At 46.5% G+C, this 72,089-nt stretch overlaps 2 protein-coding genes and 1 long non-coding RNA gene across 3 annotated transcripts; all 3 read right to left on the bottom strand.

The window, feature by feature from the left end:
- Window positions 1-32,198: 32,198 nt before the first annotated feature.
- On the bottom strand, window positions 32,199-33,245 carry LOC135388396 (uncharacterized). The gene has a single exon (XM_064617959.1). The coding sequence runs from the start codon at window positions 33,243-33,245 to the stop codon at window positions 32,199-32,201; it is 1,047 nt and encodes a 348-aa protein (XP_064474029.1).
- Window positions 33,246-39,968: 6,723 nt separating this feature from the next.
- LOC135372091 (uncharacterized) lies at window positions 39,969-48,934 on the bottom strand. Its single transcript, XR_010415815.1, has 3 exons — window positions 48,875-48,934; window positions 46,282-46,347; window positions 39,969-40,083 (listed from the first exon to the last, which is right to left on the bottom strand). It is a non-coding gene; the product is annotated as an uncharacterized LOC135372091 (long non-coding RNA).
- A 4,776-nt stretch (window positions 48,935-53,710) lies between these two features.
- LOC135388389 (putative nuclease HARBI1) lies at window positions 53,711-55,040 on the bottom strand. The gene is made up of 4 exons (XM_064617947.1): window positions 54,605-55,040; window positions 54,403-54,515; window positions 54,186-54,324; window positions 53,711-54,126 (listed from the first exon to the last, which is right to left on the bottom strand). The coding sequence occupies exons 1-4, from the start codon at window positions 55,038-55,040 to the stop codon at window positions 53,711-53,713; spliced, it is 1,104 nt and encodes a 367-aa protein (XP_064474017.1).
- Window positions 55,041-72,089: the final 17,049 nt, after the last annotated feature.

The raw sequence follows: 72,089 nt of genomic DNA, 5'->3' as shown, positions 1-72,089 counted from the left end.
AAGTACAGATACAAATATGAAAATGAGCAAATGCTCCATGGCTGCACGTGAGGCATATGTTTACAATTCAAGCGTGCCACAATCCCAGCTGTGGACGACCGTTTCGAGCTTCTTGGCTCTCATCGGCACAGCGTAGGGATGTGACACGCTCTTGGGTCGGCACAAACACTGTGTCTCGGCAAGACATCAATGTACCAGGGTGTAAGCAAGACCTCTGGAGGCCGCAGTGCAAAGCCAGTAGGTACAGATACAAATATGAAAATGAGCAAATGCTCCATGGCTGCACGTGTGGCATATGTTTACAATTCAAGCGTGTCACAATCCCAGCTGTGGACGGCCGTTTCGAGCTTCTTGGCTCTCATCGGCACAGCGTAGGGATGTGACACGCTCTTGGGTCGGCACAAACACTGTGTCTCAGCAAGACATCAATGTACCAGGGTGTTAGCAACACCTCTGGAGGCCGCAGTGCAAAGGCAGTAAATACAGATACAAATATGAAAATGAGCAAATGCTCCATGGCTGCACGTGAGGCATATGTTTACGATTCAAGCGTGCCACAATCCCAGCTGTGGACGACCGTTTCGAGCTTCTTGGCTCTCATCGGCACAGCGTAGGGATGTGACACGCTCTTGGGTCGGCACAAACACTGTGTCTCAGCAAGCATCAATGTACCAGGGTGTAAGCAAGACCTCTGGAGGCCGCAGTGCAAAGCCAGTAGGTACAGATACAAATATGAAAATGAGCAAATGCTCCATGGCTGCACGTGTGGCATATGTTTACAATTCAAGCGTGTCACAATCCCAGCTGTGGATGGCCGTTCCGAGCTTCTTGTCTCTCATCGGCACAGCGTAGGGATGTGACACGCTCTTGGGTCGGCACAAACACTGTGTCTCAGCAAGACATCAATACCAGGGTGTAAGCAAGACCTCTGGAGGCCGCAGTGCAAAGCCAGTAGGTACAGATACAAATATGAAAATGAGCAAATGCTCCATGGCTGCACGTGTGGCATATGTTTACAATTCAAGCGTGTCACAATCCCAGCTGTGGACGGCCGTTTCGAGCTTCTTGGCTCTCATCGGCACAGCGTAGGGATGTGACACGCTCTTGGGTCGGCACAAACACTGTGTCTCAGCAAGACATCAATGTACCAGGATGTTAGCAACACCTCTGGAGGCCGCAGTGGAAAGCCAGTAAGTACAGATACAAATATGAAAATGAGCAAATGCTCCATGGATGCACGTGAGGCATATGTTTACGATTCAAGCGTGCCACAATCCCAGCTGTGGACGACCGTTTCGAGCTTGTTGGCTCTCATCGGCACAGCGTAGGGATGTGACACGCTCTTGGGTCGGCACAAACACTGTCTCAGCAAGACATCAATGTACCAGGGTGTAAGCAAGACCTCTGGAGGCCGCAGTGCAAAGCCAGTAGGTACAGATACAAATATGAAAATGAGCAAATGCTCCATGGCTGCACGTGTGGCATATGTTTACAATTCAAGCGTGTCACAATCCCAGCTGTGGACGGCCGTTTCGAGCTTCTTGGCTCTCATCGGCACAGCGTAGGGATGTGACACGCTCTTGGGTCGGCACAAACACTGTGTCTCAGCAAGACATCAATACCAGGGTGTAAGCAAGACCTCTGGAGGCCGCAGTGCAAAGCCAGTAGGTACAGATACAAATATGAAAATGAGCAAATGCTCCATGGCTGCACGTGTGGCATATGTTTACAATTCAAGCGTGTCACAATCCCGGCTGTGGACGGCCGTTTCGAGCTTCTTGGCTCTCATCGGCACAGCGTAGGGATGTGACACGCTCTTGGGTCGGCACAAACACTGTGTCTCAGCAAGACATCAATGTACCAGGGTGTTAGCAACACCTCTGGAGGCCGCAGTGGAAAGGCAGTAAGTACAGATACAAATATGAAAATGAGAAAATGCTCCATGGCTGCACGTGAGGCATATGTTTACAATTCAAGCGTGCCACAATCCCAGCTGTGGACGACAGTTTCGAGCTTCTTGTCTCTCATCGGCACAGCGTAGGGATGAGACACGCTCTTGGGTCGGCACAAACACTGTGTCTCAGCAAGACATCAATGTACCAGGATGTTAGCAACACCTCTGGAGGCCGCAGTGCAAAGCCAGTAAGTACAGATACAAATATGAAAATGAGCAAATGCTCCATGGATGCACGTGTGGCATATGTTTACAATTCAAGCGTGTCACAATCCCAGCTGTGGACGGCCGTTTCGAGCTTCTTGGCTCTCATCGGCACAGCGTAGGGATGTGACACGCTCTTGGGTCGGCACACACTGTGTCTCAGCAAGACATCAATGTACCAGGGTGTTAGCAACACCTCTGGAGGCTGCATTGCAAAGGCAGTAAGTACAGATACAAATATGAAAATGAGCAAATGCTCCATGGCTGCACGTGAGGCATATGTTTACAATTCAAGCGTGCCACAATCCCAGCTGTGGACGACCGTTTCGAGCTTCTTGTCTCTCATCGGCACAGCGTAGGGATGTGACATGCTCTCGGGTCGGCACAAACACTGTGTCTCAGCAAGACATCAATGTACCAGGATGTTAGCAACACCTCTGGAGGTCGCAGTGCAAAGCCAGTAAGTACAGATACAAATATGAAAATGAGCAAATGCTCCATGGCTGCACGTGAGGCATATGTTTACGATTCAAGCGTGCCACAATCCCAGCTGTGGACGACCGTTTCGAGCTTCTTGTCTCTCATCGGCACAGCGTAGGGATGTGACACGCTCTCGGGTCGGCACAAACACTGTGTCTCAGCAAGACATCAATGTGCCAGGATGTTAGCAACACCTCTGGAGGCCGCAGTGCAAAGCCAGTTAGTACAGATACAAATATGAAAATGAGCAAATGCTCCATGGCTGCACGTGAGGCATATGTTTACGATTCAAGCGTGCCACAATCCCAGCTGTGGACGACCGTTTCGAGCTTCTTGTCTCTCATCGGCACAGCGTAGGGATGTGACACGCTCTTAGGTCGGCACAAACACTGTGTCTCGGCAAGACATCAATGTACCAGGGTGTAAGCAAGACCACCTGAGGCCGCAGTGCAAAGCCAGTAGGTACAGATACAAATATGAAAATGAGCAAATGCTCCATGGCTGCACGTGTGGCATATGTTTACAATTCAAGCGTGTCACAATCCCAGCTGTGGATGGCCGTTTCGAGCTTCTTGTCTCTCATCGGCACAGCGTAGGGATGTGACACGCTCTTGGGTCGGCACAAACACTGTGTCTTAGCAAGAAATCAATACCAGGGTGTTAGCAACACCTCTGGAGGCCGCAGTTCAAAGCCAGTAAGTACAGATACAAATATGAAAATGAGCAAATGCTCCATGGCTGCACGTGAGGCATATGTTTACGATTCAAGCGTGCCACAATCCCAGCTGTGGACGACCGTTTCGAGCTTCTTGGCTCTCATCGGCACAGCGGAGGGTTGTGACAAGCTCTTGGGTCGGCACAAACACTGTGTCTCAGCAAGACATCAATGTACCAGGGTGTTAGCAACACCTCTGGAGGCCGCAGTGCAAAGCCAGTTGGTACAGATAGAAATATGAAAATGAGCAAATGCTCCATGGCTGCACGTGAGGCATATGTTTACGATTCAAGCGTGCCACAATCCAAGCTGTGGACGACCGTTTCGAGCTTCTTGGCTCTCATCGGCACAGCGTAGGGATGTGACACGCTCTTGGGTCGGCACACACTGTGTCTCAGCAAGACATCAATGTACCAGGGTGTTAGCAACACCTCTGGAGGCTGCAGTGCAAAGGCAGTAAGTAGAGATACAAATATGAAAATGAGCAAATGCTCCATGGCTGCACGTGAGGCATATGTTTACAATTCAAGCGTGCCACAATCCCAGCTGTGGACGACAGTTTCGAGCTTCTTGTCTCTCATCGGCACAGCGTAGGGATGTGACACGCTCTTGGGTCGCCACAAACACTGTGCCTCAGCAAGACATCAATGTACCAGGATGTTAGCAACACCTCTCGAGGCCGCAGTGCAAAGCCAGTAAGTACAGATACAAATATGAAAATGAGCAAATGCTCCATGGCTGCACGTGAGGCATATGTTCACGATTCAAGCGTGCCACAATCCCAGCTGTGGACGACCGTTTCGAGCTTCTTGGCTCTCATCGGCACAGCGTAGGGATGTGACACGCTCTTGGGTCGGCACAAACACTGTGTCTCGGCAAGACATCAATGTACCAGGGTGTAAGCAAGACCTCTGGAGGCCGCAGTGCAAAGCCAGTAGGTACAGATACAAATATGAAAATGAGCAAATGCTCCATGGCTGCACGTGTGGCATATGTTTACAATTCAAGCGTGTCACAATCCCAGCTGTGGACGGCCGTTTCGAGCTTCTTGGCTCTCATCGGCACAGCGTAGGGATGTGACACGCTCTTGGGTCGGCACACACTGTCTCAGCAAGACATCAATGTACCAGGGTGTTAGCAACACCTCTGGAGGCTGCAGTGCAAAGGCAGTAAGTACAGATACAAATATGAAAATGAGCAAAGGCTCCATGGCTGCACGTGAGGCATATGTTTACAATTCAAGCGTGCCACAATCCCAGCTGTGGACGACAGTTTCGAGCTTCTTGTCTCTCATCGGCACAGCTTAGGGATGTGACACGCTCTTGGGTCGGCACAAACACTGTGTCTCAGCAAGACATCAATGTACCAGGATGTTAGCAACACCTCTGGAGGCCGCAGTGCAAAGCCAGTAAGTACAGATACAAATATGAAAATGAGCAAATGCTCCATGGCTGCACGTGAGGCATATGTTTACCATTCAAGCGTGCCACAATCCCAGCTGTGGACGACCGTTTCGAGCTTCTTGGCTCTCATCGGCACAGCGTAGGGATGTGACACGCTCTTGGGTCGGCACAAACACTGTCTCAGCAAGACATCAATGTACCAGGGTGTAAGCAAGACCTCTGGAGGCCGCAGTGCAAAGCCAGTAGGTACAGATACAAATATGAAAATGAGCAAATGCTCCATGGCTGCACGTGTGGCATATGTTTACAATTCAAGCGTGTCACAATCCCAGCTGTGGACGGCCGTTTCGAGCTTCTTGGCTCTCATCGGCACAGCGTAGGGATGTGACACGCTCTTGGGTCGGCACACACTGTGTCTCAGCAAGACATCAATGTACCAGGGTGTTAGCAACACCTCTGGAGGCTGCAGTGCAAAGGCAGTAAGTACAGATACAAATATGAAAATGAGCAAATGCTCCATGGCTGCACGTGAGGCATATGTTTACAATTCAAGCGTGCCACAATCCCAGCTGTGGACGACAGTTTCGAGCTTCTTGTCTCTCATCGGCACAGCGTAGGGATGTGACACGCTCTTGGGTCGGCACAAACACTGTGCCTCAGCAAGACATCAATGTACCAGGATGTTAGCAACACCTCTGGAGGCCGCAGTGCAAAGCCAGTAAGTACAGATACAAATATAAAATGAGCAAATGCTCCATGGCTGCACGTGAGGCATATGTTCACGATTCAAGCGTGCCACAATCCCAGCTGTGGACGACCGTTTCGAGCTTCTTGGCTCTCATCGGCACAGCGTAGGGATGTGACACGCTCTTGGGTCGGCACAAACACTGTGTCTCGGCAAGACATCAATGTACCAGGGTGTAAGCAAGACCTCTGGAGGCCGCAGTGCAAAGCCAGTAGGTACAGATACAAATATGAAAATGAGCAAATGCTCCATGGCTGCACGTGTGGCATATGTTTACAATTCAAGCGTGTCACAATCCCAGCTGTGGACGGCCGTTTCGAGCTTCTTGGCTCTCATCGGCACAGCGTAGGGATGTGACACGCTCTTGGGTCGGCACACACTGTGTCTCAGCAAGACATCAATGTACCAGGGTGTTAGCAACACCTCTGGAGGCTGCAGTGCAAAGGCAGTAAGTACAGATACAAATATGAAAATGAGCAAATGCTCCATGGCTGCACGTGAGGCATATGTTTACAATTCAAGCGTGCCACAATCCCAGCTGTGGACGACAGTTTCGAGCTTCTTGTCTCTCATCGGCACAGCTTAGGGATGTGACACGCTCTTGGGTCGGCACAAACACTGTATCTCAGCAAGACATCAATGTACCAGGATGTTAGCAACACCTCTGGAGGCCGCAGTGCAAAGCCAGTAAGTACAGATACAAATATGAAAATGAGCAAATGCTCCATGGCTGCACGTGAGGCATATGTTTACGATTCAAGCGTGCCACAATCCCAGCTGTGGACGACCGTTTCGAGCTTCTTGGCTCTCATCGGCACAGCGTAGGGATGTGACACGCTCTTGGGTCGGCACAAACACTGTCTCCGCAAGACATCAATGTACCAGGGTGTAAGCAAGACCTCTGGAGGCCGCAGTGCAAAGCCAGTAGGTACAGATACAAATATGAAAATGAGCAAATGCTCCATGGCTGCACGTGTGGCATATGTTTACAATTCAAGCGTGTCACAATCCCAGCTGTGGACGGCCGTTTCGAGCTTCTTGGCTCTCATCGGCACAGCGTAGGGATGTGACACGCTCTTGGGTCGGCACACACTGTGTCTCAGCAAGACATCAATGTACCTGGGTGTTAGCAACACCTCTGGAGGCTGCAGTGCAAAGGCAGTAAGTACAGATACAAATATGAAAATGAGCAAATGCTCCATGGCTGCACGTGTGGCATATGTTTACAATTCAAGCGTGTCACAATCCCAGCTGTGAATGGCCGTTTCGAGCTTCTTGTCTCTCATCGGCACAGCGTAGGGATGTGACACGCTCTTGGGTCGGCACAAACACTGTGTCTCAGCAAGACATCAATACCAGGGTGTTAGCAACACCTCTGGAGGCCGCAGTTCAAAGCCAGTAAGTACAGATACAAATATGAAAATGAGCAAATGCTCCATGGCTGCACGTGAGGCATATGTTTAGGATTCAAGCGTGCCACAATCCCAGCTGTGGACGACCGTTTCGAGCTTCTTGGCTCTCATCGGCACAGGGTAGGGTTGTGACAAGCTCTTGGGTCGGCACAAACACTGTGTCTCAGCAAGACATCAATGTACCAGGGTGTTAGCAACACCTCTGGAGGCCGCAGTGCAAAGCCAGTAGGTACAGATAGAAATATGAAAATGAGCAAATGCTCCATGGCTGCACGTGAGGCATATGTTTACGATTCAAGCGTGCCACAATCCAAGCTCTGGACGACCGTTTCGAGCTTCTTGGCTCTCATCGGCACAGCGTAGGGATGTGACACGCTCTTGGGTCGGCACAAACACTGTGTCTCAGCAAGACATCAATACCAGGGTGTTAGCAACACCTCTGGAGGCCGCAGTTCAAAGCCAGTAAGTACAGATACAAATATGAAAATGAGCAAATGCTCCATGGCTGCACGTGAGGCATATGTTTACAATTCAAGCGTGCCACAATCCCAGCTGTGGACGACAGTTTCGAGCTTCTTGTCTCTCATCGGCACAGCGTAGGGATGTGACACGCTCTTGGGTCGGCACAAACACTGTGCCTCAGCAAGACATCAATGTACCAGGATGTTAGCAACACCTCTGGAGGCCGCAGTGCAAAGCCAGTAAGTACAGATACAAATATGAAAATGAGCAAATGCTCCATGGCTGCACGTGAGGCATATGTTCACGATTCAAGCGTGCCACAATCCCAGCTGTGGACGACCGTTTCGAGCTTCTTGGCTCTCATCGGCACAGCGTAGGGATGTGACACGCTCTTGGGTCGGCACAAACACTGTGTCTCGGCAAGACATCAATGTACCAGGGTGTAAGCAAGACCTCTGGAGGCCGCAGTGCAAAGCCAGTAGGTACAGATACAAATATGAAAATGAGCAAATGCTCCATGGCTGCACGTGTGGCATATGTTTACAATTCAAGCGTGTCACAATCCCAGCTGTGGACGGCCGTTTCGACCTTCTTGGCTCTCATCGGCACAGCGTAGGGTTGTGACAAGCTCTTGGGTCGGCACAAACACTGTGTCTCAGCAAGACATCAATGTACCAGGGTGTTAGCAACAACTTTGGAGGCCGCAGTGCAAAGCCAGTAGGTACAGATAGAAATATGAAAATGAGCAAATGCTCCATGGCTGCACGTGAGGCATATGTTTACAATTCAAGCGTGCCACAATCCTAGCTGTGGACAACCGTTTCGAGCTTCTTGTCTCTCATCGGCACAGCGTAGGGATGTGACACGCTCTTGGGTCGGCACAAACACTGTGTCTCAGCAAGACATCAATACCAGGGTGTTAGCAACACCACTGGAGGCCGCAGTTCAAAGCCAGTAAGTACAGATACAAATATGAAAATGAGCAAATGCTCCATGGCTGCACGTGAGGCATATGTTTACAATTCAAGCGTGCCACAATCCCAGCTGTGGACGGCCGTTTCGAGCTTCTTGGCTCTCATCGGCACAGCGTAGGGATGTGACACGCTCTTGGGTCGGCACACACTGTGTCTCAGCAAGACATCAATGTACCAGGGTGTTAGCAACACCTCTGGAGGCTGCAGTGCAAAGGCAGTAAGTACAGATGCAAATATGAAAATGAGCAAATGCTCCATGGCTGCACGTGAGGCATATGTTTACAATTCAAGCGTGCCACAATCCCAGCTGTGGACGACAGTTTCGAGCTTCTTGTCTCTCATCGGCACAGCGTAGGGATGTGACACGCTCTTGGGTCGGCACAAACACTGTGTCTCAGCAAGACATCAATGTACCAGGATGTTAGCAACACCTCTGGAGGCCGCAGTGCAAAGCCAGTAAGTACAGATACAAATATGAAAATGAGCAAATGCTCCATGGCTGCACGTGCGGCATATGTTTACGATTCAAGCGTGCCACAATCCCAGCTGTGGACGACCGTTTCGAGCTTCTTGGCTCTCATCGGCACAGCGTAGGGATGTGACACGCTCTTGGGTCGGCACAAACACTGTCTCAGCAAGACATCAATGTACCAGGGTGTAAGCAAGACCTCTGGAGGCCGCAGTGCAAAGCCAGTAGGTACAGATACAAATATGAAAATGAGCAAATGCTCTATGGCTGCACGTGTGGCATATGTTTACAATTCAAGCGTGTCACAATCCCAGCTGTGGACGGCCGTTTCGAGCTTCTTGGCTCTCCTCGGCACAGCGTAGGGATGTGACACGCTCTTGGGTCGGCACACACTGTGTCTCAGCAAGACATCAATGTACCAGGATGTTAGCAACACCTCTGGGGGCCGCAGTGCAAAGCCAGTAAGTACAGATACAAATATGAAAATGAGCAAATGCTCCATGGCTGCACGTGAGGCATATGTTTACGATTCAAGCGTGCCACAATCCCAGCTGTTGACGACCGTTTCGAGCTTCTTGTCTCTCATCGGCACAGCGTAGGGATGTGACACGCTCTTAGGTCGGCACAAACACTGTGTCTCGGCAAGACATCAATGTACCAGGGTGTAAGCAGGACCTCTAGAGAGGCCGCAGTGCAAAGCCAGTAGGTACAGATACAAATATGAAAATGAGCAAATGCTCCATGGCTGCACGTGTGGCATATGTTTACAATTCAAGCGTGTCACAATCCCAGCTCTGGATGGCCGTTTCGAGCTTCTTGTCTCTCATCGGCACAGCGTAGGGATGTGACACGCTCTTGGGTCGGCACAAACACTGTGTCTCAGCAAGACATCAATACCAGGGTGTTAGCAACACCTCTGGAGGCCGCAGTTCAAAGCCAGTAAGTACAGATACAAATATGAAAATGAGCAAATGCTCCATGGCTGCACGTGAGGCATATGTTTACGATTCAAGCGTGCCACAATCCCAGCTGTGGACGACCGTTTCGAGCTTCTTGGCTCTCATCGGCACAGCGTAGGGATGTGACAAGCTCTTGGGTCGGCACAAACACTGTGTCTCAGCAAGACATCAATGTACCAGGGTGTTAGGAACACCTCTGGAGGCCGCAGTGCAAAGCCAGTAGGTACAGATAGAAATATGAAAATGAGCAAATGCTCCATGGCTGCACGTGAGGCATATGTTTACGATTCAAGCGTGCCACAATCCAAGCTGTGGACGACCGTTTCGAGCTTCTTGGCTCTCATCGGCACAGCGTAGGGATGTGACACGCTCTTGGGTCGGCACAAACACTGTGTCTCAGCAAGACATCAATACCAGGGTGTTAGCAACACCTCTGGAGGCCGCAGTTCAAAGCCAGTAAGTACAGATACAAATATGAAAATGAGCAAATGCTCCATGGCTGCACGTGAGGCATATGTTTACAATTCAAGCGTGCCACAATCCCAGCTGTGGACGACCGTTTCGAGCTTCTTGGCTCTCATCGGCACAGCGTAGGGATGTGACACGCTCTTGGGTCGGCACAAACACTGTGTCTCGGCAAGACATCAATGTACCAGGGTGTAAGGAAGACCTCTGGAGGCCGCAGTGCAAAGCCAGTAGGTACAGATACAAATATGAAAATGAGCAAATGCTCCATGGCTGCACGTGTGGCATATGTTTACAATTCAAGCGTGTCACAATCCCAGCTGTGGACGGCCGTTTCGAGCTTCTTGGCTCTCATCGGCACAGCGTAGGGATGTGACACGCTCTTGGGTCGGCACACACTGTGTCTCAGCAAGACATCAATGTACCAGGGTGTTAGCAACACCTCTGGAGGCTGCAGTGCAAAGGCGGTAAGTACAGATACAAATATGAAAATGAGCAAATGCTCCATGGCTGCACGTGAGGCATATGTTTACAATTCAAGCGTGCCACAATCCCAGCTGTGGACGACAGTTTCGAGCTTCTTGTCTCTCATCGGCACAGCGTAGGGATGTGACACGCTCTTGGGTCGGCACAAACACTGTGTCTCAGCAAGACATCAATGTACCAGGATGTTAGCAACACCTCTGGAGGCCGCAGTGCAAAGCCAGTAAGTACAGATACAAATATGAAAATGAGCAAATGCTCCATGGCTGCACGTGAGGCATATGTTTACGATTCAAGCGTGCCACAATCCCAGCTGTGGACGACCGTTTCGAGCTTCTTGGCTCTCATCGGCACAGCGTAGGGATGTGACACGCTCTTGGGTCGGCACAAACACTCTGTCTCGGCAAGACATCAATGTACCAGGGTGTAAGCAAGACCTCTGGAGGCCGCAGTGCAAAGCCAGTAGGTACAGATACAAATATGAAAATGAGCAAATGCTCCATGGCTGCACGTGTGGCATATGTTTACAATTCAAAAGTGTCACAATCCCAGCTGTGGACGGCCGTTTCGAGCTTCTTGGCTCTCATCGGCACAGCGTAGGGATGTGACACGCTCTTGGGTCGGCACACACTGTGTCTCAGCAAGACATCAATGTACCAGGGTGTTAGCAACACCTCTGGAGGCTGCAGTGCAAAGGCAGTAAGTACAGATACAAATATGAAAATGAGCAAATGCTCCATGGCGGCACGTGAGGCATATGTTTACAATTCAAGCGTGCCACAATCCCAGCTGTGGACGACAGTTTCGAGCTTCTTGTCTCTCATCGGCACAGCGGAGGGATGTGACACGCTCTTGGGTCGGCACAAACACTGTGTCTCAGCAAGACATCAATGTACCAGGATGTTAGCAACACTTCTGGAGGCCGCAGTGCAAAGCCAGTAAGTACAGATACAAATATGAAAATGAGCAAATGCTCCATGGCTGCACGTGAGGCATATGTTTACGATTCAAGCGTGCCACAATCCCAGCTGTGGACGACCGTTTCGAGCTTCTTGGCTCTCATCGGCACAGCGTAGGGATGTGACACGCTCTTGGGTCGGCACAAACACTGTCTCAGCAAGACATCAATGTACCAGGGTGTAAGCAAGAGCTCTGGAGGCCGCAGTGCAAAGCCAGTAGGTACAGATACAAATATGAAAATGAGCAAATGCTCCATGGCTGCACGTGTGGCATATGTTTACAATTCAAGCGTGTCACAATCCCAGCTGTGGACGGCCGTTTCGAGCTTCTTGGCTCTCATCGGCACAGCGTAGGGATGTGACACGCTCTTGGGTCGGCACACACTGTGTCTCAGCAAGACATCAATGTACCAGGGTGTTAGCAACACCTCTGGAGGCTGCAGTGCAAAGGCAGTAAGTACAGATACAAATATGAAAATGAGCAAATGCTCCATGGCTGCACGTGAGGCATATGTTTACAATTCAAGCGTGCCACAATCCCAGCTGTGGACGACCGTTTCGAGCTTCTTGTCTCTCATCGGCACAGCGTAGGGTTGTGACACGCTCTCGGGTCGGCACAAACACTGTGTCTCAGCAAGACATCAATGTACCAGGATGTTAGCAACACCTCTGGAGGCCGCAGTGCAAAGCCAGTAAGTACAGATACAAATATGAAAATGAGCAAATGCTCCATGGCTGCACGTGAGGCATGTGTTTACGATTCAAGCGTGCCACAATCCCAGCTGTGGACGACCGTTTCGAGCTTCTTGTCTCTCATCGGCACAGCGTAGGGATGTGACACGCTCTTAGGTCGGCACAAACACTGTGTCTCAGCAAGACATCAATACCAGGGTGTTAGCAACACCTCTGGAGGCCGCAGTTCAAAGCCAGTAAGTACAGATACAAATATGAAAATGAGCAAATGCTCCATGGCTGCACGTGAGGCATATGTTTACAATTCAAGCGTGCCACAATCCCAGCTGTGGACGGCCGTTTCGAGCTTCTTGGCTCTCATCGGCACAGCGTAGGGTTGTGACAAGCTCTTGGGTCGGCACAAACACTGTGTCTCAGCAAGACATCAATGTACCAGGGTGTTAGCAACACCTTTGGAGGCCGCAGTGCAAAGCCAGTAAGTACAGATACAAATATGAAAATGAGCAAATGCTCCATGGCTGCACGTGAGGCATATGTTTACAATTCAAGCGTGCCACAATCCCAGCTGTGGACGACAGTTTCGAGCTTCTTGTCTCTCATCGGCACAGCGTAGGGATGTGACACGCTCTTTGGTCGGCACAAACACTGTGTCTCAGCAAGACATCAATGTACCAGGATGTTAGCAACACCTCTGGAGGCCGCAGTGCAAAGCCAGTAAGTACAGATACAAATATGAAAATGAGCAAATGCTCCATGGCTGCACGTGAGGCATATGTTTACGATTCAAGCGTGCCACAATCCCAGCTGTGGACGACCGTTTCGAGCTTCTTGGCTCTCATCGGCACAGCGTAGGGATGTGACACGCTCTTGGGTCGGCACAAACACTGTGTCTCGGCAAGACATCAATGTACCAGGGTGTAAGCAAGACCTCTGGAGGCCGCAGTGCAAAGCCAGTAGGTACAGATACAAATATGAAAATGAGCAAATGCTCCATGGCTGCACGTGTGGCATATGTTTACAATTCAAGCGTGTCACAATCCCAGCTGTGGACGGCCGTTTCGAGCTTCTTGGCTCTCATCGGCACAGCGTAGGGATGTGACACGCTCTTGGGTCGGCACACACTGTGTCTCAGCAAGACATCAATGTACCAGGGTGTTAGCAACACCTCTGGAGGCTGCAGTGCAAAGGCAGTAAGTACAGATACAAATATGAAAATGAGCAAATGCTCCATGGCTGCACGTGAGGCATATGTTTACAATTCAAGCGTGCCACAATCCCAGCTGTGGACGACAGTTTCGAGCTTCTTGTCTCTCATCGGCACAGCGGAGGGATGTGACACGCTCTTGGGTCGGCACAAACACTGTGTCTCAGCAAGCCATCAATGTACCAGGATGTTAGCAACACCTCTGGAGGCCGCAGTGCAAAGCCAGTAAGTACAGATACAAATATGAAAATGAGCAAATGCTCCATGGCTGCACGTGAGGCATATGTTTACGATTCAAGCGTGCCACAATCCCAGCTGTGGACGGCCGTTTCGAGCTTCTTGGCTCTCATCGGCACAGCGTAGGGTTGTGACAAGCTCTTGGGTCGGCACAAACACTGTGTCTCAGTAAGACATCAATGTACCAGGGTGTTAGCAACACCTTTGGAGGCCGCAGTGCAAAGCCAGTAGGTACAGATAGAAATATGAAAATGAGCAAATGCTCCATGGCTGCACGTGAGGCATATGTTTACAATTCAAGCGTGCCACAATCCCAGCTGTGGACGACAGTTTCGAGCTTCTTGTCTCTCATCGGCACAGCGTAGGGATGTGACACGCTCTTTGGTCGGCACAAACACTGTGTCTCAGCAAGACATCAATGTACCAGGATGTTAGCAACACCTCTGGAGGCCGCAGTGCAAAGCCAGTAAGTACAGATACAAATATGAAAATGAGCAAATGCTCCATGGCTGCACGTGAGGCATATGTTTACGATTCAAGCGTGCCACAATCCCAGCTGTGGACGACCGTTTCGAGCTTCTTGGCTCTCATCGGCACAGCGTAGGGATGTGACACGCTCTTGGGTCGGCACAAACACTGTGTCTCGGCAAGACATCAATGTACCAGGGTGTAAGCAAGACCTCTGGAGGCCGCAGTGCAAAGCCAGTAGGTACAGATACAAATATGAAAATGAGCAAATGCTCCATGGCTGCACGTGTGGCATATGTTTACAATTCAAGCGTGTCACAATCCCAGCTGTGGACGGCCGTTTCGAGCTTCTTGGCTCTCATCGGCACAGCGTAGGGATGTGACACGCTCTTGGGTCGGCACACACTGTGTCTCAGCAAGACATCAATGTACCAGGGTGTTAGCAACACCTCTGGAGGCTGCAGTGCAAAGGCAGTAAGTACAGATACAAATATGAAAATGAGCAAATGCTCCATGGCTGCACGTGAGGCATATGTTTACAATTCAAGCGTGCCACAATCCCAGCTGTGGACGACAGTTTCGAGCTTCTTGTCTCTCATCGGCACAGCGGAGGGATGTGACACGCTCTTGGGTCGGCACAAACACTGTGTCTCAGCAAGCCATCAATGTACCAGGATGTTAGCAACACCTCTGGAGGCCGCAGTGCAAAGCCAGTAAGTACAGATACAAATATGAAAATGAGCAAATGCTCCATGGCTGCACGTGAGGCATATGTTTACGATTCAAGCGTGCCACAATCCCAGCTGTGGACGACCGTTTCGAGCTTCTTGGCTCTCATCGGCACAGCGTAGGGTTGTGACAAGCTCTTGGGTCGGCACAAACACTGTGTCTCAGCAAGACATCAATGTACCAGGGTGTTAGCAACACCTCCGGAGGCCGCAGTGCAAAGCCAGTAGGTACAGATAGAAATATGAAAATGAGCAAATGCTCCATGGCTGCACGTGAGGCATATGTTTACGATTCAAGCGTGCCACAATCCAAGCTGTGGACGACCGTTTCGAGCTTCTTGGCTCTCATCGGCACACCCTGGTACATTGATGTCTTGGGTCGGCACAAACACTGTGTCTCAGCAAGACATCAATACCAGGGTGTTAGCAACACCTCTGGAGGCCGCAGTTCAAAGCCAGTAAGTACAGATACAAATATGAAAATGAGCAAATGCTCCATGGCTGCACGTGAGGCATATGTTTACAATTCAAGCGTGCCACAATCCCAGCTGTGGACGGCCGTTTCGGGCTTCTTGGCTCTCATCGGCACAGCGTAGGGTTGTGACAAGCTCTTGGGTCGGCACAAACACTGTGTCTCAGCAAGACATCAATGTACCAGGGTGTTAGCAACACCTTTGGAGGCCGCAGTGCAAAGCCAGTAGGTACAGATAGAAATATGAAAATGAGCAAATGCTCCATGGCTGCACGTGAGGCATATGTTTACAATTCAAGCGTGCCACAATCCTAGCTGTGGACAACCGTTTCGACCTTCTTGTCTCTCATCAGCACAGCGTAGGGATGTGACACGCTCTTGGGTCGGCACAAACACTGTGTCTCAGCAAGACATCAATACCAGGGTGTTAGCAACACCTCTGGAGGCCGCAGTTCAAAGCCAGTAAGTACAGATACAAATATGAAAATGAGCAAATGCTCCATGGCTGCACGTGAGGCATATGTTTACAATTCAAGCGTGCCACAATCCCAGCTGTGGACGACCGTTTCGAGCTTCTTCGCTCTCATCGGCACAGCGTAGGGATGTGACACGCTCTTGGGTCGGCACAAACACTGTGTCTCGGCAAGACATCAATGTACCAGGGTGTAAGCATGACGTCTGGAGGCCGCAGTGCAAAGCCAGTAGGTACAGATACAAATATGAAAATGAGCAAATGCTCCATGGCTGCACGTGTGGCATATGTTTACAATTCAAGCGTGTCACCATCCCAGCTGTGGACGGCCGTTTCGAGCTTCTTGGCTCTCATCGGCACAGCGTAGGGATGTGACACGCTCTTGGGTCGGCACAAACACTGTGTCTCAGCAAGACATCAATGTACCAGGGTGTTAGCAACACCTCTGGAGGCCGCAGTGCAAAGGCAGTAAGTACAGATACAAATATGAAAATGAGCAAATGCTCCATGGCTGCACGTGAGGCATATGTTTACAATTCAAGCGTGCCACAATCCCAGCTGTGGACGGCCGTTTCGAGCTTCTTGGCTCTCATCGGCACAGCGTAGGGTTGTGACAAGCTCTTGGGTGGGCACAAACACTGTCTCAGCAAGACATCAATGTACCAGGGTTTTAGCAACACCTCTGGAAGCCGCAGTGCAAAGCCAGTAGGTACAGATACAAATATGAAAATGAGCAAATGCTCCATGGCTGCACGTGAGGCATATGTTTACAATTCAAGCGTGCCACAATCCCAGCTGTGGACGACCGTTTCGAGCTTCTTGTCTCTCATCGGCACAGCGTAGGGATGTGACACGCTCTTGGGTCGGCACAAACACTGTGTCTCAGCAAGACATCAATACCAGGGTGTTAGCAACACCTCTGGAGGCCGCAGTTGAAAGCCAGTAAGTACAGATACAAATATGAAAATGAGCAAATGCTCCATGGCTGCACGTGAGGCATATGTTTACGATTCAAGCGTGCCACAATCCCAGCTGTGGACGACCGTTTCGAGCTTCTTGGCTCTCATCGGCACAGCGTAGGGTTGTGACAAGCTCTTGGGTCGGCACAAACACTGTGTCTGAGCAAGACATCAATGTACCAGGGTGTTAGCAACACCTCCGGAGGCCGCAGTGCAAAGCCAGTAGGTACAGATAGAAATATGAAAATGAGCAAATGCTCCATGGCTGCACGTGAGGCATATGTTTACGATTCAAGCGTGCCACAATCCAAGCTGTGGACGACCGTTTCGAGCTTCTTGGCTCTCATCGGCACAGCGTAGGGATGTGACACGCTCTTGGGTCGGCACAAACACTGTGTCTCAGCAAGACATCAATACCAGGGTGTTAGCAACACCTCTGGAGGCCGCAGTTCAAAGCCAGTAAGTACAGATACAAATATGAAAATGAGCAAATGCTCCATGGCTGCACGTGAGGCATATGTTTACAGTTCAAGCGTGCCACAATCCCAGCTGTGGACGGCCGTTTCGAGCTTCTTGGCTCTCATCGGCACAGCGTAGGGTTGTGACAAGCTCTTGGGTCGGCACAAACACTGTGTCTCAGCAAGACATCAATGTACCAGGGTGTTAGCAACACCTTTGGAGGCCGCAGTGCAAAGCCAGTAGGTACAGATAGAAATATGAAAATGAGCAAATGCTCCATGGCTGCACGTGAGGCATATGTTTACAATTCAAGCGTGCCACAATCCTAGCTGTGGACAACCGTTTCGAGCTTCTTGTCTCTCATCGGCACAGCGTAGGGATGTGACACGCTCTTGGGTCGGCACAAACACTGTGTCTCAGCAAGACATCAATACCAGGGTGTTAGCAACACCTCTGGAGGCCGCAGTTCAAAGCCAGTAAGTACAGATACAAATATGAAAATGAGCAAATGCTCCATGGCTGCACGTGAGGCATATGTTTACAATTCAAGCGTGCCACAATCCCAGCTGTGGACGACCGTTTCGAGCTTCTTGGCTCTCATCGGCACAGCGTAGGGATGTGACACGCTCTTGGGTCGGCACAAACACTGTGTCTCGGCAAGACATCAATGTACCAGGGTGTAAGCAAGACCTCTGGAGGCCGCAGTGCAAAGCCAGTAGGTACAGATACAAATATGAAAATGAGCAAATGCTCCATGGCTGCACGTGTGGCATATGTTTACAATTCAAGCGTGTCACCATCCCAGCTGTGGACGGCCGTTTCGAGCTTCTTGGCTCTCATCGGCACAGCGCAGGGATGTGACACGCTCTTGGGTCGGCACAAACACTGTGTCTCAGCAAGACATCAATGTACCAGGGTGTTAGCAACACCTCTGGAGGCCGCAGTGCAAAGGCAGTAAGTACAGATACAAATATGAAAATGAGCAAATGCTCCATGGCTGCACGTGAGGCATATGTTTACAATTCAAGCGTGCCAGAATCCCAGCTGTGGACGGCCGTTTCGAGCTTCTTGGCTCTCATCGGCATAGCGTAGGGTTGTGACAAGCTCTTGGGTCGGCACAAACACTGTCTCAGCAAGACATCAATGTACCAGGGTTTTAGCAACACCTCTGGAGGCCGCAGTGCAAAGCCAGTAGGTACAGATAGAAATATGAAAATGAGCAAATGCTCCATGGGTGAACGTGAGGCATATGTTTACAATTCAAGCGTGTCACAATCCCAGCTGTGGACGGCCGTTTCGAGCTTCTTGGCTCTCATCGGCACAGCGTAGGGATGTGACACGCTCTTGGGTCGGCACAAACACTGTGTCTCAGCAAGACATCAATGTACCAGGGTGTTAGCAACACCTCTGGAGGGCGCAGTGCAAAGCCAGTAAGTACAGATACAAATATGAAAATGAGCAAATGCTCCATGGCTGCACGTGAGGCGTATGTTTACAATTCAAGCGTGCCACAATCCCAGCTGTGGACGGCCGTTTCGAGCTTCTTGGCTCTCATCGGCACAGCGTAGGGATGTGACACGCTCTCGGGTCGGCATAAACACTGTGTCTCAGCAAGACATCATTGTACCAGGGTGTTAGCAACACCTCTGGAGGCCGCAGTGCAAAGCCAGTAAGTACAGATACAAATATGAAAATGAGCAAATGCGCCATGGCTGCACGTGAGGCATATTTTTACAATTCAAGCGTGCCACAATCCCAGCTGTGGACGGCCGTTTCGAGCTTCTTGGCTCTCATCGGCACAGCGTACTGATGTGACACGTTCTTGGGTCGGCACAAAGACTGTGTCTCAGCAAGACCAATGTACCAGGCTGTTAGCAACACCTCTGGAGGCCGCAGTGCAAAGCGAGTAAGTACAGATATAATTATGAAAATGAGCAAATGCTCCATGGCTGCACGTGAGGCATATGTTTACAATTCAAGCGTGCGTATATATATATATATATATATTATTTTATATATATATATATTTTGTCCTGACGAAGACAGTGCCACTGTCGAAACGTCGACCATTCTTTTTTTAATCTATGTGTTAAATTGCCCATTAAATAAATTAGTTTTTGTTAACGTTCCTGTAATCTGTAGTCCAAGTCTTATTATTTCACTTTTATATATATATATATATTAACATACGCATTGAGCGACAAGTCGCGAGCACGTTGCAGCCATGCAGAAATCCCTGCAATTTTGAAGACAGGCACTGGCTTGCTCTCGGGCCGTGTATCGTTAAGTATTATGCCCTTGTCACAAACCAATGGGCTCTGAGCACCACACTAACTCCGAACAGACCCTTATGCGTGCAGGCCCTCACTTCTCCATTACTGGGAAGAAGATGACATTGGCAGTTAGTAAAGGCTTATCTTGTAAATTCGGCTGCAGAATTTGGCAGGCTGGATTACTGGGCTGGTTCGTAGCCTCGGACGAGCCTTGATCTGGCCCAGATTCGCAGCGGACCATTCTGGAAATAGGATGGTTGAATGTAACGCCTTTCTACAAAGGGGGTGTGGAAGGCAATGAAATGAAGCACAGACTCAACTTCTGTCATCCCTGCTTCAGTAACTAGGGTTTGTTGCGTTAGTCATGACGTGGTCGACTGGACAAGTCATCTGTATACAACATGGGATAATTAGGCTTTAACAAGGCCAACGACAGTTATTTGGAGCGGGTCAAACGCACGTGTGTCTTTTGTCACCGCCAGTGAAAGGGGAGCCTGTTCCAATATGTGGTGCCCCATTTATCTGTGCATCCGGAACAGCACTGAACTTGGACAAGTCGTGCTACAGTTCTGCAAACAAAGCTATCACAGCATTAGAGTGCCACTACACAGTCACGAAACCGGTACTTAGTTTGTGTCGTCAAATGAAAGAACGCAGGTCAGAGATTCCACAAACAAATTATTACCAGGTTTGGCAAAATCAGTGAATTTTTCTTAAGCTTTTTTTTTTTAAGTTGTCGCCATCACTTCATCACAAAAGGCCCAGCTTTCGAATACGTCATGTCTGAAAGGGCGTCGTATGCATCAAGTCTTCAGTGTCCTAGCAACGACACAAGCGTCCCTTTCACTGTCACTTGACGCCACGTTTGGTGGGCTGGAAAGATATTTTGAAGACCATTGCTTGCTGCCAATGCCATCTTCTTTCCAGTAACGGAGAAGTAAAGGCCTGTACACATAAGGGTCTGTTCGGAGTTAGTGTAGTGCTCAGAGCCCATTGGTTTGTGACAAGGGAATAATACTTAACGATACATGGTCCCAGAGCAAGCCAGTGCCTGTCTTCAACATTGTAGCGATTTCTTCTTACTATAGCAAGCAATCTGCAACGTGTTCGCGACTTGTCGCACTGCAACATAAATTGTGGGTGCAGCAGCGTCTAATTGAGATTGCTGCCAACGAGTGTGTAGGTGAACCATTGATATCAATAGGCATAACAGCAGGAGGCAGGCCTATTGATCCTTGCTCACAAATCTGTAATTGTCACTGCACATACCTACAAACCAGGGCATCAAGGGATAATGCTGGCCAGGAAATTGTTTACCGTGGAGACACAAAGCACAGGCCACCGTCATCCCTAGTGCACCGCCTAGAGAAGGTGGTAAAGCTTACACCCACTTGCGCCACCCACCCACTTGGTTACTATACAATGTGATGAGAAATACACTCTTTCTTATCAATGCGTATATTTAAAAAAATAAAATGCTGTCTCCTGATCAAGAGGCAGCCAGCCTGCAAAGAGGTACGTTTTGTGTTCAATCCATTCCCAACAAACGCCGATTCCGTTCTTCAAGCTGCTTCAGTCGAGGCAAGTAACAATATTTCAGTTAAAACAGCGAACTTTTATGCCAGCTCTCACCGGCTTCACACCTAAGATGTCACACCGTGAACGCCCCTTGGTATATGCCTGTGCCACTCACTTTCGCACGTCTTCCTTACCTCCTGGTCCGCAGAGCTCAGGTTCCCCCTCAAGTCCTTCGAGCCCATTTTTCTGCTATCGTAGATAAGAACTTTTCCATCCCTACCGCCGCTTACATCGATGGCGCATCTCGAAATGGCAAGTCCGCGTCAGCATTCAGCATTTGACATTCCCGACGAAGGCGTAGTTCAAGGACGTTGCCTTTGGCATTGTACATCATCCACACCTGCGGAATTTTACGCCATTTTTTTCTTTTTGCAGCACATCATCCCCCCCCCCCCCGGAATTGGGTGGTCTTTACTGATTCAGCATCACCGCTGCAAGCAGTTGAAAATTCTGGCATACGAGGCTCCTCCGCACCGTTGGTTATGGATGTGTTAACCTCTTACAAACTTGTCTATGAAGCAGGACATCGGCTCGCTCTCCAATGGGTTCCCGCCCATTGCGGTGTCGAAGGCAATGAACTGTCGGACAGCGCCGCCGAAGCAGCTCTCTCGTCTCGGACACGGACGCGTATTGCACTGCTGAGAGGCGATCGGTGGTGCATACTTCGCCGCCTTGTGACTCCTCTGGCTACCCGCCAACGGGCCGCCGACATACTGGCCTCAGCCATGCTGAGCAGAGTTGTCCCAGCGCTCGCTTTCCGCATGCCAGCACATATCTCTCGTCAAGACGCCGCATTAGTTCATCGAATGCGCCTCTATGTGGCGTTCACAGCACAGTGGCGCTACCGCTGGAGACAAGTTAACTCTCCCCAGTGCAGTCACTGCGGTGCTGTTGAAGATCTCGAGCACATTCTTCTCCATTGCCCACACTACCACCCTTCGCGCTCCGTACTCTCCGCCTCCCTCAACGAGCTAGACTCCCGCCCACTCTCCCTCACACAATTGCTTGGCCCCTGGCCGCATCCAGCTCACCAACGATCTGCCCTCAAGGCTCTCTTCGCCTTTTTGGACGCCACAGGACTTTGATGCTCATTGTAACGGGACCTATTCCTTCATTCCCCGCTTCACCTCCAGCAATGGGGTAGAGTATCGCCCATCATCCTGAAATAAAGTTGTTGTTGTTATGCCAGCAGAGCTATTGCCAGCGCGCGAAAGGCGGCAAGCACCTCGACATGCCTTTACTTTCCTCTTTTCTTCCTAGCTTTGTGCACCCTCCGAACAGAGAATATTCAAACCCCTCAAGTACAAGGAAGAAGATTCTCTGTTTCTCGCGCAGGCCACAAATGATTCCAATTGTGCGTATTACCGCAGGTTTTCCTTGGGTTAAGTCACGTTAAGAGGGGAATGCTTTGCCGTAAAATTTCGTGATATCTCGAAGCTAGCTTTTGGTGAACTCTGTGTACCAGTATCAATACCAGATGCTGGTGATATTCTGAGAGTTATCGATGTTCTTTGGTGACGGATCTTCACCGACGGCGACAAAAGTAAACAAGGGCTCGCTGTGCTCTACACGACGACATGTCATTTCCTGACTGCTGCGTATTCCATTCGCTACCGATTCGGGCGTCTCCTACCGATTCGGGCGTTCGGGGAACCTTATGGGCGTCTGCATACTGCTCCTATACACGCACAACAGGCCCCCAGCATAATTAATGTCGTCTTGATACGGCTCGCGAATGACATTCACCAGCGGGAGAGCTTGCTCTCAATGCGCCGCATCACGTCATTCATTTCATCGACGTCTCCTTTCTGTCGCACACCGATGTATGTTGACTCCGCTCTGAAACACCGTTCATTCAGTTTTCAACATCTCAGCGCACAACCACTGCGTAGTCTTCGTTGGAAAACGAGCACCACCGCGCCAAACAGATAGCACTCCGCTGCCTTCCTAAGGAAGCAAGGAAGCATGCGTGCAAGGCGGCCGGCAGCGCACGCACAGTGGCACAGGCCGGCAGTGGAACACAGCCGCTCCGTTCGCGTCTACCTCCTCACTCTCCACCAGTCAGCTGCGTCCTCTTCCTCCCCGCGCTGTGCTCTTTAGCAGATCTAAATACGCACCCGCGAAGGCTTCTTTCTGGAAGGTACGTGTAATAAATTTTCTTCAATATCGATTTTGTTGTTTGTGTGTGTGTCTTGTTTCAAAGAAAAAAATTATGCGTGAATATATTCCGAATGGAGATGACACTTTACAAGTAGATGTAACTTTCAATTTCTACCATTTATGATGCTGTATGTTCAGATTCCTTGCGGTGCATTTTAGATAGATTGCATGTCGCGTGGTAGGCACTGATGAACTGAGGAAGAACTGAGGAACTGAGGCAAATGGAGACGGATAGCAATACCTTCAAGTCGTGAACCTGAACCGCAACAAACACGCGATAAAGTGAGTGTTCACATATCTTCAATGGTATGCTACCTCCACCAAATTTCTGTTGTTCTGTTGCTTTTCATTTGACAACGTGCATGTGGCTACAGCCCACCAGACAGAGTATTCATCCCTCTGCTGCGACAAGTGTTTCTCGTCATTTTTGCTTGTTCGAAACGTGTATCCTTATTACTCTTGGTATACATGGAGTTCCTAACCATTTTTTAAAACTCTATATATTATAGTGGTCCCAGTCGTCTGCGTTTTGAGTGCTGCAATGAACTTGACCGCAGGTAGAAAATTACTTTCCTAGATGCACACGTGCTTACCCAATTTGGCAATCATTATTCGGAATTTCGTGTATTCTTTCGTATTCTTTCTCTGCTTATCGTTCCTGAACTGAATTTTATTTCTATGTGCATTCCTCCAGTGCTTCAAGAAAACAGCAGAGCAAGGCGACGAAGGCAGAAAGAAAATTATGAGAGCACGTGCTGCACTGAACGACAAATGAAAATGGCCGACAGGGTATTTAGAGCCTGATGACGTCAGTAACAATAGAAAGCTAGTTTTTGAGCACGAACTGGTACTACGGGTGCTCGGTATTGTTTACATCTTGAGGTCCACTCTGTGGGAAGCTCAGCCCCTGGGGTAATCACAGGCCTCAAGCACTGAGGTAGCACCAGGACTCCAAGTTCTGAGGTAACCTCGCCTCCTCAAGGTATGACGCGACGTCAAGACTTCAGAGCCCTGCATGGGCCGACTTTACCTGGCGCGACCCAGCCCGGGATCATCGAAAAATGGCCAGGCCCGGGGCCGGACCTTTATATTTTTATGCGGGGCAGCCCGCCTCGGCCCGAGGCCCCAGTGAATAGAGCCCGGCCCGGCGGCTCAGCGCGTAGATTCCGGCCTAGTATTTCCAGGTGTCACGTACGCGGTTATCCCACAAGTTTATACGTAACTTTAGAAGAAGAGAAGTACACGGCCACAAACGTACAAGAACTGTCACCACAACAACACAAGACCAAATTAGATCCAGGACTCAAGCGGGCGAGCGGAGATGGAGGATGCTGTCGACAAACTCCTTCTCCCAACCTTTACCCCTTTCACCAAGCTTTGCTAACGTGTTTGTGAAATACGCGAGGAGTCAGGAGCAAAGCAAAGTAACTTTGAGAATGTTATAGAGAGTCGAATCACACGCATAATGCAGTGTCCCTTGCTTGTTTTTGCAAATATATGCACAGGAATGACGCAAGCACGTGATGGTATGAACTAGTAGCCCTCCAATGAGTGGAATTAGCTGCGTGACCCGGTCAGATATTCAGACTTGTGCCCGTTACTCTAAAAAAGTAATTGATTACCGTTACCGTTACTTGTACGGAAAAAGGAACTGATTACCGTTACCAATTACTCGTCTACAAATGTAATTGAGTAACGTGTCGAAAAGTAACGCGTTACTCCGGTCGTTACTGTGCATTCACGCAAATTATACCCGTCTTTGTGTGCCTAAAAAAAGGAAAAAGTTCCACAGCAGAACAGTGAAATAACACAAAAACAAAAACGCCTTGGACAAGTAGGTCTGTACGTCCACTGCATTTATCGCATGGGAAGACGTTGACCTGATTGTGGAAGAATATTGCGTGGAACTTCCCCATGACTCACTAAACTGCCAAAGATTCAGGTGCCACCACACACGTGTAGGAAGAGATTAGGGAGAGAGACCCTGAAATTCCCGAACAATTATTACAATGACTTCCGCTTGGTATAGTAGAACAGCACAACAAAGGCTGACAGCACGAGGGGCTTGACTTGGGGCAGAACATTTGAAAGATAAGTTATTGTCTGTTGGAAAAGTAATCAATTACTGAGTAATCGATTACTCAGAAAAGTAATTGCTTTCTCGAAAAGTACTTTGACAGTAAAGTAACTGATTACTCGAAAAATTACTCAAAAATGTAATTGATTACGAGTAACGCAATTACTAGTAACGCGTTACGCACAAGTCTGCTCATAATACCTCAAGACCTGAAAATCAGAAATAACATCATGAATTATTTTCGGTAGGGATGTGCCGTGGAAGGACCATCAAATCCATTTGCTGTTTTAGGAAATATTAAGCTAAAGTGTGCGGAATCTTTGACCCATCTAGTAGCATTACACCTCCAAAGCCGATTTCCGTCTGCGCACCACAGTCGTCGACTGTCTTCCGCGTGAGGCGGAGAGCGGAGACCATGAAAGTGCGTGTGTTGTTGCTGAGAGACAGACACCAGAGCTCGTGGTTATGTCAATCACTGTTGGAGAAACCGAAACTGTGATGTACTTTCCACTATGCGCCTTATGTAAAACTGCGCGCCATCTTTCGCCACCGACACGATACCGGCTTCAGCGCCATGTTTGAGGATGGTGGTTATTAACTTTGGTTTCCTAGCACTGCGGGCTACGCGACGGGAGTAGTAGTTACTGGACACAGACTGTCCGCAACGCTGCAAGGCTTGTGGACACGTTTAATTAGCAATTAGAGCTAATTGGGACCCCCCACATTAATCAGGACCCTCAAGGGAGTCATTACACTAATTGGGGGCATCTAAGACGTGTCCAGACCTCCCTGTGCGTTGCCGACAATCTGTGTTCATAAAAAAAAAATAGATAGAGGTACAGTGGAGAGAAGGAGTTTAGTTGAAGATCAACGACGCCATCTTGAAGAACGCGGTCCGGAACGGCCGCTGATCGTCGCTGGGCGACGGAGCACAGAGGCAGGTTGCAAAGCATCGCACCTATGACCACCAGTTCCGGACATCCTGTGACGTCAGCTGTGACGTCATCATGGCATGTCTGGGAAGTTAGGACAGCTCTGGACATGCAAGGAGAAAAACACTCGTAATACAGAGGCTGGGAAAGCAAGAGTAAATATGCAAACCATCAATAGCTAACAAGAAAATAGAATTAGTTACACAACAAATGATCCCACCACAACAGGAGCGCAGAACGATACGACTGCTCTATCCGACAGCCAGGCAGAGAACTGACTCGTAATGTTTTTTTTCTCCTGTATAAAGCCCCGCAGCTGCACCCCCTAGCGGTTACTTTCTCAACTAATCTCACAACAAAATTATTAAGAATCACGCCAGCGCTACTCCCGTTTCCAAGGCAGAAGAAGATAGAAAATGGTGGGGATGCCCGGACAACAGCAACCAGCACCCGACGTGCACTGGCACAAAAATCGCAAACAAAGTGGGAACAAAGTTGGCGAAAGCATTAGTTACGCAACAAATCAGCTCACCACAGCAGGAGCGCAGACCGATGCGACTGCTCTCCGCGACAGCCAGTGAGAAACTGACTGGGACGCCGCTCCGCGGCCACTACGCATGCGCGCTCCTAGCGCCCTCTGGGGCGATCACCTCCAAGAGGCTAAGATCCTGCGCCCCCTGCTGGCTGTTCTCATTGGTCGTGACGTCATCCTTTGTCTCAGGGCTACACTGTTTTTTTTTTCACTAATGCTCCTTTGGACAAGGTCAATCAACAATGAAGCCATGGCATGACGTCATCATGCACCTGCGTGGCTCAAGGACGCGTGCGCTCTAGACAGGGGACCTATTATTTATTGAATCACTATCCCAAGATTATTTCCTTTATTCTTCTATAACGATTGAATAGGAAACTATTGCAGAAGAGCACCATGCATGAAAGATGATCGTAGGAATTCCAAAGTCTTACTAAATGTGACTTGCAAAAGAACAAAATATCCTAACACGTAACTCCATCAACGGCTAATAAGAGGACTAGGCACTCAACAAATCAACAAAGAGTACGGGTAACCAGGAGCGGAGAACTCAGGGCAGCACTATAGTCAAGACAACAATGTTCCTTGTCAAAAAAGAAAAAAATACAAAGCGTCAACAAAGGAAAGCATGCATATCGGGGCATGTCAGAACACGTCAGGACAAATCGCACAACTGCTGGGCAACAGAAGAAAACAAAGAGACACTTGAACAGAGTGAAAAAGACACTCACCATCATTTTTCACGTTCATAGCATTCCCTCATTGTAAATCCGCTAGTCACAAAATTCACCTGCATGGTCGAACACCATTCACCAGTGACGAACCACACATCCGCACCCCATCAGGGGCAGACAAAACCCCAGCGAAACTAAGCTCTTCCACTGACGGCCAACGCAATTTCCAGGAGCAGAATTAGCGTGCCCACACCCGTCAGTCTCCAAGAGAGAAGTGAATCCTTGCACCCAGGCAGGCCGTTGTCATGGGTCATGACGTCATCCTATTGTCTCAGGGCTACACTATTTTTTTCCACTAATGCTCCTTTGGACAAGGTCAATCTACAATGAAGCCATGGCATGATGTCATCATGCACCTGCGTGGCTCAAGGACGCGTGCGCTCTAGACAGGGGACCTGTTATTTATTGAATCACTATCCCTAGATTATTTCCTTTATTCTACTATAATGATTGCATAGGGAACTATTGCAGAAAAACACCATAGACAAGCGGAGATTGTAGCATTTCATTCCCAAAGTCTTACTGTACAGGGAAAAAATGGTTCAGCAAGACATGTCTATCCCAGCCAAGAGCCATGCACCTAACTGAATAATGACGCTTTGTTCCTCCTGAATAAAGTCACACACCTGTCCCCCTCACGGTTACTCTCTGAACTAAATGAATTGCAAAATTATTAAGAATAGCTCTACTCCCATTCAAGGCAGCACTATCGTCATCGTCAAGAATATTCCTTGTACAAAAAGAAAAAAAACAACATGTAGAAGGAAAGCATGTCAGAACAGGCCCAGGCGTGTCAGCGCATGTTTGTCAGACAACAAGGGGGAAAAAAGTGAAAAGAAACAAAGAAGAAAACCAGTATCAAACTATTTCTCAGCACACGCACTCATCTTATTCAAAAACAGTGCTCATCATAAATCCGTCCAGGGCAATACACACTATTTTTCTATTGCTACACTTCTTTCCAGGAACGGTCAATGCATTGCAACAGACTGCGTGACGTCATCACATCCTGTCTGAAGAAGAAGACAGCGGCAAAGACTCCTATTATTTATTGAATCGCAAGATTATTTCCTTTGTCCTACTCTTAATGACATTCATTCTCACATTAAAATTCAACAAAAAAGCACCCTGCATAGTAACGATTTTCACCCCAAAGGCTCATCATGGTCAGTAGAATTACAGTAAACTACCACTGCTCATTTAAAATAATAATTGAGACCACTCAACATCACCTCCACGCTTATGTAATACATGACCCTTTCTATGCTCATACATTCGTTTTCTGAGGCTACACCTGCGAGCAAAAAGGCGCGAAAGCAGGGTGGGCAAAGTTCCATTCGCGGATTGCGTGCAGAAAGGCGCGAAAGCCGGGAGGAAAGTTCCATTCGCGCACGCCAAAGCACAAGACACGGAACGCCTTTACCCGAACATGATGGCATTGCCACCATGTTAATGATTTTCTACCTTGCATTGCAGTTTAGAAAAACTACTACAAAACTATAATTTTAGGGGCCCATTAAAATTCTACTTTCTGTGGAAACTATAATTGCCCTATTACTTGGATCGCTGTTAATGAAGCGCTCTAATTTTTTCTCTCTTGTCATTTCAGCCTTGTCATGCAGTGAAGCAGACTCACATCCAAAATAATTGATTTACACTGAGGGTGCCATGCTTCAGGAATTCCTACCCTGCGCTCAGATGCAATCATTTCTTCACGGATACCTTTAACAGCTGACTTCTTCAACATACCGAGCTCCTAACAACATCTAACAAACAATCAGAGAAACCCTCTTCTCAGCTGCACCATGCGACTTTCTTCTGCGTAAAATCGGTGATCTGAGGAAGAGAGCAGCGAAAAATTGCGCGCACTTGTGCTTGACTTAAAAAACCTGAAGCATATGCTAATAAACTAAGAAAAAGACACTCATGTCTGGTATCTGATAGTGCCACATACAGAGACGCATTGCCCTTGCGCAAACAAAGCACAGGACAGGGATACACAAATTTCCTTAGGTGAGCAGGGAAAAGGCTTAAGACCTCAGGTCACCACACATCGCCACGCGGCTAGCACAACATGACACCAACAAGATACTAGCAGCGGGAAGAACTGCAACACTGCTAAACAAGACCAGACATGCCATGATGACGTCACAAATCAGGAAAAAGCACACGCACGCACGCACAGAGGACAATGCATTAAACACACGGAGCGCTCAGGAATAATCGTAGCGTTACCGCACATCGCTACGAAGCTCAACGTCTAACACAAGACGACAGCAACACGATATTAGCGGAGAGTAAAAATTGCAACACTACCAACAAGTCCAGTCATGCGACGTCGCATACAAAACACTGCTCATCGGGGAAAAGGCCTAAGCCTGCGGCGGATCATCATAGAGCATACACAACTTCATTTTTTTCTATTTTGCGTAAACTAAACGCGATCTGCTTGGAAAACGACGTACAAATTTTCTTGGGGAGCAGAGAAATATATAAATTTCTACTCCGTGCTCAGATACCAGCATTTCTGCTGCAAAACCTGCAAAATTAAGCACCACTTACTTCGTCAAAATATCGAACACCCAAGAAAATCAAACAAACAACCCCACTTCCACTGATAGAACACTATTCAGCTTTTACGCAGGAGGCTTTCTTCTACATAAAAGTAGAGAAAATAAGAAAAGAGCAGCGAAAAATTACACGCACTTTTGCTCGCATAGCTATAAGAGAGAAAAAAAATGAAATATCGACGCACACGCTAATAAACTGTGACAAAGACACCCATTTCTGCTTTCAGATAACTATTGCATAATGCCAAATACTCATTTGCATTGTCCCTGCGTGAAGAACGCACAGGACAGGGATACATAATTTATCTTAAGCGAGCAGGGAAAGTCACTTCTACTCGAACAGCTTAATACCATAAAGTCTGAATTTTTGCAAAGCAAATAAAGCTTGAACAGCGCTACGAACGTGACAGACACATACTAACAAACAAACACTTCTATTCATTTCTATTGATAAAGGCGTAAACCACACTACAAGAACAAAGCATGCTGCTTCAGGAAAGCGTGTCAAATGCATCGCAACAGGACCGGCTCTCATAAAATAGCCTGCCCGAAACGAAGACTTCACCAGGTTCGCGAGGTAATTCCATTAAAAACGCTCTCGGTCTATCCTACAGATAGCAATGCAAGCGCTGCTACCCTTATTTTTTAAACTACTATTCCACGCTATAGTACATAAATGTATCACTCGCGTCACATGAAAAGGCACACAAAAAGAACTTACTTGTCAAGTGGGATCCCTGGTTCAGGAAAGCGCGCGCGCCCGCGCTCACACACAGACACACACTCACATTTTCACACTCACAAACATAGTCTATTCTCACAACCACATAAATCCATATTATTCCTCAGGTCAATAATTATCCTACCATCGTCAAAAGATGGCTCATTCTTGTATGCGATCGCAAAGCGATAGGTCCTCGTTCCGGATGTAATAGGATATCGCCACTCGACCGACGCGAACCAAAAAAGAAAGAAAGGAATGCACGTTCGCTATACCTCCACAAAGAAAACGCTGCCGTGCTTCAACGCAGCGCTCATCATACAGGAGTGAATTGTCTTCTTCGTTTTCCTTTTATTTTCTTGCACCCATATATTTTGCAAGTATACTATAGAGACCCAACAGAGCAGTGCGCTCCCATCAACACACCTTGGGCTGACCTTACACAGCCGAAGCCTTTTCTGAATACATTCTGCTGGCGCTGGAATAAAAAGATTTATTGCCAGGGTACAACAATGTCAGCTCTGCTTCCGTTTAAGTGATAAAACAGTGGGCCCGAACCGCGTCCCACGCGAGCCACACGCGGGCCCGTTCTCGCGGTTTGGACACGCGACGCACGCGATTCCCCATGCGAGCGCAACGCGGGCCTCGCGGTTTGGACGCGCGCGATCCGTTTCCCCGAGTGAGCGCACTGTTTTATCACTTAAACGGAAGCAGAGCTGACATTGTTGTACCCTGGCGATAAATCTTTTTATTCCAGCGCCAGCAGAATGTATTCAGAAAAGGCTTCGGGTGTGTAAGGTCAGCCCAAGGTGTGTTGATGGGAGCGCACTGCTCTGTTGGGTCTCTATAGTATTCTTGCAAAATATATGGGTGCTTGAAAATAAAAGGAAAACGAAGAAGACAATTCACTCCTGTATGATGAGCGCTGCGTAGCAGCACGGCACCGTTTTCTTTGTGGAGGTATAGCGAACGTGCATTCCTTTCTTTCTTTTTTGATTCGCGTCGGTCGAGTGGCGATATCCTATTACATCCGGAACGAGGACCTATCGCTTCGCGATCGCATACAAGAGTGAGCCATCTTTTGACGATGGTAGGATAATTATTGACCTGAGGAATAATATGGATTTATGTGGTTGTGAGAATAGACTTTGTGAATGAAAAAATTGTCACCGACTTAACGCAACGGGAAATAACAATTTATTTAGACGTTTCGTCTCCTATGCGGGAGACATCATCAGTGCAAGTCTAGGGACGGGAATGAGGAGCACTAAAACCGGTCTTGCTATTTACGGGTTTTCCGAGGCAAGAGTACAGTCCAGGAAGTGGGCCACGGTTGGCATTACATGCTATTGGCTCCCTCTGTATGTGCCACGATTCGAGGAATTTTCTGGGTCCCCACCGCTGTTCACGTGCCAATGTGACGGCACCCTTGTAGTCGAACACGTGTCCCGTTGTCCAGCAATGATCCACGAGCTCGGTCTTTGACCTAGTTGCGTTGGTCGCCTTTTCAACGTCTCGTCTGTGTTCTTTAACGCGGGTGTCCCGTTTCCTGCCTGTCTCACCTACGTACGTGGCATTGCACTCCAAACAACATAGCCTATAAACAACACCGCTTTCGCTTCCAGGTGGGGTGGGATCTTTTGGCCTTGAAATGATGTGTCGAAGTTTCATATGGGGTTTGAAACAAGTCTTTATCCCCAAAGGTAGTAGAATGCGCCGAATACGCTCCGAAACCCCTTTGACGTAGGGAATTGAGATGGTCCCATTATGTGTGGAAGGTTCTTTTGGCTGCCTGTCTTCTCTACGCCTGCGCGTGTCGTCGATAAACCTCTGGGGATAACCTCGTTTCCTAAGCAGTTCATTGACGGTGGTCTCTTCTGAAGATTGAAGTTGAGAGTCGGAGGCGAGACGCTCAGCACGATCCAACAGGGTTCTGATGACGGCTCGCTTGTGTTCGGTAGGGTGGTGGGAATTAAAGTCCAGGAAGTTGCCAGTGTCGCAGGCCTTACGGTAGACCGTTGTTTTGATTTGTCGTACTTGGTCGTGATGTACATTTACGTCCAAAAAAGGAAGCACGTTGTTTTTCTCGATTTCATAAGTAAACTGAATAGAAGGTTCAACACTGTTTAGGACCGAATGGAAGGCATCGACGAGAACCCTGCTTAAAATCACAAAGGTGTCGTCAACGTACCGTCGGTAGAATTTAATGGGGCAGGGCGCTTGCTCTAGTGCAGATTCCTCCACGTGCTCCATGACCAAGTTGGCCAGTGTCACGGACACTGGACTACCCATTGGGCAGCCCTCAGTCTGATGGTACATCTCCTGATTGAACGTGAAGTATGTTTGTTTGAGGCAAAAGCGCAGCAAAAGCGCAGGCAAAAGCGCAGCAAAAGTGCTGAGCGTCTCGCCTCCGACTCTCAACTTCAATCTTCAGAAGAGACCACCGTCAGTGAACTGCTTAGGAAACGAGGTTATCCCCAGAAGTTTATCGACGACACGCGCAGGCGTAGAGAAGACAGGCAGCCAAAAGAACCTTCCACACATAATGGGACCATCTCAGTTCCCTACGTCAAAGGGGGTTTCGGAGCGTATTCGGCGCATTCTACTACCTTTGGGGATAAAGATTTGTTTCAAACCCCATATGAAACTTCAACACATCATTTCAAGGCCAAAAGATCCCACCCTACCTGGAAGCGAAAGCGGTGTTGTTTATAGGCTATGTTGTTTGGAGTGCAATGCCACGTACGTAGGTGAGACAGGCAGGAAACGGGACACCCGCGTTAAAGAACACAGACGAGACGTTCAAAAGGCGACCAACGCAACTAGGTCAAAGACCGAGCTCGTGGATCATTGCTGGACAACGGGACACGTGTTCGACTACAAGGGTGCCGTCACCTTGGCACGTGAACAGTGGTGGGGACCCAGAAAATTCCTCGAATCGTGGCACATACAGAGGGAGCCAACAGCATGTAATGCCAACCGTGGCCCACTTCCTGGACTGTACTCTGGCCTCGGAAAACCCGTAAATAGCAAGACCGGTTTTAGTGCTCCTCATTCCCGTCCCTAGACTTGCACTGATGATGTCTCCCGCATAGGAGACGAAACGTCTAAATAAATTGTTATTTCCCGTTGCGTTAAGTCGGTGATCATTTTTTCATTCTCCAGTTATGACGCACGGCTTTTGGAATATCTTCGCGAAAAGACTTTGTGTTTGTAATGTGAAAATGTGAATGTGTGTCTGTGTGTGCGCGTGGGCGCGCGCGCTTTCCTGAACCAGGGATCCCACTTGACAAGTTCTTTGTGTGTGCCTTTTCATGTGACACGAGTGATACATTTATGTACTATTGCGTGGAATAGTGGTTTAAAAAATAAGGGTAGCAGTGCTTGCATTGCTATCTGTAGGATAGACCGAGAGCGTTTTTAATGGAATTACCTCGCGAACCTGGTGAAGTCTTCGTTTCGGGCTGGCTATTTTATGAGAGCCGGTCCTGTTGCGATGCATTTGACACGCTTTCCTGAAGCAGCGCGCTTTGTTCTTGTAGTGTGGTTTACGCCTTTATCAATAGAAATGAACAGAAGTGTTTGTTTGTTAGTATGTGTCTGTCACGTTCGTAGCGCTGTTCAAGCTTTATTTGCTTTGCAAAAATTCAGACTTTATGGTATTAAGCTGTTCGAGTAGAAGTGACTTTCCCTGCTCGCTTAAGATAAATTGTGTATCCCTGTCCTGTGCTTTCTTCACGCAGTGACAATTCAAATGAGTATTTAGCATTATGCAATAATTATCTGATAGAAGAAATGGGTGTCTTTGTCACAGTTTACTAGCGTGTGCGTCGATATTTTATTTATTTATTTTTTTCTCTCTTATAGCTATGCGAGCAAAAGTGCATGTAATTTTTCGCTGCTCTTTTCTTATTTTCTCTACTTTTATGTAGAAGAAAGCCTCCTGCGTAAAAGCTGAATAGTGTTCTATCAGTGGAAGTGGGGTTGTTTGTTTGATTTTCTTGGGTGTTCGATATCTTGACGAAGTAAGCAGTGCTTAATTTTGCAGGTTTTTGAGCAGAAATGGTGGTACCTGAGCACGGAGTAGAAATTTCTATATTTCTCTGCTCCCTAAGAAAATTTGTACGTCGTTTTCCAAGCAGACCGCGTTTAGTTTACGCAAATGTGTATGCTCTATGATGATCCGCCGCAGGCTTAGGCCTTTTCCCCGATGAGCAGTGTTTTGTATGTGATGTCGCATGACTGGACTTGTTCGGTAGTGTTGCAATTTTTACCCTTCGCTAATATATTGTTGCTGTCGTCTTGTGTTAGACGTTGAGCTTCGTAACGATGTGCGGTAACGCTACGATTATTCCTGAGCGCTCTGTGTGTTTAATGCGTTGTCCTCTGTGCGTGCGTGCGTGTGCTTTTTTCCTGATTTGTGACGTAATCACGGCATGTCTGGTCTTGTTTAGCAGTGTTGCAGTTCTTCCCGCTGCTAGTATCTTGTTGGTGTCATGTTGTGCTAGCCGCGTGGCGATGTGTGGCGACCTGAGGTCTTAAGCCTTTTCCCTGCTCACCTAAGGAAATTTGTGTATTCCTGTCCTGTGCTTTCTTTGTGCAAGGGCAGCGCGTCTGTGCATGTGGCACTATCAGCTACCAGACATGAGAGATGGAGTTATGTGTTAGGATATTTTGTTCTTTTGCAAGTCACATTTAGTAAGACTTTGGAATTCCTACGATCATCTTTCATGCATTGTGCTCTTCTGCAATAGTGTCCTATTCAATCGTTATAGAAGAATAAAGGAAGTAATCTTGGGATAGTGATTCAATAAATAACAGGTCCCCTGTCTAGAGCGCACGCGTCCTTGAGCCACGCAGGTGCATGATGACGTCATGCCATGGCTTCAATGTAGATTGACCTTGTGCAAAGGAGCATTAGTGAAAAAAAAAACAGTGTAGCCCTGAGACAATAGCATGACGTCACGACCAATGAGAACGGCCAGCAAGGGGTGCAGGAATGCTCTTCTTTCTTAGCCTCTCGGAGGTGGTCACCCCAGAGGGCGTTAGGAGCGCGCATGCGTAGCGGCCGCGGAGCGGCGTCCCAGTCAGTTTCTCGCTGGCTGTCGCGGAGAGCTGTCGCATCGGTCTGCGCTCCTGCTGTGGTGAGCTGATTTGTTGTGTAACCAATGCTTTCGCCAACTTTGTTCCCGCTTTGTTTGCGACTTTCGTGGCAGTGCACGTCGGGTGCTGGTTGCTGTTGTCCGGGCATCCCCACCATTTTCTATCTTCTTCTGCCTTGGGAACGGGAGTAGCGCTGGCGTGATTCTTAATAATTTTGTTGTGAGATTAGTTGAGAAAGTAACCGCTAGTGGCTGCAGCTGCGGGGCTTTATACAGGAGAAAAAACCATTACGAGTCAGTTCTCTGCCTGGCTGTCGGATAGAGAAGTCGCATCGTTCTGCGCTCGTGTTGTGGTGGGATCATTTGTTGTGTAACTAATTCTATTTTCTTGTTAGCTATTGATGGTTTGCATATTTACTCTTGCTTTCCCAGCCTCTGTATTACGAGTTTTTCTCCTTGCATGTCCAGAGCTGTCCGAACTTGCCCAGACATGCCATGATGACGTCACAGCTGACGTCACAGGATGTCCGGAACTGGTGGTCATAGGTGCGATGCTTTGCAACCTGCCTCTGTGCTCCGTCGCCCAGCGACGGTCAGCGGCCGTTCCGGACCGCTTTCTTCAAGATGGCGTTGTTGATCTTCAACTAAACTCCTTCTCTCCACTCTATCTCTATCTATTTTTTTATTTTTTATGGACACAGATTGTCGGCAGCGCACAGGGTGGTCTGGACACGTCTTAGATGCTCCCCAATTAGTATAATGACTCCCTGGAGGGTCGTGATTAATGTGGGGGGTCCCAATTAGCTCTAATTGCTAATTAAACGTGTCCAGAAGGCTTGTAGCGTTGCGGACAGTGTGTGTCCAGTGACTACTACTGACAGGAACTCAGGAAGTACGCAGTGCACCATTATTTCTTTGTGCCCCGCTGTACACAGAAAGGGAATGTCCGACCAACAGGTGAAAAGGTGTGCGGTAACTTTATTGCTGTGAACGGATATTTGAATGCACGTGTGGTACGAGAGACGGTCATTCCCGACCACGCTTGTCTCTTCGTTGCGAAGTATGATGCCGCAAACTAATTATTAAGCGATCCGCGTCGAGAACGTGCGCCAGCCAATATCGCCTGCCGCTAACATGCCTTTTTTTGCGTCGTGCCACGTGCTGTACCGGCAGGAAACTGCAGGAACCACAGTATGACTCCATTTGCGGGAGATGTCCGTTGAAAACGCTAACGATTACTTGTCGCGTTCACTCAAATCTAGTCGGTAGTAACCCTAGGCCGCATTTATGCATTTCACGGGTTGTAGGGTTTTAAAATTTGTTACATCTTGGAAGCCTTGGGAGTACAGCTCTATAGGCTAGCTAAACACCTAAATGAAAAAACGCCAGGGCGCACGGTGCGTTTTTCTTGCGTAAAAGCTGAGTTTCCACGCCCGGCGCGAAATTTTCTATGTCGCAGCTGCACAGTAAATAATTTTACACCTTTATTTGCTCAAAACAGGTGTATTGCTATAAAAATACCATTTTCTATTACGCTGATTGAAACAAAAGGTGTAAAAAGAGCATCAATAAAGTTGTAACTTCGACGTTCACCACATTTGATCTCATGTCGATCCTTAAGAGTGTAAAAAGAGGTGTTGAAAAAGGTGTTGACGTTCTATACACCCTTTTTTACACCCCATTTGATCTGGGAATATGGTGTTGAAAATTGTGTTTTAAGTCGTGAAAGAAAAATTATATGAATTTTACAGCTCCTCTCATTAGGTAATCACATTATAGACGACAATTTAAGTTAAAAACAATATTTGGAAGGGAGGGATGCCAGGAAGTTGGCTGATATCGTTGACTCGTTGCAGGCGTACGTGTTAATTGCAAAGACACATTCCCGCCACCGTTACAGATGAGTTCTGCCACACTACGCTTAACGAATGTACCCCATCAACAAACTGTATTTCAATATATGATCAATCTGGTACGCCAATATATGTTACCGAGGGTGTCCGGGCTCATTGCTGGCATCGTCTGAAGATCGCAGCATCGGAACCCTGCTCATTTCACGAGCACGGATAGCGTTACGATGGTGCGATCTTCACCTCTTTCTTTATGCTTGTCCCACAGTGTTGCTTCTTTTTTGCTTCACTCACTCACTCACTCACTCACTCACTCACTCACTCACTCACTCACTCACTCACTCACTCACTCACTCACTCACTCACTCACTCACTCACTCACTCACTCACTCACTCACTCACTCACTCACTCACTCACTCACTCACTCACTCACTCACTCACTCACTCACTCACTCACTCACTCACTCACTCACTCACTCACTCACTCACTCACTCACTCACTCACTCACTCACTCACTCACTCACTCACTCACTCACTCACTCACTCACTCACTCACTCACTCACTCACTCACTCACTCACTCACTCACTCACTCACTCACTCACTCACTCACTCACTCACTCACTCACTCACTCACTCACTCACTCACTCACTCACTCACTCACTCACTCACTCACTCACTCACTCACTCACTCACTCACTCACTCACTCACTCACTCACTCACTCACTCACTCACTCACTCACTCACTCACTCACTCACTCACTCACTCACTCACTCACTCACTCACTCACTCACTCACTCACTCACTCACTCACTCACTCACTCACTCACTCACTCACTCACTCACTCACTCACTCACTCACTCACTCACTCACTCACTCACTCACTCACTCACTCACTCACTCACTCACTCACTCACTCACTCACTCACTCACTCACTCACTCACTCACTCACTCACTCACTCACTCACTCACTCACTCACTCACTCACTCACTCACTCACTCACTCACTCACTCACTCACTCACTCACTCACTCACTCACTCACTCACTCACTCACTCACTCACTCACTCACTCACTCACTCACTCACTCACTCACTCACTCACTCACTCACTCACTCACTCACTCACTCACTCACTCACTCACTCACTCACTCACTCACTCACTCACTCACTCACTCACTCACTCACTCACTCACTCACTCACTCACTCACTCACTCACTCACTCACTCACTCACTCACTCACTCACTCACTCACTCACTCACTCACTCACTCACTCACTCACTCACTCACTCACTCACTCACTCACTCACTCACTCACTCACTCACTCACTCACTCACTCACTCACTCACTCACTCACTCACTCACTCACTCACTCACTCACTCACTCACTCACTCACTCACTCACTCACTCACTCACTCACTCACTCACTCACTCACTCACTCACCCACCCACCCACCCACCCACCTGAAGCTTTTTACCAAATACAAATTCATTACAAAGGAACGCACACACAAACAACCATTTCAGGACGGAAAAGGAAGGAGAGCAGAATGTTGTCAACACTTGGTAAAGCACATACGCGAAAACCGCTGTGCACGCAGCAGCGGGATTGGCGCCCCATGCGGTTTGACAGGCGTATCTTTTCACAGTGCGTGAACATGCAGAGTTTTACGCAGCCCGATATTAACAGAAACACTCACCATGCGGGCTGGCCTTTAGGCGTAGTCGTGTGAGCGCGTATCTTCACCGACAGCTTTAATATTTTGCGTGCTCTTGGAATCTTTAAGCGAATATTGATGATAGGATACGATTTGATTCATAATACGATCCGGCAGCTCACGTGCTGAGGTAGTTCCCTTAACATGCCCTTACCGGTTTGCTGCATTTTCTGCCTTCTCTTTTTTTACTTTGTATTAAACTTATCCACCCCCCCACCCCTTTCTACGTTAGGATTTCCATGTTGGACACTTCTTCTACCTTGCGCCAATTGTCGGAAAAGACATGTGCTGATCATCATGGAAGCAGTGCAGAATATTTTTATTCGTTCCATAAGTCTTGTTGTCTCATCTTCCTGCTAGATGTCAAAAGAATGTGTCGCGGTACCAGCGAACCATAGCCAGAGCGACCTTCATGTCACTCGGGAAGAGTTTCCCTTCCCTGAAACAGCGCTGTAAAATGAGAACACAAGAAGTGATGTCAGCAGTATTCTCACAGCCTGCGTTGGAATATTCATGTCATGACGTTTGAGAGTTTGTTCGTCATCAACTCCAGCGACTCGCACCTGGAGGAGACTCGCTGAAGTTCTACTCTCGAGCACGTCTAGCGTTGGATGCTTGAATCTTATGGCGAATTCGGGTGGTTATTTCGTGGCAACACTGCCTAGCGCTCGCAAATTGCTAGGTCGGAGGCCGAGCTGAATCACGCAACCGTTGTCACCCGAACATGAGTGCTAGGAATCTAGCGGTTTTAGTTACTTAGATCACGCTAGGGGCATTGCGGTCACCCGTGTTCGAGTTCTGTCGTCTGCAAAACCGCGTAATTTCAACGTACGGGCCAATGAGGGCACTCGCCACCGTTGCAGTGCGGATGTGACGACACCAGATATAGTTGAGCAATCTGCTGCTTGATCGTTTTGAGACAGGGCAAAGAAAAATGCTATCTGGCAAATTCCGAGCGCTCGGAAAGCGCCACGCGAATATGCGAGATTGCTTCATTCTGACCAAGCGAATATGACTGCTCGGGATCTGGCAAAAAAAGTTGCTACGAAATGAGCACCCGAATTCGCCATTATAGCGGGTTCATTGCCACGTGGATGACGCCTTCTATAGCCGCACTGCGCCACTTTCGCCCACCTGGATTCGACTCTGCCTATTCTCAAATTGCTCGAGTCGATACAGCGAACACCAACCATAAAAAAACGTCATCTATCCCATGTGTTTACGTTTATATTATTACGGATGTGTAATAGTGAAGACGTTTAATGTAACACCACTCAGCGGGCGAGCGATTGTGTTTGTGCACAACATTCAGGTGGTAGCGAGTTTGCGCAGCTGTTCAGCTACCCAAAGTGCTACCAAAACTCTACCAAGCGCCACCAATTTGGTAGAGTTGAACTGCACTCGAAGCTAAGGGGCGAACAATGTCGCTCCCGAAAGCCACGGTCTTGAGGGGATTACGATGGTTCCTGAAGAGGACGTGACCTTCGGTCCTACTTTTCTTTTAGTAGGACGCAGCGAACAAGTACCCATTCGTGGAACACATTCCTACCCTTCCGATTTGTTTTGGTTTCAGTACCCTACTACACGTATCCTAACTACAGGTATCCTAACTACAGGTATCCTAACTACAGGAACCAATGCAAAGCGTGAATGACTCTGAATTCGATGATTGGGAGCAGTAGATGACCTACTTCAGAATCAACGTTATTAACGGTCTACTGACACGCTCTGTTACTCAGCAATTAGTGAAAATGCACGCTTGTATATGGCTGCAGCTACCTAATCATTGTAGCAGGATGGAAAAGTGGAAAAATTTAAAAATATTTCGACTTAAGTTCGAAATGTCGCAATATTTGATGAGCAAACCTGTAAAACCGCATGAGAATTGCACACAGGAAGAAACAAGACACTATGCACTCAGTCGCAGAAAGCGTTGCGCGGTGTCTACGGAGCACACAAATGACACATGCCACAAAGCAACACTGACGTATCTTACGTAATTTTTTTTGTTTCTCAGACTCTGTTTGCCCACTTTTTTCTTTCTCATATATTCCCAGGTAGTGCATGGTGGGACAGTAGACGTCTAAACATGGCCTAAACTGATACTTTAGGGCTATGCTTAAATTGAGACGTTTAGTATACTTGTGTATAGCCCTATCCGATACATACCCAAGCAGCACAGTGTACTGAAAGTCGAGTGCAATAGGGGTGGACGGGTATGTGGAAGGCCTTGAAGAGACTCTTGAAACTAAAGTAAATTGATAAGACATATACCGTCCACCCCAATTCCACTCGACTTTCAGTGCATTGTGCTGCTTGGGAAAAGAGGTCTATGATGTATCTGAGAGACGTTAAAAACGAAACATTTATTTTTAGACGTCTTCTGGCATGTCATGCATACACCATGTACTAGACATGCTTCGGACAGTCAGCTTACCTATCATTTTTTCTGTGTCACTCCCCCCCCCCCCCCCCATCTCGGGAAAAGCCTGCCTGCCAAAAGCCTAAAAATGACTCTGTACCTGCCGTGATACGGGCTCCTCGATAGGCAGGTGCTAACACACACAATTGTTTTCTTTGTTCAGCTGGAAATTGAGCCATCAAACTAGATAAAACAATTTTAGTGACTCATTTTGCCTATCAGGACACCAACATTAAACGTACCATCAGAAGCGTTAGAAAACATCTGTAGCAAGCTCTAATAAAATCGCACACATATGAAGCATGTGTAATGTCTTTATAAGCTCTCCCATGATTGTATGGTCAAATGGAAGGTAATAGCCAAACCGAAAAGTACCATGGACAATCATGGTCATATCTGGCTTCAGAGGAGAGAATAACATATATCGATAATATAACAAACAAATATATTACAAATTAATCAGTCGCTTGCAAATGCAGACAAGTTTGGGCCGGCTGACTTGTGTGCACGATGCACACAGTAAAGCTTTTTTGCCATGACTATGGCATATATGTCTCTAGATATGTGAATCACCAAATTCAATATGTGAAGTTAAACCATGGTCACGCACGTACAATGCTGCCGCCCGAGCGTGATAAACTGAAAGGATTCAACAGCCGGAGATCTGATTGAGGCAGTGGGTCAGGCTTCCGGTTCTTTCCAAAGCTGTCCTTATTTCGGGCCATTCCATTCCCCCTCTGGTTCGACTCGACTATAGGGGATTCGTGTGATCAACTCCTTGGCTCACTAATTCATAGAAACGTTCATTATATGAGCTGTTTGCTCGTTTGTTTGCTGTTCACTTTATTTTGCTGGCCAGTATGTACTCACTGTATGTTGGTTCGTTTGTTTGACATTTTGTTTTGGTGATATGGAGATTGACCCACCGCTCTAGATGTTTGTTCTGTGCTCGTCATATTTCACCGTTGATGGCTGTCAATTATTGATTTGTCTGATTCGTATCACAAACTTAGCACAACTCGCAGGTTGTTTTCAGCTTCTTGTTGCTGCTGCGTTGTAGTCACATGACATACAATATTGTTGTGTGTGTGATTATGTGCGAACACATTCATTCACTCATAGATTCTATTGCACCTTACGTCCACGTGCAGGTCAACCACATATGTGATATATTTTTCTTCAATCCGGGTGGGAAAGCAATATCGCATCCCATATCGTCTTTGAGAAGATTTCGATAATGTCCATATACATACGTGTCATCCACAAACTAGACCAACTGCTGTGAAGTACTATCTCTTTTTTGTGTGTTTGTTTCTGTATTCTGTTTACCTCAACAAATATTTGTCCATACCAATATAATAAAGTGACGTTTTAATAACTGACTACGATATTTTACTGAATCGCGCGTTTCTGTTTTACAATCAGAGTTGGGTTAGTGGGGAACAACGATGTTTGGGCAATCTTTAATCGATTAGCGTTTCTGACGGTGTTATCATTGCTTGTTAATGTAAGTTTCATCGTCCAGGAACTCGCTTGCAAAATAGTACGAAAGGAAATAAAGACTTATGCCGTACATAATTGGTACAAAATACGCAAATACGCTCCTTCTCCTTGTTTTCAACAAATCAGGGGCGAGAACATTGTCATTCGGGATGATGATTGGCTTGGGGCGTGCTATGTGGTGAAGTTCATTTTTCATAATCCAGCCTTGTTACATAAAGGCCGTTCGTAGAATTGCCAAAATATCATTTTAGAGTGAACCTGAGAACAGTTCCGGTCTCACATAGCCGTGGAACACCTCACACACGTCTGAAGTACTGCGCACCTTTAGAACAATGAATATCAGGGCACGAAGCAGAAGACGGAGGCGTCGTTTGGGGCTGGCAGTGATGCAAGAGCTGGTGTATGCCTACGTGGTACTAGCTACTTTGGAACAGTATCTGGGCTTGTTGGTAGGTCACTGTGTAAAAAGGGGAAGCGCAAAACTACACTCTAAGAAAAAAAGGTATGATTTTCCACCCATTTCGGTAGAGCTGCATTGCAACCACATTTCCACTCCAACCAGTTTTACCTTTTGGGTATAACTGCAGAGTAGAAACAAACCACAGAGTAGAAACTGTCATTCTACCAGCTTGGGTAGGAAATTCTACAATTTTGTCTTAGAGCAAACGTGAGAGAGAGGAGCAAGGAAAAGGGACGCCGCCGCTTATACCGGCGGGGGAGAAGGCGCGTGTAGATTGGCACGAAATGGTAGAAGTACCGTCCTGCTGCAACTTTGAATAGGAAATTCTACCGTTATTTCTTAGAGTGTAGGAATGAAAGACAAGCAGCAGGGGTGACCCCCCAAGCATTTGCGGTGCCGGCCGTCCGCTGTGTCCGTTGTTTCGAGCTCCGCACTTCTCTCTGCACAGTGGTGGCTACTATCTTTTGGTAGACTGCGCCGCCCTACATATGATTTGTGGTAACACTAACGAAGTAGATGCTTTTGCTGGGTGTTAAGTAGGACACATCTACAGGGTTATTCTAGCAAACGTTACACATTTCGATCGCACTGTAAAAATAGAAGACTAGGTTTGGCCCATCCCAAGCTTGGCAGACTGATAGCCATTTATCTGAAGTTTCATTAGAATTTTTTGTAAGCGCTATGGCCATGTAGAAGGAAAATTAAAAATAAAGCAAAATCTCTCCCCATGCATTTTCAATGGCCTATCACACACAAACACCGCCATTTTTTCTTGTGTCTGCTTCACATTCACATCACTTTCCACAGGTAGCGCTGCCTACAACGATGTCACATGCCGATTCTGACGTTATGTACCAATCGTCTTGTTCCAGTCTTGTTCTGTATGCTAGTGCCACCTGTGTGTGGTGAAATGGAACTGAAGCGCACAGAGCAGAAAATGACGGCTTTTGAGTGAGATAGGCCATTGAAAATGCATGGGGCGAGATTTTGCGTGATTTTTAATTTTTCTTCTACAGGAGCACAATACCCAGAAAAAAATTCCAACAAAACTTCAGACAGATGGCTACCAGTCTGCAAAGTTTGGTGTTGGATGAACCCCGTCTTCTATTTTTACGATGCGATCAAAATGTGTAACGTTTGCTAGACTAACCCTGTAGTAATTGACCAACAGCGGTGGCCATGGACAGCCGCTCCTGCTGGGATATGTACCTTCCGTGTAACAATGGTGTAGGGAAGGCACTGCATGAGACCAGTGTCATTTGTTTTACTATATACAGCCAATCTCTCTACATGTACATACACTTATTTCACTTGTGTCATATCTGTATCCTCACCACAAGTGGGACTATGTGAAATGCATTGTTTGTATTGTAATGACATGTATGTCATAATATTTCCCTGCACATTATTTCATTCTGTGCACACACGTGCCTGTACTTTTCACATATTTTGGGGGAATCATTTTGCAATGAAATGAATACGAACATGCCCTATGTCGCAAACACCAAGTGAAACAAATATGCACCTCAATAGCCTCTCCGAATGTATATATTTTAGTGCAACTTTGATTACTCAGTTCTTGCTCAATGTATACGATGGTGGAAATAAATACATTTGTATCAATAGCCACATTGCCCGTTTCACTTAATGTAGATATGTATTCCGCACGTACACGACACATTTCTGCATAAACTTGGAGAGGAAAACAAAGGTCTAGAAAAGGTCTAACTGTAGATATTTCGGCTAAATTAAGGTATAAACTTGGTCTAATCTCGGACATTTTGGCTAAGTCTAGAAGTTTTGCCTCTCGTCCTAGAGGTTTGGTCTAAAAATGTCTAAGTTGCGGTTAGAGATGCACGGATACTAGACACATACTAGCGTTACGTTTGCACGGCTACTGGGAGGCAAGTGGAGAGATACTTGACATTTGTGCGCATGTCGTAGATGTATATTAGAGATCCCTGTCCTCTAACTTTAGACGTCGTGTAGACGTGTACTATCCTACCATGCGCTACCTGGGTTCTGTTAATGCTACCAGGTCCCGGCGTCTCAGGAGCTCCGCTTGTGCGGACTGCTGAGGGTCTTGCCTAAGAGCTGTGTTTTGGGCTGAGCTCTGTTTCGGCTTAGCGGTGAGCCGCAACTGGAGTAAAGCCATGAGCACTTTTAGCCGAAACGGCGTATTAAAAACAATCTTCAAGGTCAATGGAAACAGGCATGGAACACGTTATGGGCTGAAGTTATGTTCTAAGGCATGGCATAATACCTCCACTGTGACTATAGCACCTTGGTAGTTGTCCACCCACTCGAATCCCTCTCCGCCAGCTTTTTCCTATAAGGCGATGAAAAGGTGGTTAATTAATAGGAAGAGTGTTTAATTTAGTTTAAGACACTGTCGCATCCGTCTCTGTCGATTCCGATACTATACTACCATGCTGTCTGATGGTCATCACCAATCACTGCAACGAAAACGCTACGCCAAATAGTGACACAGTTTTCGAGAAATCTGATCCAACACATCGCAAGATGACACACCAGATGTTCACAGCATGCCGTAACTTCCTCTCTGGAAAATCCAGAAAACGTCATCCCACCAATCTGAACTGCGGCAGTAAGGCTGCGCCTTGTTGCAGACCGGTGGGTGTGCAAGGGCCGGGGAGGCTGGGGATATCGGAGTAAAGTTCGCTTTTAGCAGCAGCGATGAAGTGGACGACGACCCGTACACTAGAGACTAGCTAATACTTTACCCTGCCGGTGATAGAGGTGCAGATATTTCGAACGAGCCGCACAACCACCATTTCACGTATATTTTATGACTGCATCGCATGCCATGGACAGAAGAGCTTCTCCACCAAGCGGTTTCACAGTTGTCCATCAAAAAAAAAAAAAAAAAACGATAGCGAATGAGATATGTTGGTGGAGCACGCAACGGAGTATTGTCGATACGACTGCCTGGTGCGGCATCTCCACCCAGCAGAAAACAGGTACAGTGACACACGAACTTTGCATACTGTTATTCGCGACTCCAGCGAACTATAGGTGGCGCACGCCGAACCTGGACTCGACGGATGCCACTTCCACCACTAGGTGGCTACGGCTTCGCTGGAGCCACGAATCGTGACTCCAGCGAACTATAGGTGGCGCACGCCGAACCTGGACTCGAGGGTTGCCACTTCCACCACTAGGTGCCTACGGCTTCGCTGGGGTCGCGAATACCGTGGTTGTGCGCTAAGCCAGCTTCGGAAGTAGTAGCAAATACAGGGTGTCCCAGCTAAATGCGAACATATTTTTGAAAAAGATATATATCACTTTTTCCGAGATGAAATCAATTGCAATATAGCATAGGCTGAATGGCTCTCCTTAAGAGGGCATTAGCAAACTCCTAACTCCTAGACAATGTTTTAATTAACTTTCAAAACTAACAGACAGAAAATGGTAGAAGTCTAGCACTCACAAGTGAACAAAATAAGTATTTAAAGAGATTGAAACAGTTATTTTACTGAAAAATAAGCTTTCGGACGGTCTTTACCATGTTCGCTCACCTGAGATCTCTAAACGGTTTTTGTCTCCGGTAACACTCCTAGTGTACATCGCCTTCTTTTGTTTGATTTTCGCGCCCTCAGTCCTCTCTAAAAAGTTGTTGTATTTTCTCCTCGCCACCCTCTTTGTCCCCTTTCTCTGATTTACATTAGTACAAATATCTCTACAAAGTGTTCAATGTATCGCACATGATGAAGGACGAACACCGTCCGAAGGCTTGTTATTCAGTAAAATAAATGTTTAAATCTCTTTAAACACTTATTCCATTAACTTTCAATAATTAAGTTTTTAATTATAAAAGCTACGAAGTTGTCCCAATGAGGACATCTGTTCCTTTCGGTCACCTGATATCGTAGCCATTTTCACAACAAAAATCCGTTCAGTAGGTCGTCCGCAAAAAAATTCATGAAGGAACACCTTTTTTTTCTTTATTCATTGCTCATCTTCGGAGACGTCTCTTTCCTTCACCCCCAATGTGAGAGGGTGAAGCAACACAGTGCCGCCTCATGCGTCGAAGATGAGCTTTAACTTGCGGAAACAACACAAAAACAAATGTATAGGGTGACTTTATCAGAACAGCTCTTATCTTGGGTTTAGACGGGTAGAAATCCAGCGAACCGGTAGAGAAGTACGAAGGCAGTTGTCTCAGGACAGGAGCCGCCTCCTGTGCCGCGGCTCCTGTCCTGGGGCAACTGCCTTCGTACTTATCTTGGGTTGCAGTTTCTGTTTTCTTTTAATCGTTATTCCAGGAGGCAAGAGGCGATAGTGTGCTCTTTCGGCCCTCTCACATTGGGGGTGAACGAAAGACGCGTCTCCTAATATGTGCAATGAACACAATAAAGAAAAAATTGTGTTCCTTCACGAATTTTTTTCGGACGATCTATCGCACGGATTTTTGTTCTGAAAACGCCTTCGGTATCACGTGACCGAAGGGAACAGATGTTCTCATTGTTAATTACAAGGTTAATTAAGACATTGCCTTGGGAGTTTGCTAATGTCCTATTAAGGAGTGCTACTCAGCATATGCTATACTGCAATTGATTTCATCTCCGAAAAAGTGATATCTATATACTTAAAAATATATGTTCGCATTTAGCTGGGACACCCTGTATACGCACGTAATTGTGGTTACGCTCCCTCACTGCGCTACGACAACCTCTAAAACGTGGTTATTTGATATCCAAGCCCTTCTTGGTAGAGAAAATTGGCCTAATAGCCTGTCGAACGATGACACGCATTCTGGTAAGGTATCGTACCCACGTTTCCGGATGCGATAGTCCCTTTAAAAGAAGACCGACTCCGAGATCTGTTGTACTCACCTTCCACTTGGTAAGCTGCATCGATAGGTTATCAGAGACACACGTCATCACGTGATCCGCATAGTCATCAGGATCCTAAAACGACGTAAAACGGAATACGTCGAGTTAACGATATTCAGTCAGACATATACTGTTATAACAACAGGGCTAGTAGAGCGTGTTGGTTTTGGTGAAACATACCAGCCGAATGCAGGAGACACTCGGACCGTCAACACAGTCATAGCGTTCAATCTCAACTGACGTTTATTACAAGGACAACCTCACAGAGGCTGACACCCGAAGTCCTTACGAAGAAAGGACTTCGGGGCACACAATCTACCCACTTGCGTGCTCACATTGTCGTCGGTCGTCACCTCATTGAGAAAAGCTTCCACGACTTCCCTCTTATGTATGGTACGGTGTCTGCCCATTTATGTTTGTCTCGTCTAAGAGAGGGAGGCACCGTAGACAGGAGTTGAAATGTTGCTTTTGTTGTAGAGGTTCGTCGGACTTCAATTTGCAGCGACAATATGACAATATGTATTGCCACATCGGACAGGGATGGAATATACAACATTCCAATCGCACGGGGCGAAGATACTCTTGTGTTTTATTTCGCTTGGCCCAGCTTAGGATTGACTTAGGCTTAACTTTCGGATTGTTGAACGTAGGCATCATGTGTGATGGTCTACTGGTACAGCGGAAAAGTATGTTCACCCAGTATGTTACAGAATATTAAAGGTGGTGTCCGCGAAGAATCCAGGATTCTAGATTTTATATCAAACTTGGAGATGGCTTCCAAGAAGAAAACACCAAATAGTTTCGCAAAGTTCCTTTGTCTTTTTTTCATAAAACATCACAAACATCAAATTACAAACCAACTGCCAGCTTCCGCTTGAAACGGCCCTTCTCTACTTCGCCTCTGACGTAATTGGCATTGCCGGCGAGATAACCAATCCTTCAGCTGACAGCGCCGCCAGGGGAGCTATTCTCGATGAAACTAATGCGTGCATTACTTGCACGTCACGAGCTCTTGGGTGGAGTCCACGCGACACGCTCCACCCGAACGCTCCGCCCACTTCTATGGACATTTGTCCCTAGCAAAGTCATTTCCAAGTACATTCTTTGCAGTGACATGCTCTGTCGAAAGATAATGTAATGAGGTGCCGCTACGTACAACATGTAATAAATGTTGGAGCAAAACGCAAGCGAAATCGTTGTGCGGCATTAGAAACGTGCAACGTTTTTGTAACGTGTTATAATTATAGTCACTACGCGATTATACCATGTGCACTGCTGTGGGAGACGTGACGTAATCAATTGACGATAAACATTTTCAAGCGCGATGCGGCGCGATGGCTCGTGCCGGTGCCGCGGACTTATGACGATTACCATTTGAGTTTTACCTTGAAATAAGCCTAGCCTCGTTTGGAGCTTCGTGAGACATGTCTGGTTAACGCTGCTGAGGGGGAGGGGAAGGGGGTACGCTTAAAGGTGATAGAAAAAATGGAGGAAAGGGTGCTGAGGACTGCTGTATTATACAAGGGGAAAGATGGAAACAAGACAGTAAACTCGAACGAAAGACTCAGTTACAAAATACATCAAAATACGAGTGTCAAAGGTGCTATAGATTTTACACAACTTCGAGTTCGCGCGCAACATAGCCGGGATGAATAAGGGGGAGGGCGCAAGCTAAATAGTGAGATATCTCGACCGGGGATGTTGGGGGGATTAGTGGACGAGGGAGGAAATGCCGAAATATGGCAGTCGTTGAAGAAGTGAATAGTGAAATTTGTGAAACCCGAACATTGCAAGTCCTTGAATAATTACATCTTTAAAATGTCATATATATAGTGTGTGTGTGTTGGGGGGGGGGGGAGTCAATATGCTTATTGAAGAATAAAAGAAAGGAAAGGTTAGCCAGTAATATATGACTCTGCTCTGTAGCCAGGAATGAGAGTACTTTGACACATAACCGCAGCGTAATCCAGTTTGGTTCACAAAAGAGAGAGAGAAAAAACATCTACTGACGTCGCTGATTACGTTCTTGTGTGGGTATTCCAGCCTCAGTGACAGGTACGAAGCTAAAATTCGAGGGCATTATGTAATTTATTGTGTAAGGGATGCTGCTGACGAGGTCTTCACTTCCGAGAAAATGGAACCCAGGAAACTTCTACACATGTCTAGGTTACTTGTTCAAACATTTTAAATGCCAAGTTTTCTTTCTTTCTCCCCCCCCCCACGCACACACTTTGCGAAACATATTTGTACCTTGAAAATATTGAAACGCAGAGGTCGCTTCAACATCAATACAGAAGAAAAGATCTCGCGATATGTGGTCTCGTGCCTTTATTCCATTCAGTCTCACATTCCATGTGCGAATATGTCTGCATCGAACGGAACTCGCGCCCCTCAGCTGTCTCGCGAACGCATGGAGGCGTTGGTCTCCTATATGGAGAGCAATCGGCAATTTGCCAACCCTGCGGACGACCTGAGGGGCAATCCACAAGGTGGTAGCCGCGACGCGGAGTGGCGGATGCTGGCCGAGGTCCTCAACCGAGGCCAGCAGTATCAGCGCACTGCCGCTCAGTGGCGCACCACATGGCTCAACAAGAGGCGAGCCATTAAGAGAAAGTATAATGACTGGAAGGCGTCCTGCACAAGGACGGGGAACAGGACGTTCGAAGACGCCGTGGGGGAGTTTTCGGACATTGACGCCCGGGTCCTGCAGCTGCTTAGAGCCTGTCGTGTTGACCACTTCTCCTCCAACCGGCTCCTGTCGAGTGGTGTTGTAAGTATACTTCTTTCTGTTTGTGCATTGTACATCACTTTCATTACGTGAATGTGAAGTAACACCAACGGGAACCATAACTGTAGGGTCCGCGCACGTCACCGCGCAATCAGCAGCTCGAAGGGAGTGGAGGAGAAGGTGGTGTGGAGGGCGACGCTGCGGGCAACGCCGGCACCGACAACAGCAGCTCAGGAGCCAGCGACTGGTTCACCCCTGCGGCTGCACCTCCCCGTCACGTGCAGACTGGTAACGAGCTCTTACATTCCACCTATATCGCCCAAATTTAATTTCCCGCACAGTAATAGCCTCACGGCAACGTACCGTATGCGTCAGACATAGATACAACGAGGAACGGATGGAATCTTTGTATGTTGCACTTTGTTTTGAACGTGTCGCTTCCTTGTAGTGACGCCACCCACGACGTCTCCGCCACGCCTGGTGACACGCCGGGAGCAGGAGGACGCCACCCTCGACCAGCTGGTGGCGGGAGCGGCCGAACATAGGGCCCTTATGAGCTGGGCCGTCGACCGCCTGGACCTCGTCGTGGAGGGGGTCCAGGCCATCAGGACCGGCGTCGACACCAGCAACCAGCCCGTCGTCGATGCAATCAACAACTTTGCTGCCGCCATTCACGACCTTGTGCGGCAGCAACAGTCACACGAACGGGCGATGGAACAGGTGCGCATGACGTGGCCAAGTTTGATTATGTGCGCTACAAGAGTTTTGTTGCTCTCAGACGCGGGCAATGGTGGAGCGGGCCCTCCTCGTTATGTTGGCTCGTGCCCAAGCTCCAGCGCCATGAGGGTCCTCGCCATCCGGTTGTAAATATTGTACAAATTGTATATAGTGTGCATATTAGTCTGCGGAATGCTTGGTTTTGTTTTCATATGTTTTTTTTTTTGTGTGTGTGTGTGTTTTCTTTGTGATCGTTTGAATTTTGTGTGGTTCTCGGTGTTTGTTTTTGAGTGCTTTTTGTGTGTTTTCTTTGGGGTCTTTTGATTTTTGTGTCTTTTTTTAGTGTGTGTGCGGTTTGAATTTTTACTAATTTAGGCAGTGTTTTTTTTTCTTTGTGTGTGTGTGTGTCATTAGCTTTTCTCGTGCCCGTTGTTTGCCTTTCTGTGCCCTTCCGTTTCCTTTGTGATTCCGTACTTGCGTGTGACTGGACTCTTCGGGATTTTGTTTTATTACTTCATCTCTTTTGTTTTCTTATACTGAGTGTAACTTCCTCAGACGTGTTTCTTGTGTCTACACACGCGTGAACAGTACACTGATTTTTTTAAATTCTTTTCTTTCTATTGATTTGTCATGCATAATGATGCGTGTTTAATTTCGAAAGTGGTTGGGTGTTTGTATTGAACTCTGCGTTGCTTAACTCTCACTTCACGATGAAGCACAATAATTGGGAGTTGATAGAGTTGGATGGATAAGTTATGATGACCGTTACGGATGTCAATATAGGCGTCCCTATCCCTCTATTTCCACCTGTCATATCTATTGTCTTTCTTCATTTACACTGGCCCGCCTACAGTGACGAGAAAACGGACCGGTTCGCTGTGTCTCCACAGAGATGTACCCACCTCTTTCCCTCTATTCCTGGAACCTCGATATCGTGTACAAACTCCGACGAAATTTCCACGGTCATTGTGTATTGCACAGAGGAAATCCTGTTTTGCAAATAAATATACGTGCATGTACGAATCGTGCTATGATTTCTCCCTTCTATAAATGACCACCTTCGCCGGGATAATCTCTCCATAGTAAAGACCGGAAACAGGGGGACAGAAAAAAACTAATTTTGCAACAATCATATATTTCGTTCTTCCAACAACGTACGTGTAGTACGCCACGACGACAGCTTCGTTGACATGGTCCATTTGGCGACCGTCTAAGCAATTCCGATACAAAAAAACGAAACAATAGACGCTTAAATCACATGTCCACATGAAGAACCGCCACCATTGGGCAGTGGGTTCGAATCCTAGCACAGGCTGTACTGTCTGGGTTGTCGGGAAGAATTCCCACAGTTATAGCGTAACGGTTAAAAAGTTGCTTCACGGCGACGTAATTTAATGTCGCGACAGCTGCTCAATCACTCTTGCACGAACAGCTGCCCCGATGTCGTAGATCTCCCTGTCCGGGGGAGCATCCGCGTTAGGGCTGCTCGTCGCAGCCGGGGTATCTTCACCGCCGTCGTCGTCGTCACCCTCCCCTGCGTCCTCGGTAGGTGGTGCCCGTGCGTGCATGCATATGTTGTGGAGCACGGTGCATGCCACAACAATATTTGAGGCCCTGTGCGGAATGTAGTGGAGAGTCCTGTATCGCTGCAGGCAGCGAAACCTTGACTTCAGCAGTCCGATACATTTCTCCACTATGCCGCGCGCCGCTTTGTGGCGTCTGTTGTATCGGGCCTCCGGTGTGTTGGGGGGAGGGTCTCCAGGCAACGGCGTCAGCAACCACGGTTGCAGTGGATAGCCACTGTCACCTGAGGGAAATGTGTTATATCACCCGTTGTAGTTCTCAATTATACTGTGCGACCCTTACCTAGGAGGAAGCGGGGTTCGTCCGAGTGCCTCCGGGAGAGCTCGCATTTCAGCTCACTGTGCCTCCACACGTAGGCATCGTGTGCTCCGCCGGAAAACGAGCAATCCATCGACGTGATCCGCATCGACGCGTCACACACCTAGAACACATCGGCATATATTGGAGAGGCTGACAGATTTTTGGGGGATACGTATTCTATACGTAGTCTTTCACTTACGATCATGGCATTGATTGCGAAGTACTGCTTCCGGCAGAAGAAAGCACTCTTCTGGTACTGCCCGCTCCTCTCAGATGGGGCCAGGATACCAATGACCGATCCGTCGACGCAGCCTGCAAAAAAAATAAAAAATATTGCGATGTTTAATATTTTAAGTGGTTTCAGCTTCTTTTTCTCTGTGTCTGCCCACATGAACACTCACCAATCAAGCCGGGCAATCTCCATTTGGTCTTGAATGCCCGCATGACCTCACGGATCTCGTCGGGTTCGGTCGGGAATCGTATCCACAGGGGCGCCAGCTGTAGCAAAACGGCATTCGTCACCTTGAACAGCGCCTTGCTGATGGTGCTCTGCGTGACTGCCATGTGCCGGTCGCTAGCTACCGCCACTTGAAAACTGCCTGTGGCGTAGAACCGCAGGGCGATGAGAATCTGTCTCTCCACGGACAGCGCCGTCCGAGTCCTTCGTTTTGCACGGAGGGTGGACCGTAGCTGGTCGCATAGCCAGCGAACCACTGGCTTCGTAAGTCTATACATTCGCATAAACTCCTCATCTGTTGCCTCGAAGGCGTCAATATACGGGCGAAATGTTCTGCGGACGCTGTTGCGCCTCACCCACGCTGCGATTGGCACTTCCATTTCCCAATCCAAAAGAACAAAAAAACTCAACACAAATAGACACTCCAAGAAAAGTTCACTGCACACAGAAAAACAAACAAAAGAAATACGCACCGCACAAAATGAAGTACCAGAAACTCTGCACACACGCACATTAAATGAAAACCAAAAGATAAGAAAACCGACCAGCAAACGAGTTAGAACACTAGAAATGCAAGGAAAATCGCAAAACGAACCGCAGCTTAGAACGCCAAAGGAATGACAGATCGTTCTCTTTCGTCACGCGTACTTTCGATACCGATAGGGAAGAACAGAAGCCGTACCGTGTATTAGCCGCGGTTTATGCGCGTTTTTTTTTCTTTTTAGCTTGCACTCTGAATAAGTGATATCCATTTTAATTGATTTTACTGCTCAAGTCAGTCGCATTGTATTGATAAAATAAGGATGAAATAAGGATGATCTCGTTAGTGGGCCAAAACCTACGTGGAACGTGCAAGAGTTTACTATATTACTACATGCGCTATCTTAGTATGCCCCTTGTTTGTACTGAACATAATAGAATAAGCATAAATGCGAAGTCGTTCATGAGAATATTTTATTTCCAACTTTACAGTTTCAACAAAAAAATTGCAGAGGGTCCTTTATGTAGACATGCATGTGACAATTTCCAAAGGTGTTCACATACACAAAAGCAAATATGTACAAGATACACATTTATGTGCGCCATGTTTAATCCTAGTCTTCCCTGTTCCCACTTTACACCCTCAAAGACAGTGCTCCCTGTAGCTGCAACTTTTGTATTGGTTCAAGACGTTGAATGTCATGCCTAGCCAATGACATTTGCTCTGTGCAACCCTGTGGCACTAAACAAATGAGCACCAACTGCAATGGCAGAGAATGAGAAGTTATTTTCCAATTGCCACTCCTGACTTTTGTCAACAGTGACTGCCAATTCACTGGCATGTCAATGTCTAATATGTTCATTCCACAGTTTCAACACACGTCATAGCAAAAGGTCACTGGCGACTGCTCGTGCGCATGGAGTAGATCCTGCCCAGCAATGAATTGTGTTAGCCTCAAAGGAGCCGCACAAGTGAGGCTGTGAATCTGCAAATTTTATGGAAAATGAAAGTTGCAAAAAGTTGCAAAAAACCGGACTTAAGACATGCCCAGGCAAACAAACGTCTGAAAATTTTGGTACCTTTACTACGAACCGTAAGATTTGCACATTGGCTAATAACCAAGCTTACTAATAAAGCTATAGCTACTATATAAAGCTATAATAAAGCTCTCTCACACACAAAAAAGTGGCATTTGCGACCGGTAATCGGCGATCGTAATCGGCAACCGTAATCGGCAAAAACGCTTCGATATAATCTATTCTTATTCTGCTTATTCTATTTTCTACCAACGGCGCAGTGACACTAATCTCGCATTTAAACAACGTGTACAACATTTCGATACACCATACTCGATAACGTGTACAAACTCCCACGAATTTTCCACGTTCGTTGTGTATTGCACACAGGAAATGCTGTTCCCCCTAAATCACATACACAACCTACCTCTAGCAACCCTGTTGCACAATACACACCGCGAAAATTGTTTTGCCAGAACCGTAACCGCTTTCAAAAATGCAAAACCATATTAGCGATATTACAGTAGCGCCACACTCTACGCTTTGACTTTTACAACAACATTACACAGATGAGTTGTCCCTAGATTTTCCCTAGCCGGCAGACACGAGCTAACATCGCGTTAGGCCATACGTCATTTTGACGTAGGCAATGATGTATGGTATCAGTAAGTATGGTATGGTATGGTAATGGTATGGTATCAGTAAGGCAGCGTAGAGGTTGCGTTACTTTGATCAAGGACAGCGGTATGATCGACATAGGACACATACCTTGGGTTACGATTTTATATCTTGCTCGCCAATGTTTTCGCGACTCAACGGTGGCGTACACTGCATTTGCTTGGGATAATGATGGCCGATGTACGTTGTTGTTGGTTCGTACTTCACCACATAGCACCGAACATCCGACGTACTTCACCACACAACATCCCCGTTGAGCCGTATCTCCGATGTAACGTCGTGTGCAAACAAAGGGATGGTCTCAGTAGTCTACACAGAATTTCTTCCTCCGGGGGTGGTGCGGGGGTGGGGGGTGTTTTTACACGCTTTTGAGGAAGAATTGCGCAATGTCACAAGATTGTAGGGGGTGGCTCCCACATTTTGGGGGTATGAGGGTGTGTGTGTGTGTGTGCGTGTGTGCGTGGGTGGGTAGGTGGGGACGGATGTCCTCCCATTCGAAGAACTTAGCAAACACTGATTCTCAAGGGGAACTAAAATACACGTCGGATATGCGAGCTTAGCAATGGTCACTTCGATGGTCACTGTCGATGGCCCGAGCTCGCGAGGATGCGGCTGCATCATATGTTCCATGCACGCGACGATGCCCGCACATAGCGAATAGCTATCGTGTATTTGTCAAACGAGGAAATTAGAGGAATGTCCTCAAAAATTTAGGTGAATACTGCGACGGTGTTCACAAGATAAGAACTATAGCAATCGCTCTAATGGCCATTACGCTTGCACAAATTTTGTTCCCGCCTCTCGGTTTGTTCAAAATTGCAGCAAAATTTCATGCGCGAGCGCCACCATACCGTCAGCATATTCGTAATGCAATCCGCTCACGTTCACATATGTTCATCTCTTTAGCTCTTACAAGTTCGAGCAAATTGTCTCGTCGCAATTAAGTTGCATATTGCTACACTCTTACATATTCCCACAAATCTTTCCTTCGCATTGTGCTCTTCCGTTTCCGGCACCGGAATGCAAGGGTGGTCTCGTGAGCCGGTCGCCCAGTGCAACAATGCAACTGCGTGCTTAATTGCTTTAGCATTGGTTGCGTGCGCGCGAGGTATCTTCACGCCTTCTGCGCTCGGCGACCAATGATAGCTTGCAAACGAAGTGATGCACGCATTACTCAATCGAGAATAGCTCCCCAGGCTGGTTGCGATTCAATACCACAGGAAGCATGAACGCAGATGTTTCTAGCGACTGTTCGGCAGCAGACTGCGAAAGGAATTAGCGTTACTAGAGATAGATGTACATGGGTCAATGAAATGACATGTTTGACAGCGTGTTTTATTGCAAGGAGAGCAACCGGGTTGCTGTCGCACTAAGCAGGAGGAGGTGAGGATGTTGCGAATACTGCGAGATCTGCGGAAAGTTACAACTGGAGTAGTTGGGAAAATATCTCTAAGTTTTTCATCGCTGTGCGGTATGTTCAGATGACGTTCAAAAATGGATCTAGCGTTTTTCAGTGTTTTGTTGTAGACGGTGACAAAAGGGATATGATCGCGCCGTTTAATAGGCTCATGGCAGAGCAATGTATCTCTCTGCCAAAAACTACATTTTAATATAGCGTTCTCTATCAGTTTCGGCGGATAATGCGTTTCTGAAAGTCAACTGACATTTCTCTAGCGCGTTCAAGAAAGTCATTGTCGTTAGAGCATATGCGCTTAAGGCGTGTAAATTGGCCGTACCGTATTTTCCTTTTTTGGAAATTTGGGTGGTGGCTTTGGAAGTGTAGGTATTGACGTTTATCAGTTGGCTTCTTGTAGAGGTCGGTAATAAGTTTGCCAGATTGTATAGATATATTAACGTCGAGGAAATTTACCGAGGTGTTAGAATGGTTACAAGAGAATTTGATTGTATCGTGAACAGAGTTAAAATGTTCAAAAAAAAAAAAACGCGCGCAGTGAATCTTCATCGCTAGACCAAATAACAAAAATGTCATCGATGTATCTGAGAAAAACTAGAGGTTTCGTCGAAAAAGAGTCCAGTGCTTTCTGTTCGAATTGCCCCATAAAAATGTTTGCATAGTTCGGGGATACACGTGATCCCATAGCTGCACCTTTCACTTGGACGAAATGGTTGTCATTAAAAGTAAAGTTATTATATTGGAGAACGAGTTGAATAAGATGAATAATGGCGGAAGTTTGGAGGATCTCAGAAGGAAAGGAAGAGAGGTAAGTTTCCACGGCGCTAAGACCTTCGTCATGTGGTATATTAGTGTATAGTGATGCAACGTCCATGGTAACGAGAGTCATGTTACTGAGATCCATAAATTGGTCGTTTAACAAGTTAATTTTGACTACGAAATCATTGGTGTCCTTGACGTGTGATGGAAGAAGCAACGGAATGTGTTTTATGCAGTGGTCAACAAGAAGGGATATGTTTTCAGCCGATGTGTTGATGCCTGAAATTGTCGGTCGGCTAGGGTTGTTCTCTTTATGTACTTTGATGAGGAGGTAGAAGAAACCAGGTGTGTGTGTGGGGGGGGGGGTTCGTTGGTTTGATGAAGTATGCAATGTTGCGTGGAATCAGGTTTTTGTCAAGGAACTCGGTAATACTTTTGTTGATAATTTTACAAAAACGATGCCGTAGGGACATGGTCAAGGGGTCTGTAGAACGAAGGGTTAACCAGGTGCTTGTTAGCCTCACTAATGTAGTGTGAGGTACTCATAGCAACGATGCCGCAGCCTTTATCAGCGGGCAAAATAATGATATCTTTCCGAGATTTAAGATTTTTCAGTGCAATTCTTTCTGATTTTGACAAATTGCAACTTATATCGTTACTTGAAGACGTTAGTGTGCGTTTCATGTCGTTAAAGACTGCTTTGATGAAATTATCTATTTGATGGCAAGTTTTGGAAGGTCTGGTGTCCACATGACACATGACATAAAACGATATACAAATGACATAAAACGAAAAAATCGCGAATCCTACCTGATCTCTAAATTTTGCTCCCTTCAGCCACATGGGTTAAACATATACCCTGGCACGTTACAATTGTTCAACTTTTAATTATGCTTCAACTGGGTCGTCCTTCCGTTATCGAGGATGTGTGGATGTTGGGGGTGGATGTGTTCGCCGGCCGGGGGGGGGGGGGGGGTGGCAGCGCGGCCGGCTGGGGACCACGGAGCGACCTTGAGCCTTCCCCGAAACTCTTGTTACAGGGAGCATCGGAAGGGTCGCCTTGCGTTTTTCGGCTGTCCGCGCTGTGAACTTTCCCCTGTTATGTGTCTGTGACACATGATCCTGGGCTGTATTTTTTGGTCTTGTCCGGTCTGCTTCGCCTTTTACTTATTTTACTTATTGTTTTTTCAACTCCCTCAGCTAGATAAGTGTCCTCGATTGTGTTTTTTGTCTATTTCCCTTTCTCCCTCCCTTTCTACTGGAATATATACGTCCAGTTGTACGGCTACTCTTTAACCTGATGAAGTGCAGACTCTGCACGAAAGTCTTGTTCATCTTAATTGTAATAAAGTGTTCCTACCCGTTTTTCTTTCACTCAGTGTAATCACAGTTAATTGGACTTTGACGTTGCTTTTTACTTTGTATTGTATTGCACTCTAGAACAGATGTAATTGTTATCATTGCAATGGGCATTGCATTAATCAAGAAAGCACTGAGATCAAATTATCATATAGAAGCGCTGTATATCGCACGATTCATTACGGATTTGTTCAAATTACATCTAACCATTGACACGTAAAGTACATAAAAAATCGTATCGCGTGATATGTTCCACTGCCACGACTACACAATTTTCTTCTTCTACCAGTTCTGGGAATGATGTCGAATGAGGAGAACTTCCATGTTGTTGTACAAGGTCTGATGTATCTTCACGTATTAAAACTCAACGAACATATCAACTGCGGTGGACCACCAGAAGGTTTTCATCTAATACTCTCTTGTACGCCATTCAAGAATCTTCATACAAAGAAAGGAAACATCAATAAGAGATTGTGCAAATTCTTTGCAGCTAAGTGCAAGTCACTGAAGCAATACAAATATGGTGACAACGTATCGATTGCATTAATCAACACTGGATTCAAGCGACCCATAATAATAAGACATGGTCATCGCTGATTCCATGTAAGGATTCTTGTACATTGTGTGGAATATTTGTTTCCTTAGTAATCATTGTTCTCAATCTGACCATGCTAAATACAATCTGTTTTTGTTGTGACGCATAAAATTCATGACAGTGATGACGAATATTACATTTATTATTTCAGATATACACTTATTTATTTTGATAAATTACAATTGTCCTATTCCAAAGTCTGAAGTTTTCATTCGTTATCTTGATTGATGAAGTGAGAATGCATCATATAGTGACGTCTTAATATGGGTCACTTGAATCCAGCGTTGATTAATGCAATCGATACATTGCAGTGATTGTATCGCTTCAGTAACTTCCACTTAGTTGCCACGAGTTAGCACAATCTCTTATTGATGCTTCTTATCTTTGTATGAAGATTCCTGAATGGCGTACAAGAGAGGATATGATGAAAATCGTCCGGTGGTCCACCGCAGTTGATATGTTCGTTGAGTTTCAATAAGTGATGATACATCAGACGTGGTCGAACAACTGGAACAATGGAACTTCTGCTCATTCGACATCATTGCAACGGGTAGAAGAAAATAATTGTGTAGTCGTGGTAGTGGAACATATCACGTGATAATAGATGGGTAGAAATCCAGCGAACCGGTAGAGATGTAGGAAGGGAGTTGCCTCAGGACAGAAGCCGCCGATATTTCGAACAGAGACTGTTCTTCTTCTGGGCACCGTCCTCATCATTGGCATGGTATTTAAAGGATTATGTGTGACGTGTTTAAAGGTTCATGCGAATTGTGGGTGAACAGCCCCGAGGGAGGAAAGGGTCCGTACGGGCTTCTACGGCCGGAGTGAATGGCTGCTTTGTTAGGGGTTTAGGAGAACTCGTCACAAGCCCGTTCGTCACAGGCCAACTGGTCATAGGTGAACTCGTCACACGGCACCTCGTACAAGGAACTGCCGTCACGCCGGAATAATCGTCACGGTGAACCTGCCACCTGCTCACCGCACCGTACTCCCCAACGTGTGAAATACGTAAAAGGCTCTCCTGACCTAACCTTGGTCAGTCTCGACAGGTGCATATTCTACATGAACTGACCCACTCCCCAACGTGTGAAATACGTAAAAGGCTCTCTTGACCTAACCTTGATCAGTCTCTCAACTTTTGTCCGCGCCTCAGCAACGGAGCACCACGCTGAGTTTTTCGTCAATTCCATGCTCTCCGTGCCCTTAGCAAAGATGGGAAATTTGTAGGGTCAGCGGTCTTCGGAATCCGGGTTCGCAAGTGCGGGTCGGGCACTGGACTAATCTCTTTGGTAAAACACGGTGAAACGCATTCCCTTTGTAACGGGGTCAACCTTGCAACAAGTGTTCCGGTGACGAACCGCCCTCCTTGACAAGTGTTCCGGTGACAAAAGGACCTCGTACTAGAGGGCCGGTGTGACTAATTATCCTGTGACGAGTCTTCCGGTGACGAGTGGGATTGTGACGAGTGGACCGGTTCCCCTTTGTTAGAGTGTGGAGGGGATTATGTGAACGTAGTGATCTAGGCTCCAGACCGGTTACAGAAAAGTGGGAGGTTCACGGACACGTGGACGACACCGGACAACAGGCAAGAATTTGCAAGCATAGCGAAAGATAAGGAGGTCAGTGGTTACGTGGGGAAAATTCAAGAACGAGCAAAGTTTTTTTTTTTTTGCTATTAGTAATACAAAGTTGTGGCACGCAATAAAGAAAGCAGAAAGCAGTGGTCATGCAGAACATAACAGATGATAATGGAGATAGAAAGGAAAAGCATATTTTATTTGTGAAGTGTTTCTAGGGTGCCTTGTGATTTGTTGATACCGCACGGGTGAAGAGCGTTGAACTTGTATATGAGATAAGACTCCCTATCACGTCTGTCACGTGTGGATCTAAACCCGGTTTGCAGAATATATAGTTTAATGTTGTCAAAATTGTAACCAGGAATGTTAAAGTGTTCGGCGACTGCTTTGGGGAGTTTATTTTACGTGTCGGTTCTGTGTCCGGTAAGGCGGTTGTTCATTTGTTGGCCGGTTTCACCGATGTATTGCATAGAGCAGTCATCGCATTCAATGCAGTATATGACATTGGAGCTCGTGCATGTGAATGCGTGGTTAACGGGGTGGGTGTAATTGCTCGCAGTGCTTTTGATTGAGTTAGCGTGTTGAACGTGCTTGCATGTTTTGCAGCGCGGGAGGTCGCAGGGTCGTGTTCCCGTGTACGGGGTGCTCGTTTTGCTGATTTTTGCATTGACCAAGGGGTCAGCTAGGTTTTTTGCGCGTTGGTGTGCTTGCAAATTCTTGCCTGCTGTCCCGTTTCGACCACGTGTCCGTGAACCTCCCATTTTTCTGTAACAGGTCTGGAGCCTAGATCACTACGTTCACATAATCCCCTCCACACTCTAGCAAAGCGGCCATTCACTCCGGCCGTAGAAGCTCGTACAAACCCTTTCTTCCCTCGGGGCTGTTGACCCACAATTCGCATGAACCTTTAAACACATCACACATAATCCTTTAAATACCACGCCAATGATGAGGACGGTGCCCAGAAGAAGAACAGTCTCTGTTCGAAATATCGGCGGCTTTTGTCCTGAGGCAACTCCCTTCCTATATCACGTGATAAGATTTTTATGTACTTTCCATGTCAATGGTAGGATGTAATTTCAACAAATCCGTAATGAATCGTGCCATATAGACCGCTGGTATGTGATAATTTGATCTCATTGCTTTCTTGATTAACGCAATGCCCATTGCAACGGTTACAATTACATCTGGTCTGGAGTATCGCAATTCTTCGTTAAACAACCTCAGAAACTCCACCATCAATCCCAGTGGTCCTTCCAATGTTCACACGCAAATATTTTTACAGCTATTGTTGACTCTGCATACACTTGCACCTTCAATTCTGTAATTTGTACGATATCTCCAAATACGACCATGTCTAGGACGCACTGAAATGCAGTGCTTTCAATGTCTCTGTGTACAAGGCCACACGAGAATCTGCCCTTCTTATCTTGACGTGGGTGTGGGGGGATTTTATGGCTTTGAACGACTCTGTGTACAAGACAGCGCGAGAATCCTTAACCCCCTACGGGCATATGCTTGACGAGATTGTTGGGGGAAGTTTATGGTTGGCAGCTTCCCTCTCTTACTTTATTGTTCGAATCTACTAGTTGATCCTGTTTGTTCATTGAAAAATACTTGCTTCTGTACAGATCCTGTGGTATATTCATGCTGCTTGCTTAGAAATGATTTGTCTGAATTAATTATTGTTTTGACTTCGTATATGATGTTTACTCGATTGGTATTCTGTGAGTTGAGAATTATGTATGAATGATGTATTAGTTGTGTCTATCATTTCCTCTGTGGGAAAGTGTTAACTATTTTTCGTTTGCTTAGAAAATGACTCCTGAAATTATTATTGTCTTGTATGTGTTTCCGTTGTTCACTGGACTGACATTAACAAAAGTAATCTCTCAGTTGGGAACGCCTCGTATTTCTGAGTTGCATTTCAGATATGATGTTTCTGTATGTTTCATTATGTAGAACTTTCTGTTGCAAGATATTACAAAAAACTGAAATACATTAATTAAATTGCAATGTTTCTGGTTTTGATTGAGTATTGTTTTCGCTGATGTTAGCATAATATTTCTCGCTTGCTTGCAAAATGCTTGTCTAAAACATGTTTGCTCTGATATTGACGTCTGTTTTAGTTTTTGCTTGCCACTTGTTGTTTTGATACAATTCTTATTGTGTTCTTCAGAATCGAATAATTCTAGCATCTATTTGCGGTAACTGATCAATAAAACATTTCGTGTTTGTGCAAATTTGGCAGGCAAACCGGTCTCAAGAATATCTCCCTTTGGAGGAAAGAATGTGAAAGTGAGAGAGAGAGAGAGAGTGACCCCACACCCCTTGGAGTGACAAAGGATGTGTGGTTTCTTCATTTTGGCTTTATATATATATATATATATATATATATAGAGAGAGAGAGAGAGAGAGAGAGAGAGAGAACGTCTCCCAGCTTTGAGGAAAAAGCGAAAGATAGCTGGCTTGGTTGTACCATATCTATTTTCTGTGTGTTGGATACCTCCATCAATGTAAGGTTTGTAGTGCCTGTTCGAGTGACAATTGTATAGTGTTCAATTAGATGAGATGACGAGGATGATTTATAGTGTTTCAAATGATAAATTATTTTCCTCTGTTGTTTACGTGTCGGAGAATGCGCTGCTTAGAGCAACCGGTTCGCTCTGATATCGTTGTCTGCTCTCTATTAGCATTGGCTATTGTTTGTGTTCCTCTGTTCTTCAGCCTTAAATCTGTGCTAGTCACAGTATGAAATTTGTAATGTTTCTCGTTTTGATGGATTGCTTTGCAATTATTTTCCTGCGTGTATCTCTTGTTTGTGTGTTGGAGGATGTGCGGGTTTGGATCTCTATTAATGCTAGCTCTTAATTGTGTTGTGATGTGTCTTATTGTGTGTTATTATGTCTTATTATTTCCTTACGGCTGTGCTATTCACTTAATATGAAGATGATTAATTATTAATTAAAAGTTGTGGCATGTGGGAACAAAACATATGCAACTTAGATTCCATGTTGTGCTCAAATTTCATTGCCCAGCACTTAATAAGAAACATGCTAATGACAAAATTGTTAGTGTTGTCATAATGATGAGCTTGTCTCAGACTTTTTATAATAACACAGTTTTGATTGTAATCGGATTGATTAACATTGTCTTCTTTAACAAAATGCTGTGTCCTAGATTTTAATTTATCTTGTGTTAGTGTCGTCCCTCTATGTGCCCATGGTCTTACAGGGTCTCTGTTGTGTACAATTAATTACACCTATCAGAACTTGTAATTGAAATTAAAACCTTACTATTGCAATGATGATGGTCATATCTCAGACCTTTTATAATAAAACTTATAATTTTGATTGTTATCATATTGATGAAGAGTATCTTCTTTGATTAAAAGTCGCACCCGTTTCTCGTTTTGATAGAGTATTGTTTCGCTATGAATTCACTACATGTAACTGCTGTTTGCATGTTTGAGGATATGCAGGTTTGGATCTCTATTAGTGCTAGCTATTCATTGTGTTGTGTTGATTCGAATTGTTTCCTTACGTCTGCACTATTCACTTAATATGAAATTAAATAATTAAAAGTAGTGTCATGTTGGAACAAAACATACACAACTTGGATTCCCTATTGTGCTCGAAATTACTTTAAAAACTTCATAAGAAACACCATAATGAGGAAAATATTAATATTGCAATAATAGTGATCGCATCCAAGACTTGTTATAAAACTTGTAACGTAATTGTAATTGTAATGATTAAGATTATCTTCTTTAACTAAGTGCAGTGTCCTTTGTTATATATTTTATTTACTTGAGTGTTCATGTCGTCTTTCTGTGTGCCCCATAATCTTCCAGGGTCTCTGCTGTGCACAATTAATTACATCTATCGGCACTTGCAATTGAAATTAAAACCCTACTGTTGCAATGAGGGTGGTCACGTCTCAGACATTTTTTAATAAAACTTGTAATTCTGATGTAATCATATTGATTAAGATTATCTTCTTTGAATAAATGTGCTATTCCATTGTAATACCGATTCAATGAAACATGTGTGCATGATTGCCGTTAATAAAAATATTGCGTTTGATTCTTTCTGTTTGATACCTCTTCTATGCTATTGTATCGTACCTGTAATAAGTAAGTATATTCTTTATTATGTGAATTGTATTGTATTGTGTTAATTCTGTTCTAGGTACTGTCCTTTCCATGTCTATACTTGCATGTAAACCACCCACAGGACAGCTCTAGTAGCCAAAAAAATTGTGAGTGAAGTCTGCCCCGGTAGAAAAATCGCGAAAGAAGTCGGCAGAGGCTGATAAATGGTCGGCCAGTGCTCCGCCCACCCGGCACCCTCCATGCACAGAAAACATTTGCGAACGAAGTCGACCCAGATGAAAAAATGTGTGACGATGAGCGCACGGGCAGCCCTCTGCAACACACAGATCCCACTGTGCGCATCAAAAGATTCGCGAACGAAGTCGGCCCATGCTGAAAAATGCACGATGGTAAGCGCACGCACAGCTCTCCACTCATCGATAAGCGCACGGACAACCCGCCGCGTTCGGGAAAAAATCCGCGATTGAAGTCGGCCCAGGGGTCAATACCCTACCAGTGGACGCCGGTCTCCATCGAGATGTATCTATACTGTATTATCATCATTAATAAAAAATATTGTGTTTGATTCTTTCTGATACCTCTTCAATGCTATTGCATCGTAACTGTAATAAGTAAGTATATTCTTTATTATGTGCATTGCAATGTGTTTCAGGTTTTCTTGGCTAGGTTTTTCTCCTTCACACAGAGTCGCAACATAATTCCCAGCACTATTGAATTTAATAAATATATGTTGGCTTGTACTTTTCTGTATAGCTATCCTTTGCATGTAAAACGCCCACCGCCCACCTGTTGTAGCGGAAAAAAAATTTCGAACGAAGTTGGCCGAGGCTGAAAAATATGGGACGATAAGCGCACACACAGCCCTTAGCCCACCGGTAAGCACACGGGCGAGTGAAGTCGGCCCACCGTGACTTTGGTGCAGCCCTGGTCGCGAAGGGGAGCAACTTGCTCCCTACGTATACTACTGCCGCCGCAATGAGTTTGGTAGCTGTGATCTTACACGTATGAGCTATCTGTATTTACTCGGTTGGTTGTTGCTCGCCGAGTTATCGCGTCATGAAATTCGGCATAATTTCGTTGCATCCTAAATATTGAACTGGCTGCCAAACGAACTTACAGACGCTTTCGCGTCGAAAAGAAACAGTTGAACTTGCTTTGAACTATCCGGCATGCTCATGCATAGATGATTTACACGATAACGGCACAAGGTAGAATGTGTTGTGGCATCTTCAAGCCTCCCCGGTGGACGCTAACTATTATCCTAAATGTTGGTACAGCAGCTTTGTGAACTTGAAGACGATAGGTACACACATAACTTACATTGGTTTCAGGCAGAGGTCATGTCTTTCCAATTTGTACTTTCCGCATTAATTTCACAATAATTTGAGTTATTCCCATGAAAAATGGGACCGCTAAAAGAGAGTAAACCTCAGTAAACAGTGAGTGAATGCAAATAAAACGAAGTAACTGTTCATTAAAGTGAGGCAGTGGTGCTTAGGTTTTGAGGGTAGACCATACAGAAAATTGAAGGTACACCCATATTTTCTTGATTCTTTTTCCTCATTCATGACACGGTGACAGGGCTATTAAATGTCAAAGAAGTATTTTTAGTCACAATTATACTATTGGAGAAAATACACTGACAGAGTTAGAGATGTTCCGAAAAACGAACAGAGTATTTTGATTTTTGCCATTAAAGTGACTGCCATTTGATTCATGACTCATCAAGCTTTTTTTTATCTTTCTCTGTTTTATTAATTCTATACACGCGCCTGATATGCACTACAAAAATGTAACGATAAAACGACTAGAAGGTGTTGGTTGTAATGACATAATCAAAAACATTAAACAGAGACGACACGCAGGAACACTTGTCTGTGTGTATCGTCTCTCTCTGCGTTCGTTCATTACGTCCAGATATAAAAATGCATTTGCTCCAAGAGCAACAACAACAACAATAAATGATGACGATGAGCAAGAGCAAACTGCACGAACTCCCAGCTGGATACTCCCAGCTGGAACAAGTCAGACCACATCGCACTCCAGCTCCGCGCCGGAGGAATCGTGCAGAAGCCGAACGCGGCAGGTTGGATCAGAGGACGGAGAGGGAATGTTAGCTCACGTGACTTCCGGTGTTTCCCTCGTACTCAAAGCGACGACGACGCCAAATGCGTAACATGGCAGGCATGGCGCAACAGAGACACTACTCAGCGGAAGCTGGCGCAGTCACGTGATCGGAACCCAACCAGACGTCGCAACCGCTTCAACGGCGTTGCTGACAACACTCTAGAGCGCCCCGAGTTGGAGGAAACAGCTCCAAATGAACCAATCCAATGCAGTGAGAGTGCCCTGTTTCGAACAGTCGAAGATGAAACGTCACCCCAGAGCTCTCTAGAGCGGTCATAATGTCTTTCAAGCAGAATTCCGCTGGTCGACCTGAAGCAAACAGCCTCGTCCCAAGGAGAACCTCACGTGTTGATACGAAGTCCATCTCTGACACGTTGATGATCTCGTGAACATAGGCCGTCATTTCCCGAAAAATTCACTCAACGTCAGGTCATGTCTGGCCTTACGCACAACCATCACATCATAACGCATCATTCGACATCACAGCTCATCACATCATAGCATATCACTCAACATCACAGCCCATCACGTTATTACCCATTATTCCACATCACAGATCATCACATCAGTATCCATCATTCAATATCACAGTCCATCACATCATAGCTTATCACATCACTACCCATCATTCAACATCACAGCCCATAACCTCATTACCCGTCATTCGACATCGCAGCCCATCACATCATTACCCATCATTTGACATCACAGCCCATGACATCATTACTCATTATTTGACATCGCAGTCCATCATACCATAGGTTAGAGTTAAACTTCAGAACTCGTTCTGGATCCAACTTCCTTTTGGACATGGATTTTAAAGCGAAACACCAGGGACCGATTATGAGATTGAAGGCGTTGGATACTGAGCAGCGTGCTAGCATTTAGCGATGACTTGGTTTCGCCGATCATGTGCTGTCACATGGGCAGGTTTCATCTTTGAAACTTTGGGTAGCAGCCGTTTATGGTGACAATCGCAAATTAAACACGTGTTGTGTTGTGGGGGTGTCACAACCGTGGGCGGGGTGCCTGTCCGCTGCTCGGAGTGAGGCCCTGGCAGGTAGTTTCTACAGTATAAAGCGGGAATGAATTTCAATTTACGATCTCGGTAGTGCGAATCAGGGATTTCTTTTCTTTGTTTTTAGAGCTCCTGGCGGCAGTGAGAGAGCGGGACGCTCCACGTTTGCACTGCACCCTCCGCAAACTGGCTTCGCAACGGCTCTGGCGACCAGGTCAACCCTCACCTCCTGTCCCTTACAGATACCATCCGTGTGAAGCGCCACCGAGTCCACGACGTCAAATACAACGCTGAACAGCAAGCCCTTCCTCTCGCTTCTCACACACCTGATATATCCCATGTTACAGCCCGAACGCGACGTGTCTTTATCCTGGAGTCAACTTGACACCACAGTGGCCACATCTGCGATGGAAAACCCTCAATCCCTGCTTCTTATGGATACCATCCATCCAAGTGCAGCGCTGCCCCACCGACCGGGACCCTGACTCCAAAGCCTGAATACAACGCAACACAGCAAACACCCATCCCGTCCCTCCCACTGGAGCCCAGGTCACGCGTATGACTGGAGCCTTCCCACTAGCGGTAAACTCTGATCATCGCAGGACACGGGGACAGGTACACTGGGGGTAAGCTGGGGTACCATATTCAGGTCTAGTCAAAGCATGCTTCTATTCACCTCCCTGAATATTGTCACCCTGTCATCACAGGGCCATTAAACTCAACATCATATCATGTCACATAAGTCAATATAAAATTCAACGTCACATCATTACCCATCACTCAACATGAAATTCAACATCACACCACATCATTGTCCATTACTCATCATCGAACTCAACGTCACATCACATCATCGCCCGTCACTCAACACCAAACTCAACATCACATCATATCATTCTCCATCATTCAACATAACATTATTCTAAGTGATGTGACGCTGAATGATGTCGGTGATGACGTGTGATAAAATTAAGTCCTAAAAATGTGTTGTGAAAAAAACTGTGAAGAAGACGCAGTCGTAGAAACTTCCGGCGTAACACAAGATCAGGAAGGGCGAGAGATAGCTTGCTTGATGAAATGCTAGAAGGATAGTAATAGACATTAGATATGAACTGTGCGGCAGGTTTTGGAAAGATTCTAGTAAGTTATTTAGTGTAAGTAAATGTGGATCCCAGATAGAGGAAGCGTACTCTAATTTAGGACGAATAAGGGTAGTGTATGCTAGTCTTTTAACGCGTGCTTTAAATTACGGCGTAGGAATCCAAGTTCACGGTTAGCTTTGTTGGTAATTGCATTCACGTGAGTCGAAAGATTCTAAGAAGATTCGAAACTAGATGAATCCGTACGTATTTATATGAGTCAGATTTAGAAATAGGGCAATTATTTAAGGTGTAATGAGGGGTACGCCGGATGACACAGGTAATGGAGAAGAAAGGGCATCATTTACCAGCGCTGTTTGGTAACGGTCGCGGAAGTATTTTTTGAACCAGCTCAGGGATGTAATTTAAGTAGCGATAACTTATAAAGAAGGCCTAGGTGAATGACAGTCTCGAATGCTTTGAAGAAATCTAAATATATGGCATCCGTGCGAATGTTATTGTCTAAGTTAAACTAAATGTCATCTATGAAGTAACCTAATTGGGTGTCACATGAGTAGCCCTTTCGAAAGCAGTGTTCGTTACGGTGGAAAAAATTATTTGACTCAAGGTGGGTGGAGACACGCGAGAAGATTATATGTTCAAGGATTTTGCATGGGACACTAGTTAAAGCTATTGGACGACAATTCAGTGGATCGAGCTTATCGCCTTTATAAAAAGTGGAACTATCTTTGACAAACGCCAGTCCCTAGGAACAATACCGGAGGCAAGAGATTGAGAAAAAATTAGAGATAAGTATTGGGATGAGATAGCCTTTGTGCTCTCTAACATTTTAACATTGATGCAATCAAGGCCACAGGCGGATGACAGCTTCATATTTTCAATGACATTCTCAATACCATTAGGTGTGATATTAATTGGGCACATAGAAGGAAGTTGGTACGGCCGCGACAATGATGGTTGAAAACGAGAATCATCAACAAAAACACTAGTGAAAGCACAGTTAAGAATGTCACAGGAAACGAAATCGGGAACAACTGAACCATCAGCATCTTTCAGAGAAATCGCCTGGTTTGACTTGGGGTTAATAACACGCCAAAATTTATTTTGATTAAGTGTAAGCGTGTTAGGAATATATTTTCCATAGAAGCTGCGTTTCGCATTCTGTGCGGTCCTCTGAATATCTTGGCACAG

This window comes from Ornithodoros turicata, chromosome 1 (assembly GCF_037126465.1).
Source record: "Ornithodoros turicata isolate Travis chromosome 1, ASM3712646v1, whole genome shotgun sequence".
NCBI classification, from domain to species: Eukaryota; Metazoa; Arthropoda; class Arachnida; order Ixodida; family Argasidae; genus Ornithodoros; species Ornithodoros turicata.
The sequence above is the reverse complement of the archived record's forward strand: the minus strand, read 5'-3'. Positions and strand labels throughout refer to the sequence as shown.

What these genes read in the sequence shown, in the direction of transcription:
- LOC135388389 (XM_064617947.1), bottom strand. Translation starts at nt 55,040, where the DNA reads ATGGAAGTGCCAATCGCAGCGTGGGTGAGGCGCAACAGCGTCCGCAGA. An exon ending in GAGATTGCCCGGCTTGATTG is followed by an intron (nt 54,516 to 54,604) that starts GTGAGTGTTCAT and finishes TTTTTTTTGCAG; the next exon opens with GCTGCGTCGACGGATCGGTC. An exon ending in CGAACCCCGCTTCCTCCTAG is followed by an intron (nt 54,127 to 54,185) that starts GTAAGGGTCGCA and finishes CATTTCCCTCAG; the next exon opens with GTGACAGTGGCTATCCACTG.
- LOC135388396 (XM_064617959.1), bottom strand. Translation starts at nt 33,245, where the DNA reads ATGGGTAGTCCAGTGTCCGTGACACTGGCCAACTTGGTCATGGAGCAC.